At 44.6% G+C, this 71,415-nt stretch overlaps 2 protein-coding genes across 2 annotated transcripts in view; one reads left to right on the top strand and one right to left on the bottom strand.

Annotated features, from left to right (window-relative positions):
- Positions 1 to 23,608: 23,608 nt before the first annotated feature.
- On the top strand, positions 23,609 to 62,395 carry TSEN2 (tRNA splicing endonuclease subunit 2). The gene is made up of 12 exons (XM_021694981.1): positions 23,609 to 23,633; positions 29,047 to 29,248; positions 30,529 to 30,610; positions 37,151 to 37,187; positions 42,554 to 43,091; positions 44,515 to 44,592; positions 49,769 to 49,819; positions 52,058 to 52,196; positions 58,083 to 58,119; positions 58,655 to 58,766; positions 60,105 to 60,194; positions 61,155 to 62,395. The coding sequence occupies exons 2-12, from the start codon at positions 29,060 to 29,062 to the stop codon at positions 61,212 to 61,214; spliced, it is 1,413 nt and encodes a 470-aa protein (XP_021550656.1). The 5' UTR covers positions 23,609 to 23,633; positions 29,047 to 29,059; the 3' UTR covers positions 61,215 to 62,395.
- Positions 62,396 to 71,128: 8,733 nt separating this feature from the next.
- Positions 71,129 to 71,415, bottom strand: part of MKRN2OS (MKRN2 opposite strand) — a 5,616-nt gene continuing 5,329 nt past the window's right edge. Inside the window, exon 3 of the mRNA XM_044916373.1 lies at positions 71,129 to 71,369. Coding sequence (XP_044772308.1) covers positions 71,129 to 71,369 — 241 coding nt within the window. The remainder of the gene's footprint in view (positions 71,370 to 71,415) is intronic.

Genomic DNA, 71,415 nt, shown 5'->3' with positions numbered 1-71,415 from the left:
ACTGTCCTGTGGTACTTCTCTCTTTGCTGGGGGCTGGCACCTCTCATTAACGTCAGGTTTCAGCCGTGCTCCCTGCTCACCAAAGTAGCTCTCTGGCGGCTGAGTTACTACCTTGTTAAAGTGGTCCATATATTTAAGTCTTTTCTAAATTCAACAGGTGCCTCACACATGGCAGGCCATCAGCCTTCACACGCTCACTCAGTCAGAGAGCCCAGGGAAGGGCCCCAAAGGAGAGCCCTTTTCCTGTCAACCCTAGTGCAGCCGCCAGCCGATGAGGGTCCCTGGTCCGGTCATGCCCTTGCTCAAACACCTCGAATGGCTCCCTATGACCTACATGATAAAGTTTAAAATCTCCGCCATTCAAGATCCTTACAGTCTGACTTCAGCGGGCTTTTCCAGCCTCCCCTTCTACCTCCCCTTCCCACATCCTAACTTCCAGTCTTCTCCAGCTGTCAACAGTCCATTCATCATTCAAAGCCTGGCTCCCTCCTTAGTTTCTGCCATAGCTCTTTTATTCTAATCTTCATCAAAATGGAACTTAGATGGGCACCTGGATGGCTCAGTCGGTTAAGCATCTGACTCTTGGTTTCAGCTCAGGTTGTGATCTCCGGGTCCTGGGATTGAGCCCTGCCTCGGCTCCACGCTCAGTGTGAAGTCTGCTTGAGATTCTTTTCCCTCCTTTGCCCTCCCGTTCCCCACTTGCACTCACTCTCTCTCTAAAATAAGTAAATAAGGGCGCCTGGGTGGCTCAGTTGGTTAAGCGACTGCCTTCGGCTCAGGTCATGATCCTGGAGTCCCGGGATCGGGTCCCGCATCGGGCTCCCTGCTCAGCGGGGGGTCTGCTTCTCCCTCTGACCCTCTTCCCTCTCGTGCTCTCTGTCTCTCATTCTCTCTCTCTCAAATAAATAAATAAAATCTTTAAAAAAAAAATAAATAAAATAAAATAAGTAAATAAATAAAATCTTCCCCGGAAAAATGGAACTTAGAATGCCATAGGATTTTGTCTGTCACATACACTGGAACTTCTTAGGGTTGGGGATGTTGTTTAGCACTCAGGAGCAGCTCAGTAAGCCATGCTAGGTGCTTTTTCCAAACAGGCTCTCTAATCACCATGGCAACCTAGCACACTAGGCAGTGTTTTCCCCCTAATGAAATCTCAGGTTAAGCAACTTGCCCGAAGTCAGATATGCTTCACCTCAAAGGCAGAACTCTCCTCACGGCGTCTAAAGTGGGTGTAATGTGTGTGTGCTAAAAACAAAAACAAAACAAAAAGCAAAACAGAGACCCCACCCTGCTTCATAGAAGCAGCATTACCCGGACCTAATCCCACCTCTCATGGGACGGAATGTTTTCTGGGAGCTCCCTGCCTGAGCGAACACCCCACCCCACCCCACCCGCCACCCCCGCCTTCTCTGAAGTTCGGTTTCCTCGGCTGTCATGGGGTATGATGTTCATAGCTTCCTTCTTAGGCTGACAGAGATAAGACACACAAAGCAAGCAGCGCTGAGCTACGTCCCCTTCCTTCCGGGGTGCCCTGCCCCGGCTCGGGAGCAGCTCCGAGGTCTCGTCGGTGGCCGAGGGGCGGTGGCCGGGGCGGGGCAGGGGGCGGAGCCTGGCCCCTCCTGACCGCCCGCCAGAGTCACACATCTGGCCCCTCAGGGTGGGGGTGGGAAGGGAGCCAGGCTCCCTGGACGCTGAGGCAATGTGTCTGTTGTGGGCCTGTTGGGCAATGCTGAAACTGGGCAGGAAGGAACAGCGGCCGCCGCGTCTCCCGGCTGGGGCCGGGGCCCGCGCAGCTTGAGCAACGCCCCCGGCAGTTGCTCCATCGGCCAAGCCGGGCGGTGATGCCCCAGGGTGGGGTGTTGCACCACGTTCTTAGAAAGCTGCCTCCGTACATGCAGTGCCATTTGGGGCCTGGACTGGTTTTGTTTCATCACTGTCTTTTTCACTTCCAAATTTCTGAGGGGAAATTGGGAGACAGTGATGTGGTGAAATGGTCATTATTAGCCAACTTTCCCCGAGAACTCACTCCGCGTCCTGCACTGTGCTGAGTGCCTTCGTCTAAGAGATCTCGTGGAACGCACACACCAACCTTCTCAGATAGGTGCTCTTCTTCTGCACACGAGCCCGTGAAGAAACTGAGGCCCAGAGTGGTTGAGCAACTTGCCCATGGTCACACAGCGGATAAATGGGGGAGCCTAGGATTTGAGCTCACCCTGCCCGGTTCCGGGACTCTTAACCACTATCAGCACTGCCTCCCGTGAGTGAAAAGAACCTGACTTTGAACTCAGGCCTCTCTGGAGTCGAATCTCAGCAATGCTGCTGGCTCACTCCATGTCCTCAGCAGGGCCCTTTCTCTTCTCTGGGCCTCAGCTTCCCCATCGGTAGAGAAAGTGGGTTAGAATAGATGACTGGGGGGCGCCTGGGGGGCTCAGTCGTTAAGCGTCTGCCTTCGGCTCAGGTCATGATCCCAGGCTCCTGGGATCGAGCCCCACAACAGGTTCCCTGCTCAGCCGGAAGCCTGCTTCTCCCTCTCCCTGTCCCCCTGCTTGTGTTCCCTCTCTCGTTGTGTCTCTCTCTGTCAAATAAATAAATAAAATCTTAAAAAAAAAAAAAGAAGAGATGACTGGTTCTCAAATTTTCCTTTAGCTGAATGCTTCAAGCAGGGATTGACTGCAGACAGGCATGAGAGAACCTCACAGGGTGACGGGAACATTCTAAAACTGGATTGTGGTGATGGTTGCACAACATCATAGATTCTCTAAAAAGCCTTGAATTGTACACTGCCAATGGGTGAATTTTATGGTATGTAAATTACACCTCAATAAAACTGTAAAAAACTGGAATAGTTTATAAAACCACAATACTCAGTCCCCAGTACCCCACAGGACTGTTCAAAAACGGTAGGCTGTGTGGATTCTGGATGGCCTCAGACTCTGACCTTCTGCAATCCTGAGTTCATTTTTAGCACCTGCTTTGTGTGGATTGCTCTGGTGATGTGTGGACAGGGATTCTGTCCTCTACATTGTCAGCCCGGCCCCAGCACAACACCTGGCCCGCCGGAGGTGCCCAACGAGCATTATTCCATGAATGACAGACTGAGGAGTAACTTGTACATTTTCACAATGGTTGACCAGACTTCAGGCTGCTTGGAGGCAGGAACTGTGTTTTCCTTTCCAAACACCCAATTCCCAGCACAGACCTCATACAAAGTAGGAATTTGGTTGTGGTTTGTTGAATAAATAAATGAGTGAATGAATAAACGACCCAGTCCCTGCTCATGAGACAAACTGAGAAGGCAAGATGTCAATGTATATATACAGTCATCCCCCCTTATCCGCGGTTTCATTCTGCATGATTTCAGTTACCCACGGGTCAAGCGTGCTCCTGAAGCAGATGATGCTCCTTCTGACATATCATCAGATCAGAAGTGGCCTAGCGCTAGGGCACAGCACCTACGTCATTCCCCTGACTTCGTCTCATCACGTGGGCATTTTATCATCTCAAATCATCAAAAGAACAAGGGTGAGTACAGTACAGTAAGGTATTTTGAGAGACACCATCACATAACTTTAATTACAGTATATTGTTATAATTGTTCTATTTTATTATGGTTGTTGTTAATGTCTTACTGTGCCTAATTTATAAATTAAACTTTCTCATAGGTATGTATGTTTAGGAAAAAAAACACAGCATGTGTAGGGTTTCAGGCATCTACTGAGGGTCTCGAAACATATGCGCCATGGATAAGGGGGCTACTGTGTGCCCACTGTGTAGGACTGAGGATGCGTCAGTTGTAAGTTACAACTGTAACTTTAGGGCGAATGAAAATGACCGGGAAGGTATGGGGATGAGAGCCTGCAGATCACACCGTGGAAAGGATGGGTCAAAAGCAGTTCCATGGGTCCATGCAGCAGCTCATCTCTTTAGGAAACCTCTATGGGATGAGGCAATTGGAACCATCTTCAGTCCTTGTGTTATCCCCCCTTGAGATTCAGATCCCAGGAGAAGAGCATCTGATCAGATGCCCTCCCTTAGCCAAAAATAGTTGGGCACTTGTACTGACAGTCTATAAAGACTGTGTTTAGTGAGGGCTGGGGGAGGGGCTCAAAACCAAACCTGGGTTCTGATTCTAGAAGAAGAGGTAAATGCTGGGCAGATCAAAACAACCAATCTCCGGAGCACCTGGCTGGCTCAGTAGGTAGAATGTGCGACTCTTGATCTTGGGGTTGTGGGTTCGAGCCCCATGTTAGGTGTAGAGATTACTTAAAAATAAAATCTTTAGAAAAAAAAATACCCACCAGAAAGTTCTGTAACAGCAAAAGAAGAAAATGAGAGTTGAAAGAATTAATAGAGATGCCACCAAGGCAGGTAAGCACAGAACCAAAAATGTGGGGCTGCCCCTGAATGCCATGGCGGGCAGGGGTCAGAGAAGCCAGCGGGCAGTGGGCTAAGATGTTAAGGAGAGCTGGGACAACTTATAGTTTCTTCTGTTTTTTTCTTCTACTAAAACTCTTGGCTAAGCTACTCACTACTACTGATAGCCATCTCTTAACAGCAGGGCCATTTCCTGTCTGTTCTGGAAAGCTCAGGAGTCCAGTGGCTTTGACTAAGTGGTCTGAGGAGAACTGTTGTGAGCAAGGTGCCTTGACGGCCCCTTGGTGCCTTCCCCAGAGGCATCTGCCGTGTAGCCTTAGCTACAGCCCCCAGCTCCGGCTGGCATTTCAGAGGAAATGGGGAAAGAAAGAATGCTCTCCAAACTCCTTCTGGGGCACCTGCTCTGTATCTGTTCTCTGATGTAATGCTTGCAGCTGGTCTGCAAGCTGAGCATGATTAACACCATTTGTCAGTCGATTAACACCATTTGTTAGTCGAAGCGACTGAGATTGATGAAGTGACCTGCCCGGTGACAAGTGGCAGAGTTGGGATTTGAACCTAGGACCGGGGAGCTCTAAAGACCCTGCTTGACTGCTGTACCATGGGCCTCCCCAGCGGTCGGTTCAGCTTAGACACATCATGTAAATTCCCTGGGTTTCCCCATCTGCAAACCAAGGAGCTAAAAGCTAAGAGAGAGGGTCGTCTCCTGCCCTAATTCAGAAGTGTCCCAGACGGCCATGGGTGGGTGCAGCCGGCGAGGCCTGGGCCCACACTGAGTGCCAGCAAAAGATGACTGATTGAAGTGGCTTTCAGCAGAGAAGCGAGCCCATGACAGGCTGGAGGCGAGACCAAAGCATGTGAGTCACCCCCACCTCTCCCTGCCACCAGAGGGGACGGGGACAACCCATGTCTGGTCTCCTTGGGCCCCTACCCCCACCCTCAGGGGTGTCTTAGAACCAAGGCACAGACTCCACCGAGATTAGGAGTACGTGCTCAGACACACACAGACTTTGCAAACAATGCAGGGAAATAAAGTTCTCACAGGAAACATTATCATACTGACTCACGACAGACCCATCCATAAAACAGACTCCTGGTACCTGGGGCCAGTTCAGAGAGCAGCGGCCTGGGAGATAGCAGGCCCACTCTCTCCTGGACCCCGGAGGAAGTGGGTGCCACCGGGGGGGGGGGGGAGGGGGGGGAGGGCAACTTCCCCTGCCTGCTCTGACGCTGGCCTGGGATCTGAATTATTTGTCAGAAAGAGAAAAATGGTTATTTTTAAAAAGAAGCACAAGTCCCAGAGCAATATAGCCTCTTCACCTTGTCACAAGAGCTCTGTTGCAGGAAAACCTCTCTTAATGCCGTGGTATTTTGCAAGTCATTTGCCATGCCAGTGCAGAAAACATGACAGTCTCCAGAGGCCTGTGTCTTCATCGGTCCTTGCTTAGCAAAGCAGGCTTGACTATTGCCAGTGTGGAAAGACATTCCGATCCAAGTCTGTATTCAGATCGGAGAAGGTAGCTTGGTGCATCTTTGAGACATCAGGTAGACAGCTGTTACTTGTCTGGAGCCTCGGTGCTTCATCTGAAACATGGGAATAGTCATGAGAACGAATGTAAGAAAATTTATGTTTCCTACATGGCGCAGTGTTCGTTTTCCTAACGCGCTGTGAGAAGCAGCCTGGAAAAGTGACTCGGGAACCTGAAGACCCTGGTCCAAGTCTTGACCCTACCCTTTCTTAATCCTGGGAGCCTTGGCAAGCCTGGGCCTCAAACGTACCTTGATTTCCAACTCTGGAAAAGCAAAGGCTCTGACCAGTCCTGACCTGCCCAACTCCCAGGGTGCGACATAGCCATGAGGAGAGCTGGGTTGTCAGCCAGGGTTAGGACACTGGGTCATGAGGGGCTTGAGTACCAAGGAGATGGAGCCTGGAGCATTTGGGTTGTTCCAGTCCCGGCTGAGCCCTGGCTATTTTCCCATCCTAGAATAAGAATGACACGTGGTGTCCAGGATCTGCCCTGAGGGTGAGGAGGGTCGACAGCCTCCTCTGGTTGTAGAGAATGAGTTGGGTGACCACTGGGAAGGATTCGTACCCTCCTTTAGGCCCTGGCCAACCCTAGCCTCCCCTGGGAGTGCTGCCTGGGACTTCCAATCCCAGGTACACAGCATGGTGTTGGCACATCACACGTCCTCGGGCCACATGGGGCACTGAGGCCCTGGTGAAATCGCACCTAGCCCTGCTCTCGCCATCCATTCCCCCTCATGGAGACCAGGGTGTTCTCTCAAGAACATACTCTGACCAAAACCCTGTGATGGCTGAGGCCCAAGCTCCTTATTTTGGCCCTCAAGGTTCTCTGGGATCTGGCCTCCGCTGAGCTCAGCAGCTTCCCTCCTACCATTTCTCTTACCCACCCTATGCTCTAGACTCACTTAAGGACCCACAGTTTCCTGAATCTGTGTGGTTTCACATCTTAGTGCCTTATGCATGCTCTTCCCACTGGTAGGTTGTTCCTTCTGTTACCTTCTAACAAACTTCTATTCATCCTTCAAAGCCCAACTTCAATGTCCCCTTTTCTGTTGGATAGCCCTAAACCGTCTTCCAAACAGTTGCTTTCTGTGCCCTGTCCATCTCTCTGTCATAATAGCTATCATGCCGTCCTATCATTTACTTCTTTATAGATCTGTCTCCTGCTTGGGATCACAAGCTTAGTAGGTTAGGAATTGATTTCTGAGTACTTTGTCCCAAACTCTTAAAATTTCCTCACCGCATTTGGGAAATGTCCCTCCCCATCATAGCTATTGCTGTTTAAGGAATCTCTGAGGGCGCTCAGATTTACAACCAAATGTCCTTCAAGCGAGCCAGCTGTGCCTGGAAGCTTTAGTAGCTTGTTTTTCTATCAGATAGATGCCAAACAGGTGTGCAGTGCTGGTGTCCTAATGGCAGCTGGTGCATGGCTGCATTTTTAAAAGGTTTTAATGTATAACTGTTTAATTCTTCCCAGGGAGATATTTTCTAGGCGATAGAGATATTTTGTAAATAATGCACTTCCTTTGTGTTGGAAGTAAAGCAGGGAATGAAAAGTCAACCCCCCAAAAGTACAAGTGCTCTGCCAGCCCCTAAGTCAGCTCAGAGGATGAGAAATAGGATGCATTTCAGCCCTCAGGAATGAACGCCCAGGGATGTAGGTCTCTCAGGCAGTTGTCTGGAGCACTTCCTAGAAATCTTGACCTGTCGCTGTCACTAGGGAAGGCTAATTAAAGGAAATCAAAGACCAGTAGCCAGGAGATTCCAGTGTGCTAGAAAAACAAAGTCAGCCAACCTGCAAACTGCTAAGTCAGCTCTCTGCTCTGCCCCTGTCCGGCTGCCCTCCCACCCACCCAAACACTCTTTCTTTTCTGCACCCGATTTTCTACTACCAACACCTATTTGTCTTTGTTCACCTTAAAGGAGAACATGCCAGGCCAGAGAGCTAACCGCAGCAGTTCAGAGCAAGGACAGGGGATGCAAATTAAAACTACAAGACACCTCTATTCCTCCATGAGAATGACTAAAGCTAAACAGACTGACCTTAGCAAATGTTGGTGAGGATGTGGAGCAACTAGAACTCTCCTACACTTCTTCTTCTTCTTTTTTTTTTAAGATTTATTTATTTATTTGACAGAGAGAGGCACAGTGAGGGAGGGGATACAAGCAGGGGGAGTGGGAGAGGGAGAAGCAGGCTTCCTGCCAAGCAGGGAGCCCGATGCGGGACTCGATCCCAGGACCCTGGGATCATGACCTGAGCCGAAGGCAGATGCTTAACGACTGAGCTACCCAGGTGCCCCTAGAACTCTCCTACGCTCTGATGGGAATGCAAAAGGATACAGCACTTATCATAAGGTTAAATATACACTTTACCATATGAGCCAACCATCCACTCCTAGGTACTTTCTTTTTTTTTTTTTTAAGATTTTATTTATTTATTGAGAGAGAAAGAAAGAGAGAGAGAGAGAGAGAGAGCCTGTGTGAGTGAGGGGAGGGGCAGAGGGAGAGGGAGAGAGAGAATCTCAAGCAGACTCTGCACTGAGCACAGAGCCCAACTCGGGGCTCGCCCAGTGCAGGACTTGATCTCAGGACCCTGAGGTCACGACCCGAGCCAAAATCAAGAGTTGGTCACTTAAGTGATGGAGCCACCTAGGCTCCCCATAGGTACTTTCAAAAGTGCAATTAAAAGATATAGCTACTCAAACACCTGTACATGAATGTTCAGAGGAGCATTATTCATGTAAGCCAAAAAGTGGAAACCACTGAATAGTCCATCAACAGGTAAATGGATCAACAAAATCTGGTCTGTCCATATGATAGAATATTATTTGGCCATTAAAAAAAAAAAAAGAGATGAAGTACTGATGTTATAACATGGATCAACCTTGAAAACATAATGCCAAAACAAAACAAAACAAAACAGAACATAATGCCAAGTGAAAGAAGGGAGTGACAGAAGACCACATATTGTATGATTTCATTTACATGAAATGTCCAGAATAGGCAAATCTATAGAGACAGAAAGTAGATTAGTGGTGGCCAGGGGCTAGATGGAGGAAGAAAAGAGGAACGACTACTAATGGGTAGGGCTTTTGTTTTTGGGGTGCTGAAGATGTTCTAAAATTGACTGTGGTGATGGACGTACAACTCTGCAAATATAGTAGGAAAAAAAAAACAATCGCACACTTTAAAAGGGCAAATTCCATGGTATGAGAATTATATATCCGTAAAGCTGTTCCATGTGCTCATACATACACATGGCGATGAGGATCATGACTCAAGCCCAAAGCAAGCACTCACGCAGTGTGAGGAGTCCCATAATTAGACCTGCGGATTGGATCCAGCCGTGGGATCTTGTTTGGCCGGCAGCACTGAAAACCTCACTGGATCTCTTTGCCTGTAGGCTGGGCACGTGCTTGCCAGTCCTGTGTTAGGCGCACAGGATTTACCAATTACGAGATCTGTTTGGCTTGATGTGTCCATCCCTGCACCAGGTCGGGAGACCCTTGGGTACCCAGGGCGGGAGGGACATGGCCCTGACCTAGACTGAGCTCCTCTAGAAGCCACTGTACCTCACTCATTCACTAGTTTTACCTCGTGAGATGCCACAATGCCGGCACATAGGGGTGCTGCATTTATGAACTCAGAGACAGACTGGGACAGGGCCCCACTGTCAGTGTGAGATGGGTCTGATGTGCCGTTGTTCCTTCTTTGGCACAAGAGCAATAGGAGAAAGCACTTATGAAGTGCTTACTATGTGCTGGCACAAGTCTAAATCTTTGGTATGTAACATCCTTAATCCTGACCCTAAAGGGGGCGTCCAGTACTAGCCCCCTGTGGAGCCACTGGTGATTGAGCACCTTGCTCAAGGCCACCCAGCAGTAAGTGGCGGAGTGGGGAGTGAAACCCCAGTGGGTCGGGCCCCAGGCCCACAGGTGGCCTCCTTGAGGTTACAGTGGCAGAGCCGGAAGGGGCCTGAAGTGTTACCTGCTCCTACTGCACCTGCATCCGGAGAAGGCAGAGGGTGGGGAGGACCCAGGGCTTTCCTGAGGGTCAGGCAGCCAGAGCCAGGCTATTCAGCCCCGTGACACTGGGGCCCGCCACATTGACTGCAGGTCAGGGGCACAGAGGCGCAGGGTATTCACCCTGTGACAGGCAGCAAGAAGGGCAGAGAAACACCACAGGCGTTTCTGTCCTGAAGAGTTAGATGGGGGAAATTACCAGGCAGATAGGGGGCTTCACATTGATGGAGAGGATGTGAGGGAGGGAGGGAAGGAGGGAAGAAGGAAGGAAGAAAAGAAGAAAGGAAGAAAGGAAAGTCTTCTCAGCTCAGTGAATATTGAGAAGATAAATGGTTTTATTTCTTGGTTCGTTGGTTTGTTGGTTGGTTGGTTGGTTTTCAGGGTCATCAGTAATGGGCAAAGCATAGGTTCAGTTGCCTGGTCGAAGTAATTCCTGAACTTTCTTACTGAAGAAAACCCTGGCAGCCAGGCATTTAGCTCCTGGAGATCCTGCCCTGCCCGATTCTTCTTTGACCTCCCACTGCATCTTCCGCTCTATGCCCATTTAACAGAGACTGAAGATCAAAATCCTGATTTTGAAAGGTTTATCCGGTTAAGAGGTATTGGGCTGGGCTCACTCTTAGTGATGGATACAGTTCATTTTCTTATGTACAACTCATTTTAACTGTCAGGTAAGAAGCCCCAAAAATAAGTTCATGTCATTGCCAAGTAGTAAGAGTAAGAGTAGCAGGCATCACTGAGTGCCCACCACCTGCCAGGTACTGAGCAAGGCTCTGTGCACATTATCATCAAACCTCTCCATGTCCTTGCAAGGTAAGCTCTGCTTCCCCCATCTTACAAGTGAGCAACCTACGGCTTGGGGAGGGCCATGTCCCACGAGGGGCATATGAGTGCCAGCTCTTGAATTCTCCAATCTCTGAGAGTGGATGCTTTTTCTTTTTATCTCTTTTGGCCTTTGCTGATGCCCGGCGGTAGGGCTTTCTACAACTGGGCCAACTTTCCCTGTCTGACTGGTTAACAAACATTCCAAGTGGACTTATCAACCACTTATGCAGGTGGGTTACATGGGAAGTTCTCATTCATTTCATCTGTATCAGGGCCTAAACACAAAACAAACAGGAAACTGTATTCATTAAAAAAAAATATGAATTCAATTGTATCAATCAAAAGAAGTCTGTAGAATTGTTAAAAAATGTATTTACAAATTCCTTTCTCCTCTGTACTTCATTAGTGCAAATGACATACTGTGTTCTGGTATCAGGGGCTGGGGCAGTTGCCTCCCAGCTGCTGTCTCTGCTTGCTGGCCATCCCACCACTGAGGGATGCCTCTCTGGGCAGGGTGGGGGCCGTGGGCTGGCACGGTGAGCAGGGACGAGGAAGACCCGAGCCACTGGGGTTCATCAGGCATGCTCATTCAGTAGCCGTATGCGGGGCCTACTCCGAGAAGTGCTGTGAGGAAAGCTTCGATAAAAAGTCAGGAGCATGTAGAGAAGGGACGGGGCCTTTCTGTCTCAGGGAATCTTCAAGGCCGGAAGGTATGTAGGAACCGGAGAGGAGGACATTGTGAGGAAGGACACCCCAGGCCGAGGGCCCAACTTCTTTCTCACCATCACTGCGGCTACCCTGGATGGCCACATGCCAGGCTCTTTGCCAGACATTATCCACATTCAGTCACTGGATCCTCAGAGCAACCCACTGAGGCAGCTACTACTCCCAGCCCCTCCTTTCGGATGAGCAAACTGAAGCTCCAAGGGGTTAAGCCACTTGCCCAAGGTCACAGGTAAGTTCCAGAAGCAGGCTCTGAATCCAGGTCTATTTGAAGCCAGAGCCCCTGCTCTTAGGTTGGTTTACCATTTTCAAAGAACTTTCAAGTTCGCTATCCCATCTGATCTTCCTGTACCCGGAGTTTCTCTATGTCTCACCAACCTGTTGGCACAAATGAGTCACCGTACCCGTAACAGTGTGAATTTTACTTGCTCGGCCCTTCCCCCTCCCCTTGGTCGCCCGGGGTTCTCTGGCCACCTGCAAAGCCTCACCAACCTCTGGCGAGAGTCCCCAGGGGGTGTCTACGGTCACCTTTTCCTCCACGGCTCCCCCGTTCAAGTTCACTGCCCAATAAGGTTGTGGAAGGTCCCAAGCCCTCTGCCCAGATGTGCCCCCTTTGAGAATCCTTCCCCAATGAGGCGAGCCTCAGGACCCTGCAGCCAGCGTGTGACCTCAGCTGCCCCTGGCCTCCCCCCATCACCACCCCCATGAGCCTTGGTTTTCTTATCTGGGAAAACAGAGAGGTTAGTTCAGTTCCACACATGTTCCCTGAGCAGTGGCTCAATGTAATGGTGAACCATGGAACCGAAGGAAGAGGGTGAAATCAGGCCAGGCCCTCGATAAGACACACACATAAGCAATTATACCCCCCAGCCCCATGTGCGGGGTATGGGGGGGTAGGGGCCACAAGGGAATCAGACTGTTGTGGGAAGGGCTGTTGCTGGCTGGGGAGAGTCCCATATGGCGGCCATTCACCGAGGCCTTAACATACACCAGATCCCGGGCTCAGAGTTTTGCCCGCATTAACCCATCTCATCCTCCCTCATAGCCAGTTGGGGCAAAGACCAGAAATTACCCCTGAATTCGAGAGGAAACTGAGGCACAAGATGAAGTCGTTCACCCAAGGTAACAGAGCTAGTAAGTGGTGGCAAAATGAGGTCTACCAGCCCTGGGATCTTAATTTCTATCTTCATAGAAGTGGGGCCAGCAAACTTGGCTTTGTAAAATGAGCTCAGTCCTGATGCTGCTGGGCTCCATCCTTCCTATGGTATGATTCTTGGGCTAGAATGGCACATTGTTTCCCCATCTGCACTGGCAGCTGGAAGGAGAATTCCTGGAGCTCAAGTAAAGCCATGGGGATCGTCTCCCAAATCACGAGACAAAACTCAAGTGGACAGTCAGTTGAAAGTTTTCCTCCTGTGCAGCTTTCAGAAAACTTGGGAGCCCTGTGTCCTTATTCCTGCTAGCTCTGAGCCTATGCTGATATTTGGCTGATCACTAATGATCATGACCATGAATTTCAGTGAACACTGGCAAGCACTTCACACACACTGTTTCATTTCATCCTCGTGGCAACATGCGGCAGATACATGGCTCTCGGTTTTACAGAGAAGAGAACCAAGGCTCAGAGAGGAAGTGTCTTTCTGGACATGACCCAGGCTGTCAGTGGCCGGCCCTTGAAGCAGGCCCTAAAACCTGCCCTCCTAACCAGGATGTGTGTGCATTTCCCAATTTCCCTTTTCTCAGTGGTTCTCAACCAGGGCTGCTCATTCGAAATACCTGGGATACTTTTTAGAAGACTGTGGCTAGGCCCATCCCAGACCAATCAAATCAGGCTCTGGGAATGGACACAGGTTGAAAACCTTCACTCTAGGACATGCCTGGTGTTCCCCAAGAGCCTCAGCCTCAGCCTGAACTTCAGAGAGAATTGGATGGTGGGAGGCGGAGAAGTGAAGGTTAGCTGATTCTTCTTCCTCTCACCTTCCCTTCCATCTCCTCCTTTTCCAGCCCACCCAGGGACTGGCCTCCAGCCTCTCTCTTGATTTGAGATCATTTGGCATTTGGGATAAGATTTCTATGTGGCCCCTACCGCACACAGTGCCTCATAAGCCTGGCACATAATAGGTGCTCAGTAAACATGTGGTGAACAGATCATGAAGAAACCCCTCTGGCTGGTCCTTCCAGGCAGATGAGATTGCATGGATCTGTTCTGTGGGAGTTTAAAGAACAGACACAATGGGAAGAAGACTTGCCCACCCCAGCAGGTAGCACACGAGGGTGCCCCTTGCACCACCTCTTTCCCAGCAATATGTATTCACTTAAAAAAAGAAATCCTTTCTAATTTAATGGGTAGAAAACAATCTCGGTTTTGGTTTGAATTTACATTTCTTTGAATACTGGTGAGGATGAACATTTTTTTCAAGTGCTTATTAGTCATTTGTATTGCTTCTTCTGTGAATTGTCTGTTCCCAATTTACTAATTGACAACGAGAAATGTAACTGCCAAGGGGACCGGATACACGTGTCCTCTAGCCAACACACCAGTTCCCTGTAAGCACACTCCTCGGGATGCCAAATTCTAATCCGAAGATGCTTGGTGAGCACAGAATGAGAAAAGGGAGGGGCTGGTTATGAGATTCCAGGATTTAAGGCATCAGGGCAAGTTAGACCTACCGCTGGGGTCCACAGAATCCTTGACCTTGGCATTCTCCCTCTTTCTCTTCCCTCTGCCTCCCTGGCTGCCCAGCTCTTCTGCAGATGGACATTTCTTTCTTTAGTGACACTTACTACATTCTTTTAGGGCTTCTTCTGGCTCAGGATCCCTCCTTGGTTGTAAGCTTGAACCGTCAAGGCAATCTTCATCCCTAATCCCTTTGCCACCTTGGACCACCTTCCCATTTCCTGAGGATTTACAAAGTGTAGCTGATAGCTTCTGGGGTGCCTGCCCCCCTTGTTGTTTTGGAATTGCGCCCCTTCCATAAGTGAAAGCAGCTTCAGGGGTCTGCACCTTCCACATGAGGAACATTTATGTACTTGTGCCTTTTTCAATCCCTTCCTTAGACTCTCCTGGGGGTCTCGGACTTCCCCAAGGTTAAGATCCACTGCTATCGAGGACTCAGGCGTGGAAGGGAAGGGGTGAATAGCAACACCCAAAGAATAAGAACTCGAAGAACTAGAGAGGGGCTCCAGCTGGGTGTGTGATCTGGAGAGTGCCCAGAGCAGGAAGGACAGATGAGATGTTGTTTAAGGGTGGAAGGAGATAGAGAATTTTAGGTGGGCAAGGCCTGGGTTTCTCTGACCTCAAAGGTGCAGCAGTCTCCTTCCTGGTGGCCTTCAGCCCTCTTTACCCTCCTCTACCCCAGGCCTCTAGAGTGACCCTCCTAAAACAAATCTGACAGAGCCACTCCACTCCTTTGCCCCTTCCTGTGTGTCCACCACACGTGGGATAAACTCCAAATTCCCAAGGATGGCATTCAAAGTCTTTCGCAGCCTGAACCCAACTTCCCCTTCCAGGCTTGCTGCTTTCCCCAGCAGACTGCTAGATGGTTCCTGAATATGCCACGTGTGTTCACACCTCCAGGCCTTTGCTTGGGCAGAGCTTTCTGCCTGGAATGCCCTCCCCGACTTGGCCAACTCCCCCTTAGTTTTTAAGACCCAGCACAAATGTCCACTACTCCCTAGTCTTTCCTGAGCCCCCGTCCTTCTTGAAACCCTTAATTGTGGCATTTACCACATTTATGAGATTGTAACTTCTCCAAACATCCTCCCTTGCTAGGCCATGAGGATCCTGCCATCAAATATCGTGTCTGGTTTATCTGGGTGCCCTAACCTCCAGCACGGTGCCCCATGTGTAGGGCTGAATGAAGGAGAAGGTCTCTGTTGTAGACTTACTCGTGCTCTGTTGTAGACCATGTGGAGAGAATCAGGAGGTCCCAGGTCGGGTTCCTACCCCGTGGGGCCTTGGGCAAATTCTTTCTTCTCTTTAGTCCTCACTTCCCTTCTCTGCAGAAGGAAAACACTGGAACTTGACTATCTATCTACAAGTTTTTTATTAAGACTACCTCCGTACAGGCACTATTCTAGAAATAAACATAATTGTATAATGTATTAGATGTAATATAATATATATAATGTATATAAATATTTCTGGTAGAATGCAAAGTCCTTAAAGTCACGTGCAGTCTAGTTCTGGAACCCAGGAAGGCAGGACTAAGGCCCCTAAGGGGGAGGGAGTTTTAACTTTGGGGGAGCATTGTATTTCATTACAAGAAACATTATGCTGCCTTGGCCCCAAAGAAGCGATGTGGTTAAGTGAAATAAACATTGATGTGAGAGTCTGGCAGAGCACATCTCAAATCTCAGCTCTGCAACCCTCCAGCTGTGTGACCTTTCACAAGTCACGTCACCTCTCTGAGCTTTGAAAGTTGGAGATTATCCAGCTATCCCAGAGGGTTGCTGTGAGGACTCAGTTGGATGTAAGGACTCCATGAATACTAGAAGTCCTTTCCTTTTACTCCCAAGGAATGTAAGCTACAAGGAAAGGGATCTTGGACAAGAGGCTCAATCCTTCTTAGCCTCAGTTTCCTCATCTGCCAACTAAGGGCTGCCAGGAGGGCTGATCTGAGGTGAAGTGAGACTGTGGGTGCAGACAACTGTACTGGGGGATATTCAGTGAGTGTTAGCTTCCCTCCCAGCCTGGCAGTGGGGCGTAAACCCCAGCTCCATCTTCTTGGGCGGAAAGCTTGAAACAAGGGATTCAGAGCTCTGGAGACAGCTGAGAAGGAAGTACAGTCAAGAAAAAGATTCACAGGAAGGCTGTGGAACACGTGACGATTTGCCTTCTCCCATCAGAAAGTGCTCTTAAACAAACAGCAAGTTTCCTCCATTAATAAGGCCTGTGGAATGCAGATGAGACTTTTTTCCTCCTCCTTTTTTGCTGATTAAGTTCCCCCAAAACCCCCTTAAGAATTTTAATAAGAAATGCAAAAATCAACAAAAGTCCTGCAAACCCTTTCCTGTTATTAAATAAAGGGAAAGTAAATATTGCAAATTGGACATATTTCATAAGAGGATGTTTTGTTTGGGCAAAAAAAAATGAGAAAGAAAAGAAAAAGCGATTTGCTTTCTGGCAGCAAATACATGTCTTTGCTGAATTTTGGTTTCAAATTTGATGACTGGGGCATTATTCCTGGTTCGCCTGGAATTCAGGCCTTTTGACATCTGAGGCTGACATACCCAGGAGAGCAGGAAGGCCAGCTTTGGGTAATGGTGGGCCTCTTCTCCCCTGTCTCCTGTGAGTAGAGTAGAGAGTTTTTCGGCCACCAGCCACCAAGGAAATTATGATCCTGAGCTCAGAGGTGGGCACCTGTAAGGGGTCACACACAAGACAACTTGGAACAAAGAATTTTATGAAAAAGAAGAAAACCACCAAATGTTCTCTGTACCTCCTTTTTAGGAGAAGAGACCTTTTATGAGACCATAAAACATATTGTATCAATACAGCACATAGCCCTGCAGTCAGGTAGACCTGCATTTAAATCCTACCTTTGTCACTTCTTAGCTGGGTTACCTTGGATAAATTACTTAACCTCTCTGACTCACTTTCCTCATCTTCAAAAGGGGAGAATAGAGGGATCCCTGTGTGGCTCAGTCGGTTAAGCAGCTGCCTTTGGCTCAGGTCATGATCCCAGAATCCTGGGATAGAGTCCCACATCGGGCTCCCTGCTCCGCAGGGAGCCTGCTTCTCCCTCTGCCTGCCGCTCCCCCTGCTTGTGCTCTCTCTCTCTTTCTCTTTGACAAATAAACAAATAAAATCTTTAAAAACAGGGCGCCTGGGTGGCTCAGTTGGTTGAGCGACTGCCTTCGGCTCAGGTCATGATCCTGGAGTCCCGGGATCGAGTCCCACATCAGGCTCCCTGCTCAGCAGGGGGTCTGCTTCTCCCTCTGACCCTCCCCCTTCTCATGTGCTCTCTCTCTCATTCTCTCTCTCAAATAAATAAATAAAATCTTAAAAAAATATATTAAAAAATAAAAAAAATCTTTAAAAACAAAACAAAAAAGGGGAGAATAGAAGTGTTCACTCAGAGGTATGTTAAGAGGAATAAATGAGTGGGGAAATGAGCCAATACAAGGAAGGTGCTAGGCTCTCTATATATCATTATTTTGTGTAATATGCAAATGTAAAGGAAGAGGAACAAGAAGAATTCTATTTGTTTGTAGAGATTGATAGTTTGCAAAGAACGTTAGCAGTCATAACTCTCATGCCTGTCACCTCAGCCCCAGCAGATGGGCCAAGTGAGCATTACCCTTCATTTGTGGTTGGAGCACCTGTGCTGCCAAGTGGGTGTGACCCCCTCAAGGACACACATTAAGAAATGGTCTGTAGACTTGAGGTCACAGAAAATAACCAAAAGAGGGGCGCCTGGGTGGCTCAGTTGGTTAAGCGACTGCCTTCGGCTCAGGTCATGATCCTGGAGTCCCGGGATCGAGTCCCGCATCGGGCTCCCTGCTCAGCGGGGAGTCTGCTTCTCTCTCTGACCCTATCCCCTCTCATGTGTTCTTTCTCTCTCATTCTCTCTCTCTCAAATAAATAAAATCTTTAAAAAGAAAAAAGAAAATAACCAAAAGAAAGGGAAGAAGGTAGAGAAGCCAGAGGGTGCGGCCATTTCCAGCCAAGGCCCCTGCACCCCCTCCTGCTCCTCTCTGTCCTCCTTGTGTGGTTCCCACCGCCTCGTGTAGCACTAGCTTCCCCCGGGCAGGGACGGCAGTCACAGCGTGGTGGGGCCACGTGGAGGATGCTGGGATGGGCTCTTATGCTGAAAATCCTGGTGCATTGGACTCCACCAGCCACATTCTCGTCACAGAGCCGAGGCCTGTTCATCCTAGGGTCAGAACCTGTCTGCCACTTCCTCTGATCCCCTTCTCCCAGGTTCCTCTCAGACCCAGAGGACTGGCAACTGCCATCAGCAAATTGTTGATGCTAAGTAGGAAAATTATTTTGGCTTTGTGGTTTTCTATCTTTGTGTGTATTTGTTTCTGTGGAAAAATTAAAATCAATGAAGAAATACAACAAATAATTGAAAAATTACCTATATATTCCCACCCCATATTTGCTTCTAGTTTTTTTTTTTTAAGAAACAAAACATAAAGCTAATGTCCCTTTATCTACTACCCAAGTCCCACAGACAACTAATGAATTTGGTGCACATCCTCCCTGTTATTTTAAAGATTTTATTTATTTATTTATTTATTTGAGAGAGAGAGAGAGAGAGAGAACACAATGGGGGGTGGTGAGGGGCAGAGGGAGAGCAAGAGGGACAAGCTAACTTCCTGCTGAGTACGGAGGCCAACGCATGGGACTCAATCCCCAGACCCCAAGATCGTGACCTGAGCCAAAGTCAGACACTTAACCCACTAAGCCACCCAGGCGCCCCCTCCCTGTTATTTTAAAATAGTTCAGTGTACCTATAGGTACATTCAGTATTTGATATTGTTTGGGATTTTTCTTAATTTAAGTAAATGGTATCATAGGATTCATACTGTTCTGCATCTTGCTTTTTATCACCAAACATATTTTTGAAATCTATCCATGTTGATATGTATATAAGAGCTAGTTCATTCCTTTGAACTGCTGCATAGTATTCCACCATATGAACCTTTTATACCACATTTTATATGTCCTTTTCTCTAGGGATGGTCATTTAGGTTATTCCCCCTGCCTTTTTTTTTTTTTAATTGCAAACGATCATGCCTTGATAAAACAACAACAACAACAAAAACTCTGTATGTGTCTCTTTGAACGTCTGTGCCCCAGATTCTCTAAGGAATTTCCCCAGAAGTTGAATGTGCTTGACTGCTAAGAAGAGAACAGGACTGGCCACACCTGGGATCCACATCCCCCTATGGTGCGTCTTCCTGCATGACCTTGGAAAAGTCATTTCATCTCTCTGAATCTGTTTTCTGTGTGATAATCCCTAACTCAGTGGGTTGTTGTGAGAGAATTAAGTGAGACTATCTTGAAAAAGCCGCTGGAATAGTGTAAATGGTAGGGGCGGCGTAGCTCTCATCGTTCTTGTTACAGATTTTTCTAGCAACCAAAGAAAAATCAAAAGGCAATGCTCAACCCTTTGCACAAGGGACCCTTGTGCCCAGCAAAACAATGCCTCAGGGGCTGGCCCAACCCACCTTACCATATGCTGTCAACTCTATCCCTGGGCCTGGCCTGGGGTCAGCTTGCTCGGGAATTGAGCAAGTGTACCTCTCAGCATCTCAGTTTCCTTGCCTGTAAAATAGCGTAACACCTGCCTCAAAGGGCTGGTGTGAGGCTTAAAGGCTAGCTAATAAATGGAGGGCAGAGTTATACCGTGCCCTCTCCTGTTCACCCACGACCCTCTCTCCTTCAAAGCTGCAAGATGACGCAAGCTGTCATCTGGACAGGCAGGACTGGCAGGACTTCAGAGCTGGACTGTCCCTGGTTTGACTTTTGTTTCACAGCTCTTGATTTTACCTTGCGGATGCTTGTGAGTCAACACGCGGAAGTTTTGCGGGGTCCCCGTATTTGTCTTTCTCTCGGGAAATTGGTGTCCAGGCAAGGCTGGGCGGTTGAAATTTGCTAAAATATCTCCATCTAGTGGGCTCGCTGAAATACTGCAGAGTTCGGCGCTGTCTGGGAAAAACAATGGGGCGACAGCTGGGGCCGCCCTGCCCTGCTCAGAAACGCCGGTGGCTCCCCATTGTCTGCGGGGTAAAGTCCAAATGCCAAGCCTGGAATTCGAGCGCCGGCGCAATCGGGCCCCGCCCCGCCTATCGGACCTTATCGTTGGCGGCGACCTCCTGCCCAGCCAGGCCCAGCTCCTCCCCGCCAGAACCTCAAACCCACACCTGCCTGGTACACAAGCCTGCCCTGTGCCCCAGCCCACTGTCTCCCTCCTCCTCGCCACTCTCCCGAAGCTAAACTTCCTTCCAGGCTCAGCTCAAAGGCCACCTCTTCCCGGAAGACCCTTCAACCCACCCTGACCTGACACCAACACTTGCTGTTAGTTATTTTTGTATTTCCGTATTTAAAGCTGTGTTTTGTCAATGCACTGCCCTCCCGTGTCCAACATGATTGATTTAAATGATCGCCAGCCCTGCAGTCCTGTGGATCTGGATCCTTATCTGGCCTCCACTACTTCCCAGCTCTGAGAAGTTGGAGAAGAGAGGGAACTCAAAGGTGAAATAGAGGTGGGAGCACTTACCTCACAGGGCTGTGGTGAGAATTAAATAAAACTGGATGCACAATGGCCAGCACATATAAACACCCAATAAATCATCGGTAGATTGGTCCAATTACATATAGGACACGTAATTGAACTTGAATTTCAGATAAGTGATTTTATATCCCAAATATCCCAAATATTACATGGGGGTTCTGTGTAACATTTCACAGATAAATGATGTTAAGGATTATTGTTCATTTTGTTAGATGTGCTAATGATATTGGGGAGATATATATATATGTATATATACACACACACACACACACAAATTGGCAGATTCTGCATTTGCAAATAAACCTACTAGCTAACATTTATTTGTCATGCCAAAATCAATATTCACAGCACTTACTCATTCACAGACATGCACATGCATAGAGTGGAGAAAAATTCGAGTCTCCCAGTACACAAGTTCCCGGCTAAAGTCAACAGTCAACATACTCTTCCTATCCCAGGTCTCATACTATATAAACAAGTTTGCTTTTGGCGATTTCCCTAGTACCAAATTTTCCTCATTTTTGTGCTTTCTGTTGATTTCACTGCTTAAAATGGACACCAAGCAGAGTGAAGTGCTGTCTAGTGTTCCTAAGCCAACAAGGCTGTGATGTGACTTACAGAGAAAATACCTGTGTTAGATAAGCTTCGTTCAGGCATGAGTTACATTGCTATTGGCCGTGAGTTCAATGTTAATGAATCAACAGTAGATATTAAATACAGTGTCTTTAAACAGAAAGTAAGGTTATGTACTGATCAGTTGATAAAAATATTGTGGCCCGAGTCTGGCAGGAACCTAACCCTGTATTTCCCCATGAGCAATGGTTCAGTATTCACTGATTTGGTGTTCATGATGACTCTATAGAACTACTGGGAATAATGAGAATCAACTACATATCATATCATATGCATGTATATATAAACATCAACTGTGCATATGCATATGAAAATATATAATATGCAATAAAATTTAAATATAGATCAGAGATACATACTGAAATATTATGAGTGAAACTAAACAATGTCTAGAATTGTTTTAAAATATTCCAGAAGAGAGATAAAGGTATATATATGGAGAGTACAAAAGAAACAAGATAGCAAAGGTTGAAGATTGTGGAAGTGATGATTTATTAGAATATTCTCTCTACTTTTGTGTTTGAAAATGACCATAACAAAAGGTTTAAAAAAACAGATTGAGGAGAAAATCTTGGGGGAAGAATCTCTTACCCAGTAGCTTTCACTGTGGACACTGTGGAGACAGGGCTCCCAATGATGCCAACTGAGATCTCATTATGGATGAATCCCAAGCCCTTGAACGCAGAGTACCAGGCTGAGAGGTTCAGGAGACCTGGCTGTAGTCTCGGCCCCACCTCAGACTTGCTCTGCTACCTCTGGCAACTCACAGTGCCTCTGAACCTTTTTTCTTACCTGTTAAATAAGGAAATTGAATTGGACAACTTCTGGGTTCCCCTTCATTGTTAAAACCCTCTCATTCTAAAACCAGTATTTCTTAAATTGCTATGTTCTGGTATACTATTACAGCCTCCGGCGGGCTCTCTCTCTTCCCTGCCCCCATTCATCCTGATGCCACTATTCTGTGAACCTTGCTGAAGTTCTCTTTTTTTTGCAACACTCTAACCAGGAAGCTATTCTAATTTTGATTTCTCTAAATCAAAGTCGAAACTCAAAGCCGAGCAGTTAAGGCCTGTGCAGGCAGACCATCCACTGAAGCCCTCTGGCTAAGAAGGACCAGGAAACAGGAACAACACAGGGTGCACCAGACGATTGCAGAAACAGAGGAAAGTCACCCAAGCCAGTCGAGGAAGGCAAGAGGAAGTCTCCTGGAGGAAGATGTAGGAGCTGAGGCCCCAGGGAGGAGGGGGGGCAGGAATTACAGCTGCAAACAGAAGGGAGAAGGATGTTCCAGGCCAAGGCAAGTGTGTGTGAAGCCCCGGAGACAAGAGAAGTTTGGAAAAGGGTCGGATTTCGAAGCCCATCACACCAGCCCCATGAGTCCCTTGGGCATTATTTGCCACCCCTTCCTGTCACCACCTTCCCCACCGGCCCAGCATGTGTGGTATGTGTGCTGGAGACCCTGGGGTTCATATCTGGAAAAGTATATTTGGGACTCCCTACTAGACCTCCTTTAAAATAACCAGGTCAGGATTAACTTTTACACTTCCCCCACACCTTTTTGTTTTGCTCATCCGGCATAATTCTAACGACCCACTTTTCAATAGAGGAAACTGAGGCTCAAAAAGTCACTCAAGACCACCCAGCCGGGGAGGGGGACGACGGGGATTCAAATGCAGTTCTGACTCCTGGCTATTTTGCCCTTCATAATGCACAGGGCAGCCAGGGCACACAGGGGCTTTTAGTCAGGTGTCTGCGAGAGGGCGCTTCCTTACAGGTTCCGGGCATGCTGCAGCTTATACATCTACACTGAGAAAGCTGAGGTCAGCGTCAGGACTAAGCTTACAGACCCATTTTTTTCAGGACGAGGTCATACAATAAAATCTGGTCGCCTCAACTCTCCCACCCCCGCCCCGGGACAGACTCCAAGTCTTCATGCCTGGGTTAGAGTCTCGTTTCCACTACCTCCTAGCTATGTGACATCCGACAAGTAACTTAGGATCTCATATGTAAAATGAATCTTGTGAGGATTAAACGAAAGTGGCATTTGTAGGGAGGGCAGGAAGGAGAACTCGCTTACACCCGGTTCAGGGCCAGCAGTAGACACAGAAAACGCAACTTCAGGCCCTGCGCAGGCGCTCTCCGCAAAGACCCGGCAGGCGCTCCCGAGAACTCTGCGGCTGCGCATTCGCCCGGCTTTGCGGCCGCACTGCTTGACGGCGGCAGTGACCGCCCTCCGGCCGGCGTTGCCGGGGTAACGACGAGCGCGTGAGGCTGAGGAAGGTAAGGCGCCGGGGCGGGCAGTGTGAGGCGTCCCGTGGCGCTGAGCGTGGTGGCCGCGTGTCGCGGTGCGAGAGGAGACATCGCCTTCTCCGAAAGCTCTCAGGAGCGGGAGCAGAAAGGGCGTAGAGACTTTACCCCGGTTGCACAGCCACCCCAGAGTAGGCCGGGCAGGGGGAGCCAGGCTTCCTGGTTCCGCCGGAATTTGCTCCTCTCCCTTTCTCCGAGCATCTGTAGCCCTTTGCACTTCTCTTCGTTCTTTCCGAACAGGATGCCACGTTCTGTGCTGGGGGCTGGGGACGTCGAGGTGTACCGGATACCGTCTCTGCCCGAGGGGAGCCTCAGCCGCTAGTGCGGTTGTTTCGGTGCGGGGGGCACTCAAGGAAACCCACAGAGGGATGAGTTAAGACAGGGAGTTATGAATTTGGTGGGCCCTTAACACTTTCTGGCTTGTGTGCAATCATTTATTGCAGTTGCAGCCCCCGTCTGGCTAGCATTTTGCACATGACAGGCCCAGTACGAGGCTCCTTCGCCTTCGCACAGTTACCCACTTAATCCTCACAAACAGCCTTCAAAGGGTTATCGTTTGTTTATGTGGCCTGTGTCAGGTTCTAACTTGAAAGCTCCCCTGGGGCTGGATTGTTTGCCTTGTCCCTTTCATCCTTGCCTCCCTAAGCTCAGGAGGTACACCGCTGGAGCTTCAAACATTTTTTAATTGGGAGAAGGCGAGCTTTACTGGGTGGGAGGTTTTAACCAGATTTTGGCAAGGTGTTTCCAGGGGGTTGGAGAATTAAATGGAGTTACCTTCCTCATTTTTGTTTTGCTTTGTTTTGTTTGGAATAAACATTTACTGAATACCTAAACAGTGTTAGCTTGTCTGCTCAAGGGAAGAATAAGGAACAAGCGCTGCTTTTGATAGTAAAGTAAATGTACTTAATGCTCCTTGTGTCTGGAGTCAAGTATGCCCTGGTTTGGGAAAGGAAAAGCAACAATCCCTTACAGGTGCATAGCACTCAGCCCCTCTGAGTCCCTTTCCTGCTCTGAACAATGGGAACAGTAACTACTTACTTAGGGAGCTGTTGGGATTAAGTGAGTTTGAATAGTCTATCCTGTCACCAGTGGTTCGCAACTTTGGTTACATGTTGAAATCACCTGGGTCCCACCCCAGAATTTCTGATGTAATTGCAGGTAAGTTCTGAGAATTAGGAGTTTTAAGATTTCCCCAGGTGATTGTAAGGGCAACCAAGCTTGAGAGCCACTGTCGCATACCACCCCAAGTTAATTAATCTCTTTTCAGTTCTCATTCCCTGCTTAAGCGTCTGCACTGACTCCGAGTCTAAACCAGCCTTCATATTCCAAACCCCTTGACAATTGGCCCAGTCATTCCTATACATATGTGTGTGCTTCAGACATCGGTCCTCTTTAAGGCCAGTCTTCTTACAGTGCTATGTCTTCATGCAGTGGGGCTTTGGGCAAATGACTGGCCCTCTCTAGGCCTCAGTTTCCTTGTCTTTGGAAGAGGATAGTAGTACCCGTGGGTGTAGCATATGGTACAGTCCATGCCTGGAGTGTTGTACCTACCGATGATGATTACCTCTTCGAATTTTATTCACATTCCACATCTTATGTTATGCTGTTCTCCTATCATGGCACTAAAGAAACATATCTTAAATGCCTGTTAACAGATGTGGAGAACAGTGAATTCAGTCCTGTCTCCCCTGCTTTGCCTTTCAAGTTCAGCACAAGACAACTCCTTCAAAAAACCATGAAACTAGAGATCATTTGGTTTGTCCTATTGAATTTTTTAAATAACAGCTTTATTGAGAGACCACTCACATACCGTAAAACTCACCCTTGTAGGGCGCCTGGGTGGCTCAGTCGTTATGCGTCTGCCTCTGGCTCGGGTCATGATCCCAGGGTCCTGCTCCCTGGAGGGGAAGCTTCCTGCTCAGCGGGAAGCCTGCTTCTCCTCCTCCCACTCCCCCTGCTTGTGTTCCCTCTCTCGCTGTCTCTCTCTCTCTGTCAAATAAATAAATAAAATCTTAAAAAAAAAAACTCACCCTTGTAAAACGTACAGTTCGGTGATTTTAGTATATTCACAGTTGGGCAGCCATCACCACCACTGCAATCCAGTTTTAAAACATTTTCATCACCCTCAAAATTAATCTGTACCTGTTAGCAGTCGCTCTCCATTTCTCCCTTCCCTCAGCACCTGGCGATCACTAATCCACTTTGTGTCTGTATGCCTTTGCTGTTGTGGACATTTCATATTAATGGTCTTATAAAATTTGTGGTCTTTTGTGACTGCTTTCACTTAGGGTAATGCTTTCAAGCTTCATACACACTGTAGCATGTATCAGCACTTCGTTCCTTTATTGCTGGTAATCCATTATTTATGGATACACCACATTTTGTTAATCCATTCATCTGTTGATGGACATTTGGGTTGTTACCACTTTTTTTTTTTTTTTTTGGCTATTATGAATCACTAAACATTCAGGTATAGATTTTTGCATGAACATGTTTTTAGTTTTTTTATATCTGTACCAAGAAATGGAATTGCTGGGTCATATGGGTATTCTGTGTTTAACAATTGAGTGACTTCCAAACTCTTTTCCAGTCCTGTTCAATTTGAAGATGAAGAAACAGGGCTCAGAGAGCTTATGTGGGTTGTGCATGGTCACATAATAATAACAGCGGGTTTGCATATGTAGGAGGTCCATGAGCCAGATTCTTGAAGCCTTTTCTGCCACATGGGCAGAGGTAACACTAGATCACAGACTTGGAGGTTTTGTGGAAAACAGGGAATGTTTTGTGGCAGGAACCTTTTTGTCACACACACTTGCGTTGGAATACAGAGTGCCTTCAAGTGTCCTAGCTCATTCTTGCTTTTTTTTAAAAGAGTATAGCAGTAATCTGAGGGAAAATTCCAAACCAGGCAAATTAAAATATAACGTCAGTGTCACTTGTTCGAGAGAATTTAATTGGAAGTTCTTGAAGTTAGCCATTTAACATTTTCTCTTTTTTAAAAAATTCCAAATGTTAGCATATACAAGTTAAATACTAACCAGAAGTTAAGTTATAAAAGTGAAAAATCTCATTAAAGTCCAACTTTTTCCAGGAAATGCCTAGAAAGTTTCTCACTAGATTCCAACATCCTGCCTCCAAAAAGCCAACACAGCATTGTTTAAATTTTAGAATAAATTGCTGTTTCTTCTTCTTCTTTTTTATTGCTGTTTCTTCTGTTGAATACCAAATGTGATCATTGGCTTGGATTAAGGGATAGGTCGTCATTGGCTTGGATTAAGGGATAGGTCGGCAAGTGAAAATTTAGTTAAAATGCTCTTGGAAGAAAATCTAATTGTCCGTTAACATGCGACATACATGGTTTTGTTGTGAATGCTTTACAGCAATGTGTGTGTGTGTGTGTGTGTGTGTAGAATCATGCTCAGTATGTAATTCCATTGAGGGATCTTATTTAAAAATTAAATTATTCTAGTGTTTTGCTGCTTAGCATACTTGGTTAATTCTATGAAGGTTCCAACTTGCCGATTCTTATTTTTCATAGTTATCTTTGTAATTGAGTTACCAATTTCTGTAACTCTCCCTTGGTCTGTGTTTTCCTTTGTCCTCATCTAATTCCTCAATTTCTTTGAGAGGGCGGATAAAGGTATCATCACACACTGGACAAGGCATTCAGTTTCTTTTTAATGGTCACGAACCCATAAAACCACTTACCTTCCACAGTTTCGGCCACCGTCACTGTCTGTTTCAGGCTTGGTTGCATCCATTGCCCAATGGATGCTCGTATTAAGTGCAGGAGGCATTATAATAAGCAGTCTTACTTTTTTCTCTGGATCCATGTAGATGAAACATGTGATAGTGCTCCACTGTATTTTCAAGCACCAGATCTGCTCTCCGCTTAAATCAAGCCAGGTCCAGGACGAAGGGAGCAGCAGGTTCAAGTCTCCCCTCTCATTCCAGGGCGTCTGTTGGGAGAGTGGAGTGCCTGGCCCAGACTCTTGCACTGTTTACATTTTCCCCCCTTGCATGTGGTTGAGTTAGTCCTAAGTTAGATATGTGTGCGTGGCTCTGTGTCTTTATCACACAGTGCGCTCAACTTCATTTCCTTCCTTTAGCCATTATGGAATGCAGCCTGTTGTGTTACCTTCAATTTGCTTTCGTGTGTGTTATGTGCTTGTTTTGTCTCATCAGATTGAGTATAAGGCCTGGAAGGGAGAGGTACTGACTTTGGCTTCCTTTACTTCCTCAGAATGCTGAGTGCACACTGGCTCAGGACTGAGACAAGGACAGTTTTGTCTAAGTAATTCCATAATTATCTGGAACCCTTTAGCTCCTAACCTTGAGAAATAGTGGGCCTTCAGACAAAGGGGGACAGATGCTGCCTGTGCTTGCAGCAGAACCCAGCGAGAAGAGTGTAACAGGCTTTGGAATTCAGCAGACCTGGGATCATCCGGATGGGCCTTTCACAGAATCTCTCTGACCTGAACCTGTTTTCCTCATCTGTAAACCAGAGTTGGTAGTGCTCACCCCATAATAATAATTAAAGCAAATACACACATGATGCTCATTATGTACCTGGTACTCTTCTAGGTCCTTTATGGGGTCTTAACTCTAAGATAGAGTCTGTTTTTAATCCTTACTTTGCAAATGAGGAAACCAAAGCACTGAGAGATTAAGCAACTTTTGCCCCAAATCACACAGCTAGGACATAGTAAAGCCAATTCAGTCCTGGCCCTCTGGCTTTAGAGTTCCTGCTCTTTGCCACTCACATTTGGTGGAACATAACAGGCCCTGAAATGATAACTGTTTCTGTCATTGTTGTTATTACCTATTAATTTACCTTAAAAATTAGAAGATGATTGACCTAATGTTTAGAATGTATTTTAAGGTCCTTTTTTGGAAAAAAAAAATACTAGATTTAATTCTTTGAGAAACAGTGTCTCTTTTGGCTTTATCTTTATATCACCAGCACCTCTGATTATCACAAGGCCCTGGTAGGTACTCAGTAAATGTCTGTTGTCTGAGTGAAAGAATAGGAATAATCCTAATAAACAGGAATCCTCTTGTGCTTGCTATCAGTAGACTTTTGCATGTTATGACTTTGGACATGCCGCTAGGCCTCAGTCTTGTCCACTATAATTAGAAATATTGCCACAGACTTCTTGGGCATGGTTTGGGGAATTGAGATATTTTAGGTGATTGGGATTTGTAGTGCTTGTACAAAATGTTCTCATTAGTTTTTCTTTTAGTCCACTCCTTTTAAATATTTTATTTTTCCCACAGATCGCAAAATTTTCTGAGCCTAGAGATAAATGCACCCCCATTTTTTATCAACATAGTTATGGATTGGCTATCTGTTTCTTTCTCCTTATTATACTCTTTTAAAAAACAGCTATCCTTGAGAAATGGCAGAAGCAGTTTTCCGTGCCCCAAAGCGGAAAAGAAGAGTGTATGAGAGTAATGAATCTCCACTGCCCATCCCTTTTGGTCAGGACTATGGGCCTAAGCAAGACTTCAAAGTGTTCACAGCAGAGATGATAAACAACAATGTAATTGTGAGGAATGCGGAAGATATGGAGCAGCTCTATGGGAAAGTAAGTGCTGGTGGCTTTGGCATGGCTACTTCTGACAGAACTGAGCCAGCTATCCTTTTTGCTTCCCCCCATCCACTCCAAAAAGCAAACCATCATTGACCCATATTCTTTCCTTGCCATTCAGTCCAGTGTAGGAGAGGAACTGCCCAATTTGAATCAGGTGCCCTGATGAGGAAGACTCCCCCACCATTGAACCCACGTTGCAACAATAAAGTAGGATCAGTGCATTGGCCTTTCTTGTCTTTCAGTTATAAAAGCCATGCATGTTCATAAAAAATGTCAAGCAATTTACAGAAATGTAATGGGTAAAAAGTAAAAATTCCCCACTCCCATTCCATCTCCAGAGGTAAACACAGAGTGGCATATTGTTCTGGCTCATGGACAGATGAGGCTTAGGCATGTCCTTATCTGTGATCTCTTGTTTGGGGACCTCTTCTTAGATGAGGACAGGTTCTAGTTCTTGCTGTTTTCCGCCCATGATAGGTTCAGGTTGAGATTGGTAACTTGCTTGCTTTTTTTTTTTTTTCAATTCATAGCCAGTTTATTACTGGAGGCATTTTTTTTTTTTTTTTTTAAGTAATCTCTGCTCCCAGCGTGGGGCTCGAACTCACAACCCTGAGATCAAGAGTCACATGCTGTACCAACTGAGCCAGCCAGGTGCCCCAACTTGGGGGCATTTTTTAAATAGCTTTATTGAGGTATAATTTAGTGTCATAAAATTCACCCATTGTAAATGTGCAATTCAATGATTGTAGTAAATACACAGAGTTGTGCAACCACCATCACATTCCAGTTGTGGAACATTCCCATCACTACAAAAAGTTCCCTTGTGCCATTGCAGTTAATTGCTGCTCCTACTCCCAGCCCATATCACCCACTGATGTACTTCCTCTCTAAATTGGGCCTTTCTAAACATTTTATGTAAAACAGATATGTTGTAGCCAGCCTCCCAAAGTGGGATACAGCAGGTGGCATTGATCCTGGTGAGATGGGGTCTAGGCCAAGGCCCTGCCTCTGCCTGTTCCATTGCCTTGAGCTTACCAAACCCAGACTGAAATCATTAGGTATAAGACACATAAGGTGTACTGAAAACTTACTAGAACTCTTCATACAATCAGATATAATGCTAAGATCTTCATTAGTAATCATTAGGTAATCAGAGGGAAAATGTAAAGCTAAGGAAAATAGAATGAATCTCTTGTTAACTCAAATAGTTGTTTTCCCCCAGCTAAAAAAAATTGGTAACTAAACATGAACTTTGTTTTCTCTTTTCCTGGAAGGGTTATTTTGGAAAAGGTATCCTGTCTAGAAGCCGTCCAAACTTCACAATTTCAGATCCTAAGCTCGTTGCTAAGTGGAAAGGTAAATTTGTGCCTCATTCAGTTAACTTTTGGCAAATTATTTTCTTTCATCTTTGATCTTTTTTTTTTTTAAATCATTTCATGAGGCCAGCTTTATCCTAACACCAAAACCAAAAACATTCCCAATTCATCTTTGATCTTAAACTTCGGATTACATAGGAAAATTCTCTGGAGAAGACGTAACATGCACAGTGGCAATTTTACTGCTAAAACTAGCAACTAGAATAATTCTAATCAAGGTGAAAGGGTTTTGATGGTTGGTGAAAATGTGTTTTATCTAATTTCTGGAGTTATCAAAAGTGTTATTCAGGTTTTTCTGTTGTTAAACATTGACTAGCAGGGTACTATGCACTCGGAAGGTACTAGTAATTAAGTACCTTTTCACCTGTATGCAAAATGAGTTTTATATTTTTTATTTCTAGGATTAGAATTTACAGCAATAACCATAACATTAATGAATTTGTTAAAACATTAACTAATGTGTGTAGTTCTTACTTGCTTGACTTGCCTTCTTTTTTTTTTTTTAAAGATTGTTTATTTGAGAGAGAGAGAATGAGAGAGAGCACATGAGAGGGGGGAGGGTCAGAGGGAGAAGCAGACTCCCCGCCGAGCAGGGAGCCCGATGCGGGACTCGATCCCGGGACTCCAGGATCATGACCTGAGCCGAAGGCAGTCGCTTAACCAACTGAGCCACCCAGGCGCCCCGCTTGACTTGCCTTCTTTAACTTAAAAATCTTTTACTTTGTTTGTCTAAAGAAGTCTCATGGTGATTACATAACCAATGCCAGCAGATGAGAACATAATGTAAGAAAAAATACAAATTAAACCTACACTAAGATACCATTTTAGCAATCAGATTGGCAAAAATCCGAAAGTTTGACAATATTCTCCTTGGGGAGGCCCAGAAAAATACCCTTCATATATTGCTGGGGGGAATGTAGGTGGTACTACTGTTACAGGGGGAATTTAGCAATGTCTGGTAAAATTATATATACATTTGCTTTTTCCGCCCCCAATCCTCCTCTCCCCCTAACCCCTGGCCACCGTAATATGTTTGCTGTATCTGTGAGGTTGCCCATCCTAGATATTTCATGTAAGTGGAATCATACCTTGTGAAGCCTTTTGTGTCTTCCACTCAGGATGTTTTCAAGGTTCATCCATGTTGTAGCATGTACCAGAACTTCATCCTGGGGCGCCTGGGTGGCTCAGTCGTTGGGCATCTGCCTTCGGCTCGGGTCGTGATCCCAGGGTCCTGGGATCGAGCCCCGCATCGGGCTCCCTGCTCCGCGGGAAGCCTGCTTCTCCCTCTCCCACTCCCCCTGCCTGTGTTCCCTCTCTCGCTGTGTCTCTCTCTGTCAAATAAATGGGTAAAATCTTAAAAAGGAAAAACAAAAAACTTCATCCTGAATAATAATTCCATTTTGTTTATCCATTCATCCAAAGATGGACATTTGGGTTGTTCCCACTTTGGGGCTGTTATGAATAGTGCTCCTGTGAATGTTCATACACAAGTCTCTGTGTGAACATGTATTTTCATTTCTCCTAGATATATACCTAGGAGTGGACTTGCTGCATCTTATAGATACAGATAGATATAGATATATCTATTCTGTTTTAATTTTTTTAGGAAATGCCAAACTATGTTCCACAACACCTGCCCCCTGTTACATTCCCACCAGCAGTGCACAAAGTTTCCAGTTTTTCCACTTGCTGTTTTCTGGTTTTGGATTTGTTTGTTTGTTCGTTTGTTTTTTATGATAGCCATCTCTGTGAGTGTGAAGCGGTAAAAGTTTTTAATATTAATGAAGTCCAGTTTATCTGTTTTTTTCTTTCATTACCTATGGTTTTGGTGTCATATTTAGGAAACCTTGCCAAATCCAAACTGATGCAGATTTTCCCCTGTGTTTTCTTCTAAGAGTTTTACAGTTTCAGCTCTTAAATTTAGATCTCTGATCCACTTTGAGTTAATATTCGTACGTGATGTAAAGTAGGGGTCAAGCTTCAGTGTTTTGCCCATGGATATCCAGTTGTACCAGTATAAGCATTTACTTTTAACCCAGCAATTCCATTTCTAGGAATTTATCTGAAAGATACACTAGCAAAAATATGAGAAGTCACACAAGGCTATTCATCGCAACACTGTTTCTTATATTAAAGACTGGAAACAACCCAAATGTCCAGTATGAGGGGACTGGTCAACTACACTGTACTGCATTCACATAATAAAGTACCATGGAGCTGAGCTAAGAATGAGAGATCACTGGGATGTATTCCTAAGCGAAGAAAGCACAGAAAGGGGGTCTGCATAGTGTGCTGTGGTTTATCTGAAGGTGGGGGGATATAAATATATTTTTGAAATTTAAGGAAGGATAAATCAAAGATTCTTTTTAATGCCTATGGGGGAGATATGGAACAGGATGAAGAAAGAGGTGAGACTTTATAGATTTAACTTTGGAACCTTGTAAATGTGTTACACGATTACAAAACAAAGTTAAATTTTAAAAAGTAATTAAAAAAAAAAAAAGCTGGGGCGCTGGGTGGCTCAGTCGTTAAGCGTCTGCCTTCAGCTCAGGTCATGATCCCGGGGTCCTGGGATCGAGTCCCACGTTGGGCTCCCTGCTCGGCAAGAAGCCTGCTTCTCCCTCTCCTATTCCCCCTGCTTGTGTTCCTGCTCTCGCTATTTCTCTCTCTGTCAAATAAATAAATAAAATCTTTAAAAAAAAAAGAAAAGCTGAAGCTATATATCAAGTTGGTGGTATAGCCACTGAGGAAAACTATTTTCAGTGACTGTAAAACGTGGTAACTTGAGGTTCAATCCTAATAGGATAGACTTTGTGTCAGTTATCTCTTGGCACAGTGTTGTTTAACCAGTGGCTTTCAGCAGCATCCAAATTGCTCATAAGTCTACAGGTTTGCTAAGTAGGTGTGCTGATCTTGGCTGGATGTGTTCATCCATCTGGTTAGTTATGGAGATCAGCTAGCTGCTCTAATGGATTTAGTCCAATAACGATCTAGCTGGACTTACTAGTGTCTGGTTGTCTGTTGGTTGGCTGTCAGCTGGTCTAGGATGGTCTCAACTGAGATGAGGGGCAGGGAGCACCATGTGTGTCATCCCTTGGCAGGCTAGCCCAGGCATGTTCTCATGGTTATGGCAGAGGGTCACGAGCAAGCCCCAGTGTGCCAGTGCTTTTCGGGCCTCTGCTCACAGCATGTTTGCTGTTATTCCAACCGGTCTAGAGTCAAGGTGTTTGGCAGGTGGAAGACCTGAAGAATTGGGGCCATCAGTGCAATTAACCTACCCTATACTCTAAAGAAAGGAAGAGTGGCGAAATAATCTTCACATTGCTTTCAGCAATTATTTTATAGGTGATAGCTTGGTACAACTGACTGTTGTATGTATATTGTGTGAAAAAGCAAATGATTAATTATGTTGGTATGGTTGAGAGCCAGGATTTTCACCTGAAACATCTATACCAGGAAGCAAGGAAGCTTATCAAGAACTGCTAGGCTTGTTTCAAGAGTGGCTCCCCAGACCAAAGAGGGAAACATTTGAGCATCAATGAGAATAATACTATAGCGGCCCCTGGGTGGCTCAGTCGGTTAAGCGTCCGACTCTTGATTTCTGTTCAGGTCATGATCTCAGGATCGTGAGATTGAACCCCACATCAGGCTCTGCGCTGAGCATGGAGCCTGCTTAAGATTCTCTCTCTCCCTCTCTCTCTTGCTAGAAAAACCAAACAAAAAGGATCAATCCTACAATTTGTTTTAAAATCCAGTCATTGGTAATAATGTCCCAAAAAATGCTTGAATCTTTTAATTTATGCTGGTACAATATGTACCTTCACCTGTGAAGGATTCACCATTTTGGAAATTAGTAAACATGAATTGGTTCTCAGGGTCACTGAGTAGTGAGGGATTTCTCTCTATGGAAGATTCCTGCTAATAAACAAGGAGTAATGGGATGAGAATAGCACCATTTTGCATCCTCTAATAAAGCACTGATCGTCAGTGGTGTTGATGACATACAAAAAGACAACACATTTTTTGTCTTGTAAGAGAAACACACAGCACCACCCATGAAGTAGGCTGCCCAAAATACTGAGCCTGAATGTGATCAAGCCTCTAGTTCCACCAATTTACAGGAAACAGGGTGAAAGAATGTATTAAGCCAGTGCTGCTCAAAGTGTCACAAGTGTCACTGAAGTGTCACAAGATAAGTCCTTTGCACCAGAATGGAAATAGATCCCATACTATTTAGCTGTTTACCTGCGGCTTCCCTCTTCGTGAAAATCTGGCTATGAAAACAAGGTGAGCTGAACTAAGCAATGTGCTGAGTGAGACAGTTGCTTAAAGGTTGGTGCAGGCCCTTCTTGGACCATCCATGAGCAGTTCAAGGACAGCACGGTGCTTGTGACCTCCTTTGATGAGCACCATGTTTACAGCACAATAGGGACGTGATCCTCTGAGGCCAGACCGGGGTGGGGGGGAGGTGTATAGGACAGAAAAGCCATTGCTTCAGTAAGTGAATTACAGGGAAGAAAATCATGATGGGGTAACATATATTAGAATCAACTTCAGATGTATCAGTCAGTTGTAATGTATATAGGCCTCATATGGATTTTGAGTCTGACTTTTAAAAATTGAGACAATCCATAGATTTTCATGAGGCTAAGGAATTAATATTAATTTTTAAAGTAATAATGGTATTGCAATTTGGGGGGGGGTTTTTGTTTAATTTTTATAATTTTTTTTAAGTAAGCTCTATGCTCAGTGTGGGACTTGAACTCAAACCCCAAGATCAAGAGTCACGTGCTCTACCAACTGAGCCAGCCAGACCCCCTTTTTTTATGCAAGTTTTTTCTTCATTTTTTAAGTCTTCATAGAAATACATAATGAGCTACTTAGAGATGCTGTGATAGAATGTGAAGGATCTTTTTCAAAATAATCTGGGGACGGGGAAATGAACAGAAGAGCAAGATTGGCCATGAGTTAATTGTTAAAGCTGACGGATGGCAACATGGGAATTTATTATACTGTTCCCTTTACTTTTGTATGTCTCAAAACTTTTTCATAATGAGTGTTTCAAAAAGAGAGGGGAAAAAAGTGGAAAAAAAATAGCGTAATGACCCTCACCATCCAGCTTCAGCAGTTACCAATATTTGGCCAGAAACATAAAAAGCTTTCAAATAGTATAATGATCTTAACAATTGAGAATCTTTTCCTGATCTGTGTAGTAACTAAATTTTAGACAGTAATAGAAATTTGAAGGAAAGGAATTTATGCCAAGGAAACAGAAATTAAGCTTGTGGACTGCCCTGAAGAAGTAAGTCTCAAATGTCCATTTTAGGAGGTTCTTCAAGTCCTGGCTTCAGCCTCATCTTCCACCCTCTCTTTGCACTCTCTTCTGCTCATCGGCACTGGAGCCACCTTGGGCTGCTTGCCGTTCCATGAACCTGTCACGCATTTACTCTCTCTCAGCCTCACAGGGCTTCCCCTGCCTGTTTCCCCCTGGTCTGCCTGGTGAACTCTTACTCATTCTTCAGAGCCCAGCTCAGTTACTCCTCCTCCTTGGTGTTTTTTACTAAGCCTTTCAGGCAAAGTGAACACTCCTTTTATACTCCTTTACTTGGTCATGTATCAGCTTGGGTTAGAATCAGTCATTTCTGGTCTGTCTCCCCAACCAGACTGTGAGTATCTCAAGAAGAGGGGATTTTATTTTATTACTTCTGTATCTCAAGTGCTTGGCACATGGATGGCTGTCAGTAAAACTCGCTAAATTTTCATTTTTGTTAAATTACCAGAGGAGGGAGGTCATGACACAGAGAAAACTGACAAATTCCTAAGGAGGTAGGAGTCTGTGAACTCCTAGGGTTTTTAAAGCTGATGATCATCTATTCCAGGCCTTTAATGCGCTGGGGAGAAGGCTGAGTTTGGGTAAGGAGAAACGACTTGCCCAAAGGCAGAGTGGAGGAGGATGAGGACTAAAACCCACACCGTCAGGTGATCGATAAATAACATTGAAGGTAGAAAGGCTCAACCAGCCAGATGCCCAGAACTAGAACTAGAGCCCAGAACTCCCAGGTCCACACCCAGAAGCAACACTGCCATGAAATTCCACAATCTTTTCTGTAGGTACATGTGGGGCGCTTTGACTGAAGATGCCTTATAGAGCATGGGAAAATGGGGGTCAAGTGCATAACTTTAGGGCCTCGATACTCTCATCTGAAAGTTCAGAGGTTGCAGGGGGGTTTCCTCTTGCCTGCCATTGCTGCCAAGCTGCAGTGTTGAGTTGAGAAGGATTTCAGGGTCACATCTGGGCACAGCAAGAGCACCGTGAACAGGCAACATTGCCTTCTAATGGGTTCAGGGGGTGGGTTCCAGGAATGATGGCAGAGAAAGCATGCCATTGCTGGTTGGGCAAGATTAGCCTTCTAGATGTGTGATTTTGTGATTCTTGAAATTCTCTTTGTTTTTCTGGATTTTCAGTGTGTTTTTTCCCTTAAGGAAAATTTGTCTGAACAGAACTTTTTTGTTGTTACAGATATGAAGACACAAATGCCTATAATCACGTCAAAGAAGTAAGTCATGGTGACCTTGGCCAGAATTATGGCTTAAATCAGATCTGTTTGTAGATAACCTTTTCCAATGTGGTAGGTCACGCCTTTTTTTTTTTTTTTTTTTTTGGTAGTAGGTGTATCCTTGAAAATTATGTCTGAACTTAATGTGGATCAAATCATATTTGAAATGCACTAAGTTAATTTTTTAAAATAATCCTAGGCCAAATCCTTTGCCACTTGAATTCTTTCCAAAATATGAACAATTAACCTCTAATGTGTATGTCTTTAAGTGCTAAGATGCTTACACTTAGGTCTAGAACTGGCCTCCTCCCCTGTCCTCTTTCCTCGCTCTACACTTGCAGGGTGAGAAAAAGGCTTCCACGGAGACTCTTCTTTATCCACTCATACACTCACAATTCCTTCCTCTGGCTTTTTTTTTTTTTTTAAAGATTTTTTATTTATTTATTTGACAGAGAGATAGAGAGCACAAGTAGGCAGAGGGAGAGGGAGAAGCAGGCTCTCAGCCAAGCAGGGAGCCGGATGTGGGGCTAGATCCCAGGACCCCAGGATCATGACCTGAGCCGAAGGCAGCTGCTTAACCGACTGAGCCACAACCAGGCGCCCCTCCTCTGGCTTTTCTTTACGCTCTTCCCATTTCCCAGGATTTTTCCCCTGACCCCCCCCCAAGCATGCACACTGCGTGGCTGTCGCTGCCCATTCCGTGATCCAGCTTACATGTCACTCTCCTGGAGGTTTTCTCATCACCACCACCCTCCGTTGGTTGGGGTTGTTCTTCCGGCTCCCACGCAGTCTGCCTTGGTGCCCCTCGATGTGCCATCCGTCACACACACCCGGATTTAGACTGTCAGTTCCTGGAGAGCAGGGACCATGCCTGCTTCCTCTCTGCAGCCCCTACACTTAGTGGTCCCTTGGTGGGATTTTGTGGACTAAACATTCATGCATTGAAATCCTCATTGTCCCTGAGAGGCAGCTCAAGTTGCGTCTCTTCTGTAAGCCTTCTAAAAATACTGAAACCCCCGATGGTTTTTCATCTTGCTTCTAGCACATACTGGCAGAATCTGACAGCTCCTATTCGGTTATGTGCTCGGTAGTGCCATAGCCAGAGGAGTGGCTGGGGGCAGTGACACCAGGGTAATCTCAGGGGCTGCTAGGGCTATACCTGCAGGCTGGGTGTGGGAGTAGGTTCTAGTCTGTGGGAGGGGCCTGCTGAGAACCTGGCAGGGCCCCCACCCGAGGAGTAGCTGCGGTAAAGCTGCAGTCAACACTAAGGACTCAGAAACAGAGCAGAAGCCTGCCCCTCAGAACTGCATCCTGATAGGGCTGGCAGTGGGCATGACATGGCGTCAAGCTAGTTTGAGGATGTGAGGTTCTGGATGGGCGAGATTGTCACCTGCCTGAAGTTATCCCTTTGTAAGCTCTACAGTAATAACATTGCAAGCATTTTATTGATCTTTGTATTAGTTCCCTAGGGCTGCCATAGCTTAAAAGAGCAGAAATTTAATCACATAGCTCTGGAGACCAGAAGTCCAAAATCAAGGTGTCAGCAGGGCTGTGCTCCCTCAGAAAGCTCTAGGGGAGGATCCTTCCATCTTCCATGCCTGGTTGGAGCCTCTGGTGGTAGCCAGCAATCTTTGGCATTCCTTGGCTTATAGATGCATCTCTCCAGGCTCTTCCTCCATTATCACATGGATGTCTCCGTTGTGTATGTCTGTGTGTCTCTGTCCAAATTTCCCTCTTCTTTCTACAAGGAAACCAGTCAAGTATGACTTCATCTTAACTTGGTTACATCTGCGAGGACCCTGCTTCCAGAGAAGGTCACATTCACAGATGCCAGGGGTTAGGACTTAACCATATCTGACAGTTCTGTCAGAAAATTATGTGCCCCCCACCCCCTCAATGATTGATTGGTTATTTGGCCATAATAATGGCAGTCATAATCTAAATTGTGAAATATTAAAAGAAATGGGCTCATTTTTATATTTTTAGGTTAATTTTCCAGCTTACGTGCTTGTTATAATTGTTTCTTTACTATTCCCTCTGAAACTCTGATCCCTTTCTCAAGTGAATTCACTCTGATTGGCCGTTTTCCAACAGTAGTTGTCCTTGGGTGATGAGAACCTTCCATCTAATCCTCTCTGGAGGTAAGCGTCCAGACCCTTGGGTGATGCCCTAGGGGACTGAAGTATGTAGGTTGTGTCCTTGGAGGGCCAGCCATGAGGGGGGTGCTGGTCCCCTCTCCTCATTTGTAGTCCTCTGTTCAGCCAGCATTTACTGCAGGTGCTTGAGTGTCAGGCATTGGGTAGGTGCTGCAGATACAAGAGGAGGAAGAGATTTCGCCCCTGTTCTCGAGGGATTTACGGTCTGGTGGGAGAGGAAGAGAAGTAAGCAATTGCACTCTTCTGTGATAGATGTTACGGGGAGCTATTACTGCGATCGCCGTCCTAGCGCACGGGTACTGGTTGCTCCTGAAGTGCTAGTTCCCAGCTGGATGCTTTACCTAACCATCTCAGTTCATCTCAGGGAGCCTTTGCGGTAGGCGTAGTCATTTCCATCTCACTTTATCAGCTCAGATGAGGCAGTTCAGCTTCAGAGCCTCCAAGGAATTGACACATAGTGAGAACAACAGCGTGGTTGCACATGCTGGCGTTTCTTGGGCATATTCCATGTACAGGGTTCTGTGCTGATAACACATTTGTGGACTATCTCCTAAAGTCCTCCCATCACCCCTAGAGGTGGGTGAGGAAACGCAACCAGAGGAGGTTATATAATTTGCATAAGGTCAGTACCTGGACCTAAGCAGACTGCCTCAAAACTGTTTTGCTGTGAACTTCTAATGATAGGTAGGCATTAATCAGTAGGTGAGGGCGAGGGATGTTCACCATGCCAGTGGAAGAGTGTCTTCGAGGCCACAGAGACAGAAGAAGCAGAGGTGTATTCAGACGCTCCACCATTCTGTAGTCTGGTGGCCCCGAAACGGGTCTGCTTTTCACCAGTCTCATTACTGCTGCTAATCATAGCTGCCACCTTTTTCCCCTGCCACTCTCTCCCTTATGTTTCCTGACTTTTACTTTCCACTTTTCTCTTCCTGCTGCTTCTCCAGCAGTGTCTGGGGTTAATCGCGGCAGGACTTGGCTTTTTAAGGCGTTGTCAGCCAATGAGAGGACACCTGCTCTGTGACTCATATGCCATATGTCTTAGTCATTTGTGTATCTGGCTGTTTTCATCAGCAGTCTTGCTCAGAGGCTTTCTTCCACATGCTTTTGCAGCCACTGTCTCATTTGAGCTTCCATAAAATGAGCATCTGAGGTCATTATGAGGCAGGAATGCAGGTGTGATTCTGGCCTTTTGCAGAAGAGCAAAAAGGTGTAGGGATGCTAAGTCGCTTAGCTTAGAATCACGAAAGAGCCAACTCCAGAACCCAGATCTGGTGCAGCGCCTGTCCCCACGGGGCTGCCCCTGCTCTCGAAGAGCAGTTAATTAAGGTGTACATTTCCATTCATTAAAAATGTTATTTGTATTTTGTAATGTAATATGTATGAGTCAAAAAGCCCACAGTCAGAGTAACAAATATTTATAGAACACTTACTATGTGCTGAGCCTTATCCACGTCTTGTCTCCTTAAATCTTTGCAACAACTCCATCATGTCAGTATGGTTACTCCTGGTTTACAGATGAGGAGCTGAGCCTCACAAGGGTCATGTAGCTAATACAAGAACATGATGGAATGAGAGTTTGAACTCATATCTCCCTTGACCCTATGGCAGAGAGCAGAGCAGTAGCCTGTGTGTGCTCTTTCTCTCAGTTCTGCTCAAAGGGGCAATAGTTGAACCTTTCATTCAGTGGTTCCCTCACATATTTTGAGTCAAGGAATGTGATGAAAGTTGGGGATCCCTTCCCCAGAAAGATACATATTGACACAAAAATTTGTGTTCAAATAAAGGAGATTTGTAGATCCAGTGCTGTAGGTGGTATGAAGAGCAAAGATTCTTTTTAGATCTCTCAAACGGAAGTTCTTTTAAATGTATGCAACAGTGGCCATACTTTTCATATAGGCGAGAAGACACCCTGCCATTGTATGAGCAGCTACGTTTTTTATTCTGACTATTAAAAGTAATACATAACCCCTTCGTACAATAGTAGTCCCATTACCCTATCTTAGGGGTGGAGGAACAAGCACAAAGAAGTAATTGGTTTTGTCACATTGTTACAAGGGACAGAGTCAGGCTGAACGTGAAACGTGCAATATGTGTTCATGCATACAATCATGGTGTCTGCCTCTTAGTTGTGCAAGTAGCCTTGCTAGGTTTTACTCTTTAAAGCTAAGATACAGTTCCCAATAAACAGGAAGGCATGCTCATCCCTACGTAAGATAAACAGGGTATGGACAGCTTGGAGATTCTTCTGAGGAATCAGGATTAAGCAGCTACAAATCTTAAATACAGCAGAGGCCAGCTTCCTTGTTCAGTTGCGTGTGAGATGTCACAGTTTATAAACTATGAAATATTCAGCCATCCACACACAAAGCAAAATACTCAAGGGGAAGAGTAAAATTACCTCCGTCTTCCCACAAACAGTGCCATCGTAGGTGCTTTCCAGGCTAACAGCTGTAGGTAGAGGCCAGAAGTGTTTGAGTTTCGCATTGCCTTTAGCTCTCCCGCTGAAATGAGATTTCCCGTATGGCAGCCTGATGCCACATGGACGTGTCCCAGCAATGTCATCAGGCCGGAGGTCTCACTTGCGCAGGTTGTAAGACAACCCTGTTGTCTTACCTGTGACTTTTTGTAACTTGGGAAGTGTTCGGGGGTTGCCTTTACATTTGAGGAACAAAGCAGATATTCCTCATCAAACTGCACTTCGAAAATTGTTATGAGAAAAAGGGCCCTTTCTGCTAGGATGCTTGGCCATATGTGTGGCATGTAATCCTTTCTTGCCGTACTCAGTGGAGACCTCAGTAGGTACTGTGAAAAATATCTATCGAAATTCTCATTTTGCATCCCAGTACTGAACAAAGACTCTTTTACTATGAGTGGGATATTTTTCTGAAAATGTCGTGATATCCAAAATTAAGAATAATGTAGAAATCCTGACAGAGGATGACCATATTCTCTTTGTGTTTACCTAAATCATTTAGCCCATCAGTTTTCAATTACATAAATATTCATACTTTGTCAAACTGGGGTCAAGTTATTTTTCAAAATAAGAAAATTAAATGAAGCTCTAATAATAAAAACAAAAGTAACACATGCTTATTGCAGAACAGTTAGAAAACACAGAAAAGTATAAAGGAAACATTTACCTATAGCCCGCTACTGAGAAAAACTGCTATAAACTGTTAATGTGTTATTGACAGTATTTCCATCTTGCAGGTATCGGCATAGTGTAGAGTGGGCCGCAGAGCTCATGCAAAGACAGGGGCAGGAGGAGAGTACAGTGCAGAGAATCCTCCAGGATTACACAAAGCCACTTGAGCATCCTGGTATAAAAAGGAATAAAGAAGTTCAATGGCATGATGAGCGGAACTCTGAAACGGTTTCCAAAATGGAAGGTACTGCAGATAGAGAGGAACTTTCTGTGATGAATGGGGACGTGGGAAAGTCAGTTGACACCGACGGTCCCACCAAGCCATCAGACCGCCTGCAGGAGAGCCCTGGGCCTGACCTGCTCGCTCCAAACGGCTTGGATGAACCTGTAGTGGAGGTTCCCAGGCTGCAACACCACCCCCTGCCCCAAGTTTCTTGTGGCAAAGAAGATGTTCTCCTCCCCCTGCCTGACACTCAGGCTGGGGACAGGAGCCAGCAAGCGGGTCTCCTCTGTGCTAGAGAGAAGGGGCCTGGTGATGAGTTCGTGCTGGTGGAGGAAGATGTGTATGACGTGAGCGAGAAGGAATGTGCCCCAAGTGAAGAAGTAAGTATAGCCAACCCTTGAACAACAGGGGTTCAGACTGCACGGATCCACTTATACACAGATTGGTGTTTTGGGGTTTTTTGATAAATACAGTACAATACTGTAAATGTGTTTTCTCTGCCATATGATTTTCTTAATATTTTTTTCTCTAGCTTACTTTATTGTAAGAATGTAGCATATAATACTTATATAAAATATGTGATGATCAGCTGTTTATGTTGTTGGCTTCCAGTTAACAGTAGGCTATTAGTAGTTAAGTTTTGAGGGAATCAGAAGTTATACACGGATTTTTTGTGGCGGGAAATCAGCGCCTCTAACCCCTGCGTTGTTCAAGGATCAACTGAAGAAGAAAATAACTCACTTCCTCCAGAGCCATCTGTTTCTGGCCCATGGCAGATGTGGGCTAACCAGGATGCCCCTTACTCAGAACTGGTAGCAGGCCCACATTAAGTGCCCAGTGTATGTGAGAGGTGGTGAGACCCTCGTTGCAGGGGAGGAGCCAGCAGGCACTGGGTCCCAGCCCTGGTGGCTCAGTAGCTGTGAGAGCTATTTCTACTAAAACCTCAAAGTTTGTGAATAACTTTAAAAAAATGTGTAAGTCAAAGCAGGTACAATAATCTTTCCCTTGGGTGGGAGAAAAAGAAGTGCTATGGTAATTACACAGTCTTTTTTTTTTTTTTTTTAAAGATTTTATTTATTTATTTGAGAGAGAGAATGAGATAGAGAGAGCACGAGAGGGGAGAGGGTCAGAGGGAGAAGCAGACTCCCTGCTGAGCAGGGAGCCCGATGCGGGACTCGATCCCGGGACTCCAGGATCATGACCTGAGCCGAAGGCAGTGGCTTAACCAACTGAGCCACCCAGGCGCCCCAGTAATTACACATAGTCTTGAGTGTGGGTATGGTGCGGGGCGTCCTGGGTATGGAGGTCAGCCAGCACAGGCGAAGCAGTGGGAAGATCAAGAGCCATTCCCTTGAGGGATGCACAGTCAGAGACAGTTGCCCTAGAATTATCTGTAATACCTAAAAATGAGCAAGTCTAATGGCTAAGTAGTATGTGAAACACCTGTTTGAAGAAATATTATCTAGCCTTTAGAATGGGGTTTATGAAGCCTGATAAAGAAGCTAGGCCCACACTTGTGAGGTGCAGGTGGGTGAAAAGAAGTACATAAATTCAACTAACGAAAGGATCATAACTGTGGGAAAAATTCATGGGGAACATAGAAAGGAAGTAAATCAAAATGTTAATAGTAGAAACCTAAAACTTCTTTTTCCACATAATAATAAAAAAAATATTTTTAACGTATTAGTCCAATAAATGTGAATCTGTGAAATTTTTAAGAAAAATGTTTGTTTTAAAATGCAATGTGCTCTGTGTAATATGTAGTGCTTCCATTTGTTCTGTATGTATTTTATTTCTTTTCAGTTGGCACCAAAAAAGAGATTAGTATGCAGAAGAAATCCATATAGGATCTTGGAGTATTTGCAACTTAGCCTAGAAGAGGTATGTTTCCTGCATGTTACTTTTTCAGCTCTTGGTCTCGGGGCCAAGGCAACCTGTAATGCAGTCCACTTGTAAATGCAATTCTGTATGTGATTCAGTAATTACTGAGTATTCAGTAATTGAACATTACAAATGGGTATTGAAATGACCATAGGCAATTTCCAAAGTAGGCCAGCCTAAATTTCACTCCTTAGCCTTCATTTCATCAAGTCTAAGATTATGAGGGGTCTTCCTATATCATGAGGTACAGTTTATATACCATACCATTCACCCATTTTAAGTGTACCGTTTGTGGTTTTTAGTATATTCATGGAGTTTCACCAGCTTTTAATAAGCTATGATGCATGCTTCAAGTCATGTCATGGCTGCTAATTACATAAATGGATTCTAGATATTTCCTTCTGCAGAATTACTAACACATGTTCTCTTAATGCGATAGCTGCATTCCCAAAAGGTAACTGAAAGTGACTTTCTAAAAACTGCATCATAAATTTTCCCTCTGATTTAGAGTTCCTCCATCCTGTGTTCATGTGTTCAGGCCCTCCTTCTTTGCTTCTGTTTATACTGTGCACAGAAATGTCCTTTCTGCCCTGGAGGATCGCACCCCTCCCCCAGTCTCGTGTTCTTCCTCTCCCGGAGCGCTCCTGCTTGTCTTTGATAGCTCCTGCAGGGGCTAGCACTGTTCTCGGTGTAGACGTGGGTCTCAGGGAGTGCTTGTTGACTGCATCCACATTGGTAACTTCGTGGGCCCATCCACAGAGGAGTAGTTGTGTCTCCATGTTCTCTGGATTTCCTTGTCTGTACTTCCGTCCTTGCAGTGAGGCCAAACGTACAAAGAACAGACTGTGGGACCAGGAAAGGATGTATGGAATTATTTACTACATCTCCTCGTTCTACAAATGAGACAGCTGAGTCTGTTGTCGAAGACAGTAACCACTAGCCACATGTGACTATTTAAACTAATTAAAATTGAGCAAAATTCAGAATTCTGCTTCTCAGTTGTGCCAGCTACATTTCAAACACTGAGCAGCTGCAGGTGGCTAGTGGTGATGTATTGGACAGCACAGGTGTAGAACATCGTCATCATAGGAAGTTTTCTGCTGGACAACACTGTAGATACCCCTTCTCTAGGTGCTGGAGCTCTCTGGGCCTTGATTTCTTCTCTGTATAATGAGGGTTACGTAATACCTTGTTCATAAGATCTTCTGGGAATTAACTACCCCATGTAATGGGCTCAGCACAGTGCGAGATACATAATAAACGCTCAGTAAGTGTTAGTGCCTGCTTTTCTTGTTGTTATCATTATTAAATTACTTATAAATGCTATTAGGTAGCTAGTTGGAACCTTTTCTTCTGCAATCAATATTTTGCAAAAATGTTCACTGGGTACTTACTCTGTGCCAGGCACTGGGCTAAGTACTAACAATACAGAAGTAAACAGAATATGGCTCTGGTCCTAAAGAGAGCCCAGGAAACAATTACGTTCCATGTGGTCTTGTGCCAATGTTGCTTCTCTGGTATCCTTGTACCCAGTGTCTGACGTCTGTCACGTGCTTAATAATTATTTGTTAAATGGGTGCATTCAAGGTGTGGAATTTGCACAGAGACTGGTAGAGTCCAAAGGGACGTGAGCTAGCTGGAAGGACTTCACAGAGTCAGTGATCTCTGTAGATGTTAAAAGATAAATAGGGGATTGCCAGTTGGACACTGGACAGCACAGGCTCTTCCGTGCAGCTCAGCCCTGGATGGCAACACGGGAGGGCTAGGTCGGGAGGGCATATCTACAGGTATGTACCAGGGGTCTGACCTGGTCCTGGAGGCCCTGGGGCATCGGTGCAGAAAGGCCCCAGTCTTCTGATTATTTAATTCTAAATAAAGCCAACTCAGTTGAATTAAGATCCACTCCATCTGTAATAAGTGCCTACGAGCAGTTTGTATATATTCATAAAAGCCATTTATTTTAGGCCAATAAATATTAATGAGGCATTGGTTTCATCAGTTCTTAGAGAAACATGTGTTTACTGATAATGGAAAGTTTCTGAAGAACTTAAATTCTAACAGACACCAGGAAGGAGTCTCTTGCTTGGCAAGGAGAGGATTGAAGTTGTGCAGGCTACAATATCTGAATGGTGTTTTAAAAGGAGGGGAAACTAAAATGAATTGAGCAGTTAGGTATTGTGCATAGCCTTTAAAATTTTTATGAGACTTAATCCCATTAGATCTTTAAAAAGGCATTTTCATCCCCATTTTATAGATGAGGTACGAGAGCTTAAGTGACACTTCCAAGGGCATAGCTGTTAATGAAGATTTCAGCCCAGCTCTGCCACATCCCAGAGTTCATCCTATCTGTCGCCCCGTTCAGAACCAAGAAGTGACAGCTGGGAGAAGTCGAAAGGGGAAGCACTTGGCTGTTTGAGGACCCAAGTTTGTCTCCTCCGTGGCACCTTCTGGCCACTGTCTGTGTGCATCCGAGAAACAGTGGTACTCTGCATTAGTGAGTAGCGTGCCACAGGAAGACAAAAGGTCAAAATAATAATGTAGGACTCCTGGGAAGGCTGTCACTACTAGCTGCAAGGGACTGTGGGGCATATAGCATCCACTTGAGGAGAAAGGAGCTGGCAAGCCAGGCCTGCAGAGACCTGCTCTCGGTGACTCTGGCAGTGTCCTAAACTCAGGGTCGATTCTATCCGCACAAGCACTGAGCAGATGCCATGTGCTAGACCCCCTCCCGGGCCAGGGCAGTGGCAGGCAGAGTTTCTGCTCTCATAGAGTTCACATTCAAGTTGGAGAGATACATGTAAGAAAGATGTTTTCAGACAAAAGTGTTTTGAAGATGATCAGGATGAGGGTTGCTTAACAAGGGTGGAGGGGAAGACCTCTCCAAAAAGTGACTTTTGAGTCTGGGCAGAATGTGCCAGATACTGGAGTAGCACTTACAAAGATGAAGGCAGGAAAGAGCTTAGTGTGTTCAGGGGCAGACATGGAGCCAACATGGCCAGAAAGAGTGGTGGTCAGATTTCGCAGGGACTGGAGGCAGTGGGAAGCAAAGTGCTGTGAAGCCTTCTGGAGGGTTTTAGTCGTGGGAGCCACGTGGTCTTCACATGGGAAAAAGATGGCTCTGGCTGCCGTGGAGAATGCATGGAGCAGAAAGGCCTCTGAGAAGTCCAGGCGCAGAGTGGTGGCTAGGACCCAGAGAAGTGGGGTCACCTGCATCTTCAGAGAAGCTCTAGGTTTAGATCTGAGTGAAACTAAAGTGGTAATTCCCAAGCCACTTTACTCTCTTAAAAATTATTGAAGATCCCAGGAACATCTTTATGTGAATTATATCTGTCACTGTTTACCAAATTGTAAATTAAAACAAAATTTTAAATATTTGTTCTTTAATTCATTTTAAGATAATGATAAATCCATTATATATTAACATAAATAAAATTTTATGAAAAGTAACTATATTCTTTCAAAACAGAACAAATTCAGTGAGAAGAATGGCAGTTTTTCGCTTCTGCCAGTCACTTTAAGGTCTGGCTTTATAGAAGTCAGCTGGATGCCCACATCTGCTTCTGTATTCAGTCCGTTGTGATACCACATGTCTTGGAGCCTCTGGAGACAATGAGCAGGAACAAGGCAAATAATGTGTTATTACCATGAAATAGTTTTGACCTGGAGACCTCCAGAAGGGGTCTCGGGGTCTCCAAAATCCCCAGACCACACTTGGAGAACCACTGCTATAAAGAGAATTGCCATGAGATATAGCCAGGAGAAAATGACGGGGTGGATTCAGGCAATTCCTGGGGATCACAGAGGTATTTCTCGTTGCTGCTTGAAACCCCCTACACCACCGTAGCCTGTGCTCTCTTAAATCCTCTTGTGGTTTGTTCTTGTGCGTGCTAGGGCAGTGAGGAAGCAAGCTAAGTAAGCACTGGTCATCGGTACCATGCTGTTGAACAAAAATGTGCAGGCTCAGGGCTGAGGACCGCATCTCTGTCGCCACACTACGTAAGAGGGCCCTCGTCTGTGCCACGTGGTGGCAGCAGCAGAATGGTTTTCGTTTGGTTACAATCTTCTGTCCTCATGTTTATAAAGAAAATACCCCAGTTTTACTGATACCACCATTTAGCCACTACGACACACGAGTGTCGCATATAAGTCTGTTTAAGTGTAAACGTGGATCCTATCCCCCTCTACAAGTAGAGTGAGCAGCAGGGTCTGTTTGGTGGTATCAATGCTTGGCATTGTCTTACTTTTATCAGAAAGCAGTTTGGGGCGCCTGGCTGGCTCAGTTGGTGTCAAGTATATGACTCTTGATCTTGGGGTTGGGAGTTCAAACCCCACGTTGAGTGTAGAGATTACTAAAAAAATAAATTAAAAAAAAAAAAAAGCTATTTTGGGGCTCCTGGGTGGCTCCGTCAGTTAAGAGTCGGCCTTCAGCTCAGGTCGTGGCCCCAGGGTCCTGGGATCGAGCCCCGCATCGGGCTCCCTGCTCAGTGGGGAGTCTGCTTCTCCCTCTGCCTCTCCCCCTGCTTGTGCTCTCTCGTTCTCTCTGTCAAATAAATAAGATCTTAAAAAAAAAAAAAAAAAGGCTATTTTTATTTCCATCTCAGTGTGATTTTACTCAACTACAACTGACTTCCTTTGCTTTTCCTCCTGCCTTCCCATGCAAGTAAAACACATTACTGTATAATGAAGTTCATGGAAAGATAGGGATTAACAGGAGATCACTTTACAACAAGGATTGTAACTCATGTTTTGTTATGCAAGCCAAATCTACACTGCCCACTTTCCACAAATTTCTATATATGTCTTTCTGTAAATTTTTTTCTCAGTTTGATATGGTTATTTAATTTTACAGAGGAAAAGATTTCTATTATTACAACTATTTACATCATTTTTCAGTTTAGCTATGTGGTTTTTAAGAGGAAAATACATGGAAAATATCATACAAATACTTTGTTTTTTACTGATTTTTAATCAATTTGTGACTTTCATATTTTCTTAGATTTTTTTTAATCCTTAAAATTTGCATGAACCATTTATGTTAAAAATATGTGACCATTTTTTGAAGATGATTTAAGGACATTAATTTGTACTTAAGGCAAAGAGAAATCAATCTGTAAAATAATTTCTCAAGAATGTGGGACTGTTTCTAATGAACATTTTCTGCTTGCTCTGTTTTTAGGCCTTTTTCCTGGTCTATGCTCTGGGATGTCTGAGTATTTACTATGAGAAGGTAAGATGTCATATTTAAATAAAATCCACTTAAAATTTTCCTGGTGTTAAAAGCAGGCTGTAGTAATTTTCATATTGCTGTAATACAAATGTACCTACTTTCACTGAATAAAATTGGAATTGAATTTTGTCTCTAGGGTTAGGCTTTGGGCCCTGAATTGGGATTTTTTAGCGGGGGGTTAAGATTTTATTTATTTGTTTATTTGAGAGAGAGAGAGAGCACGTGCAAGCGGGGGGGAGGGGAGAGGGAAAGGGGAGAGAGAATCCCAGGCAGACTCCGTGCTGGGTGTGGAGCCTGATGTGGGGCTTGATCTCACCACCCTGAGATCATGACCTGAGCCAAAATCAAGAGTGACATGCTTAACCAACTCAGCCACCCAGGCACCCCCTGAATTGGGATTATTAAGGCAGACGCCAGCTTTGACTCTTTCAGATTGAACTTCATTCCCAGAGACTAGGAGAAGAGCAGTATCTTAAATGAAGATCAGGAAATTGGTGTCAGAACAGTACTAAAAATTAAAACTGCCAGTGTTCAATGCCTACTTAGGTAAAGGCTGTGTGTTGTTGGGTACCTTTCAGGCGGTACTTCTCATCCTTGCCTCTGCCTGGTAGGAATTCTACAGATAAGGTAACTGAGGCTCAGAGGAAGTAAGTAATTCACCCAAGGTCACACAGCTAGTCTGGTTAGAATTAGTACTTGAAACTATATGAAGGTATCTCCAAAGCCTGTGATTCTGTACTGTAGCCTGCTGCCCTTAGAAGAAAGTTCCACGAGAAGCTGATACCATTGCTTACCTTCTGGTAGAGGCTTTGGGGGATTGGGCACACAGGTAGAAAGGGAGACTTCACTGTACATTTTTATACTTTGTGAATTTGGACCATGTGAATATACCTATTCCAAATAATTCAAATGAATTAAAAAGAGAAAGGTAAGCAGAACAATAAATAGAACAGAGAAAGCATATTTTGTTCTGTTCTTGGAAGTACATAATTTTATCATTCATCAAATTCTAATTATATAAATTCTTTCAAGAGTATTCCAGTGGTTTGGAAATAGCTATCAGCTGATGGGTGACTCATTTTCCCAGATGGTGGCCATTCTTAGCCCACCTTGCCTCCCCTCCTGGGTCTTAGCTGAAATTCTCGAGAATATTCCACTACTACCTAGAATCCTCAGCCTCTGAAACATGATGGGCTCTCCATATTGGAAGTTCAGCCTTCCCTACAAGACTGTTGCTTAATATAGGGGGGCTGAATGTATCCTTGCTTTGGGATTTAAAGGCCACACATGTATGGAATTTCTAAGGAACAATTTTAAAAAGAAGGAGAAAACTCTAGCTCATTTTTATGGATTTAAAGTCTCAGGCTGAGACAAACTGAGCAGGTCTCATTGACTGAGCCCTAAACCAGCTGGAGAATCGAATGTTCTCTGAACCAAGCCATTCTCTGTCTTCATATCCTCTGTTAGGAACAAAATTCTCTTTGAAGCAGTTAGATTATTCATTTAAGCCGTGAGATAAATTCTCTAGTTTCCAAGACTAAATGGGGCATTTTTTTTTTTTTAAGCTTTTACAGAATTATGTTTTGGTTTTTCTGAATGTGGCCTGACATACAGTAGCTACTCGCCTGGGTCACTGTAATGTTTGGAACGTGCTGCCCTCCGGCTATGGTGGACTTGTCACACTCGAGCACCCGGCACATGCTCGTTCCTCTGCCCGAGTGTTCTTGTGCAGCACCCCCCACTGCCCCCAGGTTCCCCCCCATCGCCCCTGGTCCCCCCGCTGCCCCCTTCCACTTGGCTGCTTCCTCCTCATCTCAGACATTGCTGTTGCAGGGAGGCCTTACCCAGAGCAGTGCTGCCTCATAGACGTGAATATAAGCCTCAGACAAGAGCCGCGTGCGTCGTCTTGAATTTTCTGGTAGCGCATTGAAGGGGTTAAAAGAAAAAAGTCGTATTATTTACAGAGTTTCTTTAACTCAACATATCATTCTTGTTTTCCTACCAAGTCTTTGAAATTCGGTGTGTATTTTCCACCTGAGACACATCTCCCTTCCGGACGGTGTCTGGTGCTGCCACACTGGACAGCACAGGCCTAGGTCCTCTGTGAAGTCCCTCTGTCATGGGCACTGTGTGTGTTGACTGCTTCGGCGCCACACCTGGTGTAGATGTCAGTTCACTGGCTGAATGAAGAGCGAATACATACATAATAATGCCCTTTTTTTCTCTCACCAACATTAGGAGCCTTTAACAATCATGAAGCTCTGGAAAGCTTTCACTGTAGTTCAGCCCACATTTAGGACTACGTACATGGCATACCATTACTTCCGGAGCAAGGGCTGGGTGCCCAAAGTGGGACTTAAGTATGGGACAGATTTACGTAAGTACTTCTTGACTCGGTAGAACGCTGGTTCTCACACCAGCGTTTGCAGCAGATCCCAAGGTGAAAACTGAATTGGTAATATATGCTGTTGCTGATTTTTTTCTAAGATGCTACCTTCATTTTGGCTTAGATAAAAATATTTGGGTTGGGGTGGAGGGTTTGTCCAGAAAGAGTGAAAAGGAAGTCCCAAGTGGAAAGCCTGGAGATAGAATCCTGTAGCCCCAAGTGTTCAGGTTTTCCTCTCACCTGCTCTGTAATCTGAGAAGAGAGTTTTACAGCCCCCACTCCCCTCCTCTCATTAGCCATGTGATCATGTGATATAGGGCAGTCCCTTATCCTCTAGGCCTCAGTTGTCTCATCTGGCAAATGAGAATAATCATACTATTGTAATAATCCCAGCTGTCCTTTGTTGAGCACTTACTATGTGTCAAGCATTTTAAAATTCATTATCTCATTTCATCCCTAAAGCAATCCTATGCAATGGATCTCTTATTATTCTTTTTTCTTTTTCTGATGTGGAGATTGCAGTTGTGTCACTGCTAAGTCCCTCAAACTCATTTTCCACATCTGCTAAGTGAGGGTGCTTCCTGGATGTTCAGAATTGTGGGGCTCAAACAAAAATATCAAGCTATTTGAGAAGTCATGGCCCTTGAGGTCTTGTGAGCTGTGTTACATGCTTGTTTCATGTGTTTTGAGCCTTTTTTTAATACACAAAGCCAATTCAATCTTTTAAATCTTTAAATGCTCTAAAATTGTGCTTAACCTGAAATCATAGGATAGTCTTCAGGAGACCCCAGCATAAAATAATTGTGTTTGTAGATTGGTATGTTTTTCTGAGTCAAGAGTCCACCGCTTTCGTTAAATTCTCAAGTGGGGAGGGAGGGTGTCAGCAGTCCAAAATAAAGGTTAAGGATTTCCTAACCCTCTAAGATAAATGGTTTCTTTTATTTCTTCCATGCCTGGATTTCAGGTACAGATATGCTAACTCAGGGTTAGCACACAAATGATCAGGATTAGTTTGAGATTAGCTTGCTAGGTTTCCACATAATTGTGTTGGCCACAGTTCACGATGTTTAAATAAGTTATGTGCCTGTTTCATTTTCCTTCATTGGCTTCCCACCCTGTTCTCCTTTTCATACTCCTGTAAGAATAGCTGTTTGGTACAAATGCTTGGCAGGTCTTCCTCAGCTTTCTCATTGTATGGGTGAAACTTGAGTTAGAATTTTCCATCGACAAGGCTGCAGGGATACTTCCAGAGGTGGCTGGGGCTAGTAAAGAGAGCTCTTTGGGTTCACAGCCAGCTCTACCTCTTTACTGTGTGACCTCAGGCAAGTTACTTCATCTCTCTGAGTGTCCATTTGCTCATCATATAACACGGATAGCACCATCTTCTTTACAAAAAATAAAAATTGCAGGGGAAAAGGGCCTTTGTTGAGTGCCTTCTAAGTATACCACATCTCATGTATTTTCAATGCTAAGCCATATTTGTGGATGAGGAGTCATTTTTAAAACAAACCGCCTTATAGGGATGGTTGAAAGGACAGACAGATTTTTTTAAAGAAATAAAACAACTGTTGTTTCCCAGCTCCCTGGAGGCCTTTGCCACAGCTGGGTCTTATCATGTACTTCGAGCTGCTTGTATAATTAATGTGAGACCAGGTCTCTGGCCCAGCAGCAACATGAGGGGTGTCTTCACATTTCCTGCTTTAGCAGGAGTTCACAAGCAGTGCTAGACCGGGGTAAGAGGAACAGCGGGCGTCCTGGGGCGCCTGGCTGGCTCAGCCAGTGGAGCATGCAACTCTTGATCTCGAGGTTGTAAGTTGAAACCCCACGTTGGGTGTAGAGATTACTTAAAAATAAAATCTTTAAAATAAAAAAAGAGGAACAGCTTTCTAAGCTTTTCCTCTTCTCTAGGCACAGCTGCTTGGTGCCTGCTGTTTTTTAACAATAATATTATTTTAATTTTGAGGTTCAGTGACCAAATCACACATACCCTAGAACTGTCAGCACAGGTTAAGCCCAGGACATCCCCTCTTAACTATGGTTTCTGCGTATAGAGGTAATGACCCAGGACAAAGGGCCATTATGGAATTCACATCTTATCAGGAAAACTCTTCCCCTTGAATAAATCTTGTCAGTCACTTTTCATTCCAGGAGCCGTACTCAGAACAAATGATATGGATCTCAAATTGAGTGCAACTGCTGAGCTACTTGACTTTGATCACCCACTGGTGAAAACCAGATTAGAAACCCAAGTGGGAGCCTTTTCTTACATTCCCCATCCAAAAGCTCCTGCAGCTGCTGGCTCTCACGGTGACCCGGCACCTTGCCTTGGTGTTTCTTCCCTCGTCTTATTTCATCTTAATACTCCTGTGAGCATGTGGTGTTCGCCTCCTTTTATAAGACGCTGAGGAAATTATGGTTTAGAAGGGTCAAGGAAGTTGCCGAGGGTCCCACGACAAGTAAGTGCAGAAATTTGCTCTGTCTGGGTCCACACTAAACTGCTGTTGCCAGCCAGAAAGCTGAAAACCAGCTCCACGTGTCTATCTTTTTCCGACACGTGCAGCTCCTGGTTGATGTGACTTAAGATCTAATTACTCCTAAGCCTCCCTCCCACGCACTCCAATTTTGGATTCGCACTGACTGAGTTTGGTCATGTAATTGCACAGCAGCCTGTGAATTAGAAGTCGCAAGACAGGTGGAGTGATGGGAACCATTAGAAGCCAGCAGCATACAAGGTTCCCAGAGCCCAAAGGAACACTCCCTAGTCATGGCGCCCAGCTCAGAGGCTGATGACTGGTTCTGCTCCAGGGAGGGGCATCAGAGCAGCTCCTCTGTACTCATCACAAACAAAGAGCTATGCCTTCTTCTCATGTCTTGGTTCTTTCCTAAACCACTCTCTTGGCTTATTTTTCCAGTCAAACTTTTTATTTTCGTTAACATTTTCCACATCTGCACACATGATCCATAGTATTTCTGTGTGCAACTCATAAGAATAGGGACATTCTCCTATGTAAGTATAATACCATGCAATACGTGGGAGAAATCAGAACTTTGAATATCATCAAAATACCAGAAAATTTAAATTCCTCTGTTATCCCCAAAATGTCTTTTGCAGCTGTGGGGGTTTTGCTGTTTTTGTTTTAATACAGGCTCTAGTCACTGTTCATGTATCACATCTGGTGTTGTAGGTTTCTCTTTTATTTTGCTAGGGCTGCCATGAGAAATTACCACAATCTGGGGCGGGTGGGGGGGAGCTTAAAACAACAGAAATTCATTCTCTCACAGTTGTGGAGGCTGGAAGTCTGCTGGGTGGTAGGGGACGTCGATCCCTTGCCTCTTCAGCTGCTGGTGGCACCGGGCGTCCCTTGGATTATGGTTACATCACTCCAGTCTCTGCAAAGAGCCTTTTCCAAAGAAGGCCACCTTCACAGATGCTGTGGATTATCTTTTGGGGGCTACCATTCACCCCACCACAGCCTCTTTGGCTTTTTTTTTAAATCTGTGACAGTTTCTCTACCTTGTTTGTTTTTCATGACATTGAATTTTTTGAAGAGTCCTAGAGGATATCCCACATTTGTTTCCTCCTGATTAGACTCCAGTTCACATTCTTTGGCATGCATAGGTGTTATGTGTATTATGCCCCATCAGGGGGTACTTAATGTCACGCTGTCCCACTGTTGATGATACTAAGTTTGATTACTTGACTAAAGTGGCCATTATCAGATGTCTGTTGTAAAACTGCATATTTCCTTTTGTAATTAACAGGTAATATGTAGGATGAGACTGTGCATATGTGTCCCCAATAATTGTAACAGTTGCCCAGATTAATTACTGCCCTAATCATTTTCTAATTCTGTCATTCCTTCCACATGCCGTGTGTGGCTTTCATTTATAAGAAGGAGCTTTCTCTTTTCCCTGTTCTTTCAGACTTTATTTTTGAATGCCCAGGATTTCTTAGACTTCGGAAGTTTTCATCTTTCTGCTTGAGAGGCATTTTTGTAAAATGATTTTATTTTTCCCTCTGAATACACCATCATCATTATGATTATTATTCTGGGTAACATTTTGAACCCTCACTTTATGCCAGCCACTGTGCCAACACCTCTACCTTCACTTACTACCCCCAGATTTCATAATAAGGAGATTGAAACACAAGGCGTCGTCATGTGGTCTTGACACTGATAAGACTTGACTTGGGTCTGTCTCATGCCAGTGTTCATGGTTTTACCTTCTAACGCTACACCACCATCATCATCAGTCATCTGAAACGACCCCTGCTTTCCAGCTGTGTAATGTTCCAGGGTTCCAGATGCACGTTAGAGATGTGTGCCTGGTCATAAATAATAGTATTTGAATGCTAGAAAAGATCTCAATTTCCCCTTGTTCCTCATTTTCTAATTTTGGAAACTGAGGCTCAGAGGTGTTAGTAACTTGCTTGAAGTCACACAACCATGAGTGGCAGAACCGGGCAGGAAACAAAACTCCTGAATTCAAGTTCATTCCAGTACACGGTTTCCTTCCACTACACCACATCTCAAAAAGTTGAGGATTGTATGTTGGGGTATTTACTTAAATTTGTACCCTTACACAGTGAATTTGAGCTGACTTGCCAAATCCTTTAAATATAATTTCAGTAGGAAATATAATAATAAAAAGGAAACATGACCCTAGAAAATGTAGTCTGGGTGAAGGGTTGCTGTCTTGTCCATGAGCCTACAGGTTACTACTCATGCTCTCAAGTTGGCTCTGAGCTTGCTGAGCCTAAGGGAAATTAGCTACAGTACTGGTATGGCCAAAAAGGAAAATTCTATCAATTCCTCAAAGGATAAAAAGCTTTTCTGCATTTTTGATTTTACACTGGGGACAGCCACAAGCTTACAGATGTAATTGTATATTAGTAAAGGTATTTCTTATACCTGTAGTTACTATAAACCCCACATCTCAGAGGCTTAACAACAGAAGTTAATTTTTCATGTGAAATCCAAAAACTGGTGTCTCTGAATGGTGAGCAGATCAACTCCCAAAGGTGCTTCAGGAGCCCCAGGCTTCTTCCTTGTGTCTCCATGGTCTTCACCACATGGCTTTCAAGGTCATCTTCAAAAAGGAATAAGTACAGGCTTGGTACATGGCAGGGTTTTATGGGCCAGCCTGGCTGCTTGGGAGACTAAGAGACATGATCTAGCCATGTGCCTAGAAAGAGAGGGAATGAGTTTGATAAACAGCCACTCCCTGTCACAGACGTTGTGCCTCTGAAGGGTTCCCTGTGCAGTTCCAGAGTCCACGGGGCAGAGTCCTTGCCCCAGGCTCTTGTGGGCACTGGCTTTTGACCTCCACAGATTGAATGAGTAGGGCAGACTGATCTCCAAATGGCCTGTATGGTTATGTGACTGTTCCCCCAACCTGACTGAATTTCTTAAAAATAGTGATGATTCTTACTCATCTCTAGCACCAAGACTCAAGTCAGCTTGTACCTGGCCAGAGTACCTCAGACATTTTGAATTACTTTGATTTGAAATTAATAACAAAATACCAGTCCACATTATATACACTTCACATGTTTGACATAATTTCACATTCTCACTCTGGAAGAGTATAAGACAAAAGGCAAGACCAAAATCACTTGTATTTGAATTTGGATTTCATTTGTGGGGTGAGGGTGAGATAAGATTGTTAGGATCTTGGCCACAGATTTGCTTTACTAATTGCATTTTGTTCTGAGGGAAGAAAACAGTTTGGGTTTTAAAAATAGACCACAGGGCATATTGCAGATTACCCATATACAGATAATTGGGTATTTATGTCTCTTTGGAGAAGAGAAAATGTCAGTAATAAGGATTTTGATTTCAAGTGGTTATACATTTTCTTTCTTTTTCTTTGCAGTGTTGTATCGAAAAGGCCCTCCATTTTACCATGCAAGGTTTGGAGTGATTTTTAAATAAGTTAATGGCTTAAAGGGACAGGAGGAAATTTCTGACCTCCAATGTAATTTTCAGTGCCACAGAAACTATTACAATCATGTTTCTCTTGACCTATTAGGAATAGATACTCTAAATCTGTGCCTTATACACTAACATTGTTGTACTATATGTAAAATAATAAATAGGTTATGGGAAACGTTGTAGTGTTACATACTGAGTTAATCTATGCAGTAATTGTTCATCGTAATATCAGTGAGTGTTAGTATCTAAACAGTTGAGTGAATTCATGGCTTTCTTATTGGGAGAAATATTTTTGTTCTCTCCTTGTCAGTGTTGAGATGAGCCTGAAAGTTTGTAATGTAAAGTAAGTGTTTTTCATTAATACTTTTCCAATAATGTTGCAGGGGCATTTAGGATTAGATGATGTATATATTATTTTCTGTATCTCTGTTCTTGGTAGAACAAGCGTTACTCTTTTTAAAGAGGTTGATTTCATGCCTTTTATTTTTACAATGCCCTCTATCTGTCTTCCAGTTACTCCGTCATTATTGAGTTAGTCGATGACCATTTTGAGGGCTCTCTTCGCAGACCTTTCAGTTGGAGGTCACTGGCTGCCTTGAGCAGAGTTTCGGTTAATGTCTCCAAGGTAACAGCATCAGCTTTGGCATTCACGTGTCACTTAAAATGGTTGGATTTTTTTTTTCTTAAATGTAATGGAACCCTAAAAGTCATCTGTAGGAACTTCACACCTGCCAGCAAGGTTCTAAAAGATGGGGCTAGAAGCTGACCTCCTCTCGCATTCCCTGCCATCACCCACTGGTGCTGAGCTCCAAGAACTGAGCTTCAAAGTTTCCTGTAATGATTGATGTAGGTGGGCCTTGCCTTCCTTTCCAGGGGTGCTGTCAGCACATGCTCAGAATTCACTCACACACATTCACAAGGGAGTCAAAACATTGATAAATTTCTTTTCAGAGCTAGCAGATCTCTTGAGGAGAGAGGAAGGATATTAATCTTTATGGCTAAGCACTGTACATGTTTTCTCTCACCACCCTGTTGTTATTCTCATCCCTAAGGGTGAGGAATCAATCAGAGTCAGATGTTGAGTGGCAAAGCCAAGATCATGCAACTTATATGCAGAATTGGGATTCAAACCCAGAGTCATCTGACTTCCTGGCTTATGTTCTGCTGGATTTTGCTGCCATCAAGATAGGAGGGAAATTTCATCTTACACCAGGACTACTAAGGATGAAAGCTTTGTGTGTTCTCTGTTATTCAGTAGTTTGCTAACTGGACACAGATTGTGAACCCCCTCTGACTCTGTCCCAATGCTGCTGGAGGCGCAGTGGGGGGAGGAGGGCGCAAAAGGTCCAGCAGAGGGGGCACCTGGGTGGCTCAGTCGTTAAGCGTCTGCCTTCGGCTCAGGTCATGATCCCAGGGCCCTGGGATCGAGCCCCGCATCGGGCTCCCTGCTCTGCGGGAGGCCTGCTTCTCCCTCTCCCACTCCCCCTGCTTGTGTTCCCTCTCTCGCTGTGTCTCTCTCTGTCAAATAAATAAAAATCTTTAAAAAAAAAAAAAAAAAAGGTCCAGCAGAGGCCAGGGGGCAAGTGCCTTGAGTATGGGTTAAGTTCCTTATGCGTGGCCTATAAAAAGTAGCTTTGTCTTTTAGAAATAGGGAATCTATACTGTTTCTAGTATTTTTATACCCATTTTATGGGACTTGTAGCATATATTTAATATTTTAAATGCTGTGTTTATAATCCACATATTTGCTTTATTTGCATTCTCTTGCCACGTCAACAATGACTAAATGGCAGGTCCTTAGTCTAGATCCCGGGCCCAGTCACGTTCCTAGAAGGAAACCAGTGTGCTTTGTAAGTTTCCAAGAGCACAGTGTGGGAGGGAATGGAGCCTGCCTGCATTTCCTGCACCCAAATTTATATTATTATTGTGTGGGATGTGGATGTTTTTCTTCATTTCTCAATAGGAACTGATGCTATGCTATTTGATTAAACCCTCTACCATGACTGACAAAGAGATGGAGTCCCCAGAATGTATGAAACGAATTAAAGTTCAGGTAGGTAAACTCAGAGACAAACTCATGGTATCCCAAAGATTCTGTCTACCATACCGTGTCCTCTGGAACATGGGGTCCCAAGAAAAGAAATGAAAACCATCTTGCCTTGATAACAGGAAGCCCCCTCAGGCCCGCTCCCTGCTGAGCCCACTCTCACTTCCCCGTAATTCCTGCTGCCGCTTTATCTGCCATGTCATCTGGCTTCCGTCTCCACCATGCAGCTGACCCTGCTGTCACAGATGGCCTGGGAACTCCTGACCAGGCCTCTCCCAGGTCTCATTCCCAGAAATTAAAGTGGCGCTGCTAACTCACTCCCCCCTTGAACTTCTTGTCCGGCTTCTGGGGTTCTGGCTTCTGAGTCTTCCTGGCGGGTGTTTCTCTGGCAGGGCTGCCATCCTGTCACCCAGTATTAGTTACTATTTCTGCCCCTCGCCCCGTCTGGGACTCCTCCCCCACATCCAGCACATCGTCAATTTTCTTTGTCTCTGAGGTTGCACCCTTCCTCCCTTTTCGCACTGCTCTGTCCCACCGCAGCCTCCCCGGCCCCCGCGCCTCCTCCATGCAGTTTGCCCAGCTCGTGCCCCCTCGGTCAGCTGCTCATCGAATGCCAGCCCAGACCCACTTGGTATGCCAGCGCCATCTCAGAGCTGGTTCTAATGTGAAATGCTAGCTCTCGTCCTGGCACTCTTGTTCCTGAAATGTGCTAGTGGAATACAACTGCCAAGGCAAGTTTAGCTTTTAAGATCTTGGCGTGATTATGATAGGTAGTATTTTCGTGGAAGGTGTGTAGTGCTGCCTTCACCTTTCCCCCAGGTGTTTCAGTGACAAGGAATGGGAACAGGTGTCCTCATTATATAGACCGTTCTTTGTGAAATGTTGCTTTGATCTCACACACCTAGCATGTTCTTCCATTTCCGTTTTTGAAATTCTTAGTCACCTTTTTATTTTTATTGGCTACAGGAGGTGATTCTAAGCCGTTGGGTTTCTTCACGAGAGAGGAGTGACCAAGATGAACTTTAACAATTCAACCTCAGAATTCTGATTTACCAACAAATACTATTGAGTCTCCTACAGTAAGCCAAGTTCAGTGGAGGTAAAGAGTCCTCTTATTATAACCGCCCAATAATTGAAAGGTTTTAAAGGGCGTAGCAGTCCCAGCACCAAAAACTGTTAGTATTTTACAAAATAAAATTACACAGGGGAGAAAAAAGAGCTCTGTGCTGGCCTTCAGATTCTGTCCTTGGGTCATTCACTGACTCCCAACTGATGCTGAGCTTCTCTTCTGTGGGCCTGTGTCCTCATCCATTCAGTAAACAGGTTGGACTAGATGAGTCCCAAGAGGACTCTTCCAGCAACAGGGAAATTCTGTTACTCTCTGATTTTACCTGAAAATGACAGTAGTTTACATTTATGTGGCACAGTACTGTTTCCCAAAGGCTTGTGTACACATGCGTCTCTTGTTACTCACCTCCAGTCTGTTCCTGAAAGAGTGCTGGAGAGGAGATTTGGGGATTTTAAGACCCTGTATTCCATTATGTTAAATGGAACAAATAATGTGTCTCACCTTATCTAAGAACTTGAACCAATTACTCGAACGCTTAAAAATCCGTTTAGTATCTGTCAAGGATTTCCGAGTCATAAAGCCTTTAAAACCTAATCTCTAACTCTCAGTGAACTCACTGATGGACATGTTTGTGTATAGTACGCAGCAATATTGTACAGTATTAGATAAAAATTGCATCGTGCTTCAGTGAACTTGTTATAAAATTTAAAAATGTAGTGAAATAATGTATGGAGATACATAATGAATGCAATTAGCGTTTGGCAAAACACAATAAACCAAGCCTTTTTCAAATTGGTTAGACAGTCTTCTCCTTAGCACTCAACAGCCCAGAAGTGGACAGTAAGAGCCAGAAGCTGCGAGATGACCAAGACGGGCATCTGTGTGCATTCCTCTGACGCATGGTCCTGGAGCTCCCGGCAGCCCGAGATTCGGCTTGTGGTTGTGTGTGTTAACGTGGTGCTTCTGTTCGCGGCATGATCCTGCTCTCTCGCAACAGAATCATTATATCTGCATGGTCTACATTTTAAAGATTTGTCATTCAAATGAGGGAGGTTGTCCTCTTTTTCCCCCGCCGCAGACCAATAATGACCATCAACTTGAAAGAGCTTCTTAGTACTTTGCTCTTCATTAGTGATGCTAATAGTTCAACATTTTTACTACCTGCTTTGCTTTCTCCAGGCTCCTTAGCAAAGTAAAAGACTTGGCTTTGAAGCGTCACTTTCTCAAAACCCTGAAAGTCAGCAAAAATTTCTGGAGCCATATTTTTCCCTATTTCATTTGTCATTGGTGGTGACATTTCTCTCCAAGCCTGATCAGTGCATCATGTGCTTTTCTGGTAAAAACTCTTCTGTGACTCCTTCATCAAAGTACTATCCTCCTGTGAGCACTCCACATCACATATCTTATCATCAGCTAATGTGCCTTCAACGTTTTGGGGACTCTCTTCATGTAACAGCTATCCACAAGACTGCACAGGTATTATTTCTAACTGAAAGCTCTGGAAGGATGTCCAAAAGCATCATCTTTAGACAAGCCTTGTAGGAAAGATATTCCTTCTTCACGTACACAGTCTGAACGTCATGTAGCAGGCCGTGCACTCTTGAGCATTACCCAAGGGCCCTGGGGTTCTGGAATGATGTACCAGCAAAGGTTTTGGTTTACAGTTACCAGCTAAAAGCAGAATTAGTTTATCTTTAGATGCATTATGTCCTGGAACTTTTTTCTTATCTTCTGAAATAGATGTAACAGATGGCGTGTTTTCTTTAAAAAAAAAAAAAAGCTTAGGTTCAGCAAGATTGGAAATTTGCTCTGTGATAAAAACACCTTCAGGAGTGGCTCTGGTTCACTGGGGGGGATGCTGCCGCCTCACTGAGAACAGAAGTTGCTTCACCTGCTCTCTTCAAAGTGTGTTTACGGTTCTTAAATCTCAAACCTTCCAGTCTTGCTTTAAAACGAATTCTTCACCAAATCCTCCCTATGCTCCATCACTCTCCAGCTCTCCCAAGGCATCTAAGCTGCCCACTGTAGCCACATGTGTTCAGTGGCATCGCGCTGACCGGCCGTGCACCCTCCATACAAGAATTTCACTGGCTTAAAAAAAAAAAAAAAAAAGAATTTCACTGGCTTTATAAGTGTAGCATGCCACACGCAAGAACACCATGAAGCTTTGTGGAACCAACACTTTTTGCAAGTTCTATTTTGTCACCCAATGCAAAAAACCATACACAAATAAAGGGGGAACACGTGTTTGGCCAAGATTCTTTTATAGGATCACCTTTCTCAATACCTTATCACTTCTTTTTTTTTCTTCTTCTTCTAAGAAAGGGGATTTCCTAGGTCTTTTAAACTCACCTACTTTCTTCATAGGTTTTTCCACTTCCATAGCAGACATTTTTACTTAATAAAGCAGAGGAAATGATGTGACCATCCACCACACATCTAAACAGCACAAGCATTGGGCAGTCAGTCAGCTAAGACCAGCACATGCTGTTTGCTCCAGACACTACTTGAGTGATTTTGCTGCAGACTCACAGACTCGTTATTTTATTTATTTATTTATTTATTTATTTATTTATTTATTTATTTTTGGATAGCCAATATGGTATACCATTTTTTTGCAAAATTGTTACAGCAAATATTCAGATAGTGGGGGTTAAGATGGGGCAGACACCTGTGTTCTTGCTTCTCCCACAACAGACTTTTGAGTTCAAATGGGGGGACCCTCCCTAGGATGAAGGTTTGAGTCTCAGAGAGGTGGCCACCACACACCACCACCACAAAGTGCAAGTAGAGGAATTGACCCGAGAGCTCTCAGTCCTGGGTTTAGTGCCTTTACAAGATCTCCACAGCTGAAGTGACACCAGCCTAGAAAAGCATGTGAAATCAGAAATACAGCACAGATGACTTCCAGTCACTTCCAGCCACGTGGATTCGTTTTGGGGGGCGAGAGGAAGCACCGTGTCCTAAGAACCACCGTACCTACCATCTGTTAAAGCAGTTCTTTGTGCAGTTGATTACTTTATGATGATTCTCTTAGCTTCCATTCTAGAGGCTGACATTTTCTGGCTCCATTCCCAAACTGAGGGGAAGCAGTGACGTCTGTGCCCCTAAGTCCTAAGTTCTCCTGTAAGGAGATTCAGTTCTAGAAAGTAATTAGTTCATAACATTATGCTTGGCAGGGATTAAACCAACATGAATGGGGCATGGTTTTAGGCAGGTTTGCCAGGGTGGAGTTGGTTAGGTTTCTCTTCCTTTTTGAACATAGTCTACAAGTCTGAAAAGGCACTGTTCCTTGTGGAATAAAATTTTGCCTTTTTTTACCCTTATTGTTAAAGCATTTTTGTTGTTTTTTAAGTTACTATTTACTTGAATGTGATTTTTAACTTAGTTTTCCTCTTGTTGGGGAGTACATGGGTTAAAAAGAAATGAGGTGTCTTCTCCCCACCACCCACCTTCCATTTACGATTTTACCAACTGAATTGAATTTTTAAAAATCTGATTACAGACTCCAGTAATTAAACCATGGACGTTAACTTCCTTAAAACTGAGCTCCATTTCTAAAATTGAGAGATATTTAAACCCCTCAATTTGGGGCACCTGGGTGGCTTAGTCGGTTCAGCGTCCGACTCTTGATTTCAGCTCAGGTTGTGATCTCATGGGTCGTGGGGTCGAGCCCCGTGTTGGGCTCTGCACTTAGCAGGGAGTCTGCTTGAGTTTCTGCCCCTCCCCCCATTCTTGCTCTCACTGTGTGTGTGTGTCTCTCTCGAAAACAAATAAATAAAATCTTTGAAAAATAAAAATAAACCTCCCAATTTATTTTAAATCTTTGCTTTCTTATATAGAAGCTGAAAAAACTTAGTCTTTCTGCCATTTTGTGAAATACAGGGATGACTTAATACATAATATGAAAACACATCTGTGAAACTGTTAAACTAAGAAGTAGTATTTTTTATTTCAAAGTAATTCACTGTTGAAGTGAAAGGTTGCATTTAAGATTTTTTAGAATCTTTACATTTTCAGAAATAATATTACACAGGTAGATAGTCTTCTTCCTAACTTTTATTTTTTAAAGATTTATTTATTTATTTATTTTAGAGAGTGGGGGTTGTTGAGAGAGAATCTCAAGCAGACTCCCTGCTGAGCACAGAGCCTGACACGGCGCTCGATCAGAGGACCCTGAGATCATGACCTGAGCCAAAATCAAGAGTCAGATGCTTAACTGACTCCGCCACCTAGGCGCCCCCTCTTTCTAACTTTTAAATGTCACATTCTGATAAAGTAGAAAAAGTGGAATCAGAAAAACCTGGGTCCAAATTCCAAGTCTACACTAGGGAAACTGGTGACCTTGGGAGCCTTGCCTCTGAACCTTATTTGCTCACCTGTGAAATGGGGATAATCACTACCTGCTGAGTGTGTTTTGCAAACTAAATGAAATGACCTATGAAAGTGTCTAGCACATCTCGGGTATACTTTTTTCCCTTTCGGAGAAACCAAAAGTGTAAGCACTGCCATAATTGTTTCCACTAGGAGATGCATAGCCAATTTTTATGCCCTGGTAGGTGACACAGTGGAGAAGGAGGTGCCAGAAGAAGAGTTTGAGGTAAAGTAAAGAGAGCTCTGGAGGTGGAGAGAGTTGTAGTAAGCACCTCTACAAAGCAAGCCAGATACAGCCTGTGTGTGTGTATGTGTGTGTGTGTGTGTATATGTGTGTTTAAATAATGTTTATTGGGTTTTCCTGGTAATAGGAGTAATTCATGAATGCTCTCAAGGCTTTGGGAAGATGCCTTTGGGTGGATCATTTTAGACTTTCAAGTCAGTAACACTGAGGCAAACTTTATGACCTTGGGTGGATCATTTTAGACTTTCAAGTCAATAACACTGAGGCAAACTTTATGACCTTGCTGTGAAGAGCGGTCGGTCATTGTGTGGGTGTTGGTGAGGACCAGACATGTGCCCGGGGCCGCACCAGGGGATGAGATGAAGAGGCACGTTGTGGGGGGGTACCAGGGAGAACTCTTCTGGGAAGCAGAGTTGGTGCCAATGCTGAATTGCCTGGTCCTTCAGTTAGCATTTTGCTGGTATGATGAAAGAAACTTAATGGAAGGAGTCTTGGATCATAATTCTGCAAAACTGAGCAACATTGCCATCTATTGGTGTTATTTCAATGCTTAATTTCCTTTATTAGGGGTAAAGCTTATTGGGTGGTACTGTGAATTTTACCAGAGGGAATTTATGGCCTCCTGAAGTGAAAGAAGAAATAGGCTGATGCTGTGGTTACCCCCAGGTTGGAGAGCAGCCCCTAAAACAGGGGCTGGGGACCATGAAAGCTTTGTTTGAAAATCAAGGAGTGAAGCACTAAGAGAAAGCATGAACTTGGCATTTCTAACATTAACCATCCTTATTTTATTTTATCTGAATTGTTTTATGACATTTATTTCCTTTCCATATTTGAATGTCAAAGCAAAATCTTTATTTTCTCCTTTATCTTCTCTAATGACGGCAAATCAGCGACCCAGTTGCCACACATCCTAGGTACCATTGGTTGCTTTTAGGTTGCGGGGTGGCCCAGGGAGTTAAGCGCACAGCCTTTGCAGTCAAACCTAGGTCTGATCTCTGGTTTTCCCACTGTGGGACTTTGGGCAAGTCATTTCCTCAGTTTCCCTCTTCATCTGTAAAATAGGCATATTGTTAGTACCTACCTCACAAGGTGGTCTCAAGGATTAAAAGGGAAGAAAGATTAAGAAGTTTATGCAGGTGTGGAATCTTTAATGATACTCATTAAATGCAGCTGCTCTGATTATCAATAATTGGTAAACAACTAGACCAGAGAAGTAGAGTCCTAAAATAGTGTGTTAAGAGAATAGGGACAAATTGGAGTATTTCCCAAACTCAACACTTTTTTCATCTTTACCCAGTGAAGTCTTTATGACTTCTTGAACACCACAGAATAGTAGTCATGATTCTGTTTAAAGTGGTATCATATTTTGGGTGGGAAGTTTTGTTTTTCTTTTTTTTTTTTTTCCTTAAAAATACCTGAACGTATAGATGCAAACGGTGTGCTATGCATTTTTTTTCCCACTGAAGTTACCACGTGCTGAAACATTACCCAAATACGTTTTTGGAAACGGGCCTTAAGGATCTATAGCAAGTTTTCTAAATATCTTTTTTTTTTTAATATTTTATATATTTGACAGAGAGAGAGAGAGAGCCAGAGAGCACAAGAAGAGGGATGGGCAGAGGGAGAGGGAGAAGCAGGCTCTGCACTGAGCAGGGAGCCTGAGTCAGGGCTCGATCCCAGGACCCTGGGATCATGACCTGAACCAAAGGCAGACGCTTAACCATCTGACCCACCCAGGCGCCCCTCTAAATATCTTTATTACGAGTAAATTATTGGTTCCTTGAAGATGGATTTGGTTTTTGGAAATTAAACATTTATTTGGTGCCATAGCTAGGGAGTAACTTTAGGTGTGTTAGTATATCACATTTGGTCAAAAACAAAGTGACTTCTGGAAGCAGTTTCCAGAGAGGAATGCTGAAATGTTTTGCTCCTTGGCTATTTAAAATTCAGTGATCTTTTTTTTTTTTTTTTTAAAGATTTTATTTATTTATTTGACAGAGAGAGAGACAGTGAGAGAGGGAACACAAGCAGGGGGAGTGGGAGAGGGAGAAGCAGGCTTCCCGCCGAGCAGGGAGCCCGATGCGGGGCTCGATCCCAGGACCCTGGGATCATGACCTGAGCCGAAGGCAGATGCTTAACGACTGAGCCACCCAGGCGCCCCTCAGTGATCTTTTAAAAGCAAAGCCGGCGGCATCACAATTCCGGACTTCCAGCTCTATTACAAAGCTGTCATCATCAAGACAGTATGGTACTGGCACAAAAACAGACACATAGATCAATGGAACAGAATAGAGAGCCCAGAAATGGACCCTCAGCTCTATGGTCAACTCATCTTTGACAAAGCAGGAAAGAATGTCCAATGGAATAAAGACAGTCTCTTCAACAAATGGTGTTGGGAAAATTGGACAGCCACATGCAGAAGAATGAAACTGGACCATTTCCTTACACCACACACAAAAATAGACTCCAAATGGTTGAAAGACCTCAATGTGAGACAGGAGTCCATCAAAATCCTAAAGGAGAACACGGGCAGCAACCTCTTTGACCTCAGCCGAAGCAACTTCTTCCTAGAAACATCGCCAAAGGCAAGGGAAGCAAGGGCAAAAATGAACTATTGGGACTTCATCAAGATAAAAAGCTTTTGCAAAGCAAAGGAAACAGTCAACAAAACCAAAAGACAACCAACAGAATGGGAGAAGATATTTGCAAATGACATATCAGATAAAGGGCTAGTATCCAAAATCTATAAAGAACTCATCAAACTCAACACCCAAAGAACAAAGAATCCAATCAAGAAATGAGCAGAAGACATGAACAGACATTTTTCCAAAGAAGACATCCAAATGGCCAACAGACACATGAAAAAGTGCTCAACATCACTCGGCATCAGGGAAATCCAAATCAAAACCTCAATGAGATACCACCTCACACCAGTCAGAATGGCTAAAATTAACAAGTCAGGAAACGACAGATGTTGGTGGGGATGCGGAGAAAGGGGAACCCTCCTACACTGTTGGTGGGAATGCAAGCTGGTGCAGCCACTCTGGAAAACAGTATGGAGGTTCCTCAAAAAGTTGAAAATAGAACTACCATATGATCCAGCAATTGCACTACTGGGTATTTACCCCAAAGATACAAAAGTAGGGATCCGAAGGGGTACATGCACCCCGATGTTTATAGCAGCAATGTCCACAATAGCCAAACTGTGGAAAGAGCCAAGATGTCCATCAACAGATGAATGGATAAAGAAGATGTGGTATATATATACAATGGAATATTATGCAGCCATCAAAAGGAATGAGATCTTGCCATTTGCAACAACGTGGATGGAACTGGAGGGTATTATGTTGAGTGAAATAAGTCAAACAGAGAAAGACATGTATCATATGATCTCACTGATATGAGGAATTCTTAATTGCAGGAAACAAACTGAGGGTTGCTGGAGTGGGGGGTGGGGTGGGAGGGATGGGGTGACTGGGTGATAGACACTGGGGAGGGTATGTGCTCTGGTAAGCGCTGTGAATTGTGCAAGACTGTTGAATCTCAGATCTGTACCTCTGAAACAAATAATGCAATATATGTTAAGGAAAAAAAAAAAGAAGAAGAAGGTAGCGGGAGGGGAAGAATGAAGCAGGGGAAATCGGAGGGGTAGACGAACCATGAGAGACGATGGACTCTGAAAAACAAACTGAGGGTTCTAGAGGGGAGGGGGGTGGGAGGATGGGTTAGCCTGGTGGTGGGTATTGAGGAGGGCACATTCTGCATGGAGCACTGGGTGTTATGCACAAACAATGAATCATGGAACACTTCATCTAAAACTAATGATGTAATGTATGGGGATTAACATAAGAATAAAAAAAAATTAAAACTCAAAAAAAAAAAAACTAAATAAAAAAAATTAAAACAGGGGCACCTGGGTGGCTCAGTTGGTTAAGCAGCTGCCTTTGGTTCAGGTCATGATCCCAGCATCCTGGGATCGAGCCCCACATCGGGCTCCGTGCTCAGCAGGGAGCCTGCTTTTCCCTCTCCCTCTGCCTGCTTCTCTGCTACTTGTGCTCTCTCTCTGTCTGTCAAATAAATAAATAAAATCTTTAAAAAAAAAAAATAATAAAAAAAATAAAATAAAATTCAGTGATCTTTTAGGTATACAAATTCTGATGTGGTTGTTAAAAATCACCCCATTTCTTTATAATTACTCATCCCAGTTATCCCCTTCCTCCCCCTGAAGGTATTAAAGAAAGAAGTCGACCTTTCGTTGTGTCTTTCCTGAATTCTGCTTTTAAAGTAGACAGGGGAGAGGCACCTGGCTGGCTCAGTCAGAAGCACATGCGACTCCTAATCTCAGGGTTGTGAGTTTGAGCCCCATGTTGGGTATAGAGATTACTTTAAATAAAGTTTAAAAATAAATAAATACAGTAGACAGGGGATATACTTTGCCTTGGTCAACTCGTGTCAGGTCAAGTAATACGAGAGGGAAACTGACTTGAGGAATTGCCATCCACTTTGCATATAGGCTCAGAAAAGCTAGTTGAGAAGTGGAGCCCATTTCCTAACTTAGATTCGGAAAACCTTGCTTGCTTCCTTGCTCCTCTTTCTTTCTTTCTTTCTTTCTTTTCTTTCTTTTACTATTACCGACTGTCAAAAGGTTACCATATGCTTTTTAAATAAAAACAGAATTTACTTCATAAATTGTGTCTCGCTCACCTTTCTAAAATCCTCACTTTCTTTTTTTTTTTAAGACTTTATTTATTTGACAGAGAGAGACACCACAAGAGAGGGAACACAAGCAGGGAGAGTGGAAGAGGGAGAAGCAGGCTTTCTGCCGAGCAGGGAGCCCGATGTGGGGCTCGATCCCAGGACCCTGGGATCATGACCTGAGCCGAAGGCAGACGCTTAACGACTGAGCCACCCAGGCGCCCCAAATCCCCACTTTCTGGGTTCACATGGAAAAGTGAATTTGTTTAGCTTTAATTATAGGAATAACTTTCATTGTTCTGCAAATGAAAGATGCTGCCACTTTATGCTGTAACATGGAGCCTCAGTTTAAAAACCGAACCATTATGAGAATAATTTAGTTGTAATGCATACAACTTTTAAAACCCAGGGCAATTTTTATTAATTTCATAAACACTTATACTGCAATAGGTAGAAATATGCTACCAAGAAAGCCTTAACACCTTGTTATTAACCACAGTTGAACACACGTAGAAATCCCTCATACCGACTAACGGTGCTGTCCTGCTCTTAGTGCGCTCAGCACGCAGCGCTCCCCTCAGGAGGGTCTGTCTCTTCATCCGGGTGGTCGGTCACGTAGAAGCCACGCTCTTCTATCACCCGGTACAGTGTGATGTACTTGGAGGCCTTCCTCGTCCGTGGAACCACATACTTCTCAATGAACTCGTCTTTGCCCAGTTGCTCCTTGCCTTCTGTGGTCAGGATGCAGTTAATGAATGTGAGGGTGTAACTGTAGCAGTTGTGACGGTCTTCTTCATACCTTACAAAACAAGCAGGGGGAGAAGGGGAGGCTGAGGTTTCAAAGC

This window comes from Neomonachus schauinslandi, chromosome 1, assembly GCF_002201575.2.
Source record: "Neomonachus schauinslandi chromosome 1, ASM220157v2, whole genome shotgun sequence".
Classification (NCBI taxonomy): domain Eukaryota; kingdom Metazoa; phylum Chordata; class Mammalia; order Carnivora; family Phocidae; genus Neomonachus; species Neomonachus schauinslandi.
The sequence above is the reverse complement of the archived record's forward strand: the minus strand, read 5'-3'. Positions and strand labels throughout refer to the sequence as shown.

Coding starts and splice junctions, on each gene's coding strand:
- TSEN2 (XM_021694981.1), top strand. CDS start 29,060: ATGGCAGAAGCAGTTTTCCGTGCCCCAAAGCGGAAAAGAAGAGTGTAT. Junction 30,611..37,150: donor GCTCGTTGCTAAGTGGAAAG/GTAAATTTGTGC, acceptor TTGTTGTTACAG/ATATGAAGACACAAATGCCT. Junction 58,120..58,654: donor CCTCCATTTTACCATGCAAG/GTTTGGAGTGAT, acceptor TCTGTCTTCCAG/TTACTCCGTCATTATTGAGT.